Here is a 69897-nt window from a genome sequence, read left to right as displayed (position 1 = left end):
ATTCTGAGTCACATTTCTTCCCACATGAGACTCAGAACTGAATCTGTAAAACTGGGATGCATCAGGTTCAAAAGATTTATGTGGTGTTATTAAGTGTGTCAGGGATCATCATTTGATGAATAAGAAACGTGGCTTCATTCAGACTGATACTATATGTCAGTCTTTGACTAAAGTCTTTTGTTTCCTCTCCCCCCAAAAATTTCACTTTCAAAGGGTGATTCTTCAAGAAATTATCAAGTCCCTCTTTACCTCTCAAATTATTCTCATGTACTGCACACTGAAGAATCCCGTAGTAGGTATTGCTAATTCATCCTGCAATCACAGGATATAATGCACTTCAGATGCTCTTTTATTTTGCCTTTTTTTGCTTTGTCGTCATATTTGGTGTATCCTAGAGTCAAATGCAGTCCTGCAGCACAAAGCAGTGACTCTAGCAGGGAATGGAAATCTTGCACAATAATATCCTTTTAGTTCCTTTTTTTCTTATCTGATAACCAGAAACTACTTAACAAGATGCTCATTTACTATCTAGTTTGTTTCACATGTTTAAAGTATAAAATTCTATCACTTGCTATTAGAACAACATCCTATCTTCCAGAAGCTAATCTTTTATGGCAGATGCCCTGTCTTAAATGTATAAATCTATTAGAAAACCGATCTGATAAAAATTTATGCCTGCAAAATGATGATTCACTTATATCAATGTACTTGTCACTCAGACCTTAAAAAAAATACATAATACCACAGAATTGGGTGGGTGCTTAAAATATGCAAGACCTCGATAATAGAAAAACATTAGCCACAAAGTGTAAAGGAGAAACACCAATTAAAAAATAAAATTGCCAGTTTCCACGTTTATACCCATATATTATGAACAGCAGCATGTAAGCTTTTGGTCTTAGGGTGCTGCAGCAGCTACCTTGTGGGTGACAGCATGATTTCAGTTTAACTGGAGATATCTTACTCATCTCCCCATTTTCATATCTGTGCTTTATAAAAGCAACCATGGATTAGGCCTTATGAATCAATATTTCAATACTGGTGTCCAAAGCTGAACTGATGAGGATGTTCTAATTAAACATCATGCTACCTCCAAAAAAACTGACCAGAAAGGAATATTTTCTCACTTTCTAAGCTGTCTCTGAGGACAGGTTAACTATATAAATGTTTGCTTAGTGTGCTTAAAATTATAATTGTTTGATTTTGTTGCTGATTGCAGATGTGGTGGACTTCATCTTTGTATTAAAGTCCATGTGTGTTTTATGTTTGTATCCACTGAATGAATTCCCTGAAAGACACAACAGCATTGCAGTGTAAGCCAAATTCAGTTAGCATTATTTTTTTTTTTTCCCAAACCATGCATGGACACAATGGTTCTTTCTGTCTCTGTTCCCACAATACTTCATACCAGTACCTTGCACCAACCATTCCTGCAGACAATACTTGTCTAACACCAGAGGCTAACAGCTCTGACTTACAATATCAACTACATCATCTTGGAATGGAGAAGATCCCTGCAGCAACAGAGTCTCTCTTTGCCCTTCACTCATGGAAATAAAGAATTAACCAAATTTCCCTTCTACGTTAGTAATTTTTGTGGAGGCTTTTTGGGGTGGGGGGTTTGCAAACTTTTATAGAAGCAAAGTTTATGAAAAAAACAATTTTCATATATTTAATCATCCTAAATTCAGTGGCAAGATGCAAGAGAGGGACTCAAATTAGTGCTTCCTCCGATGAAAAAACATGTAAAAAAGTGAATGTTAAATGCTCTGTGTGTACACAGAGTTTCACATTAGTCATAGTGTGGGCCCAGTGATGGCTCAGAGATATAGAGACAGTTCTGGTTGCAGCTGTGAATATTAGTTAGGGGACAACAGATACAGTGCAAAAGAATTTGTGTTTCATCCCTTCACTGCTTGTGGAATGGCTCTTCTATTTGACATAAATTATTCTTGTAGTCTGAAGTATTTAATAGAAATTGTCAAAGACTATCTACATTGCTTCAATTGACGGTAGGATATTCAGGACTTACTGAAATTCTCCTATTCAGTGTTTAATAATTGACACTCTGCAGGATTTAGAGTGAGTGAATTAAGTCACTGTCATCTACTTTGCAAGGTATAAAAGCATATTAAGTGAAATTTAATCAAGAATACATTTTAATCCTGTAACAATAAATTTAATAATAAAATGTCTACTTCCACTCAAAACCCTTATTCTGGTGAAGTATTAGATAGATGCATCAGTAATTTGCCAGATTTGAAAAATGTGAGGTTATAATTTACAGCTATGATGCAGTGCCAGCCCTCTGTATTGGTCACATAATTCTGTTAAAGGAAAGTTTAGAATGATCGGAAATGTTACCATCAGGACGAGTAAGGGCATCCTTTGCAATAGTAACAGAAAAATATTCCTACTTCACTTTAGTTCATCTGCGGTCATGAGGAAATCCACATTTCATTCCTAATAAAAGCTACAGCAGAATGCTACTAGTACTGTCTAACTATAAGAAACTGATCATCTTTTTATAAAAATTCATTTGGGGCCTGGTCCAAACCTTCAGGAAGTCAATAGAGATAAGTGGATTTGCTTTCATGAATCAAATTGACACTAACCAGACCAACAAAATATACAAATAAGAGGATTTTGGTAGAACAAAAGAACAAAATTTTACATTGAATTCCAGTGGAGTAAATTGTATTAGACACCCTATTACTGCCAGAGAAACCATGAGCTGAGCAACAAAAGATAATAATAATAGGTATAGCAAGTTTCTTATCTATGTTCTCAGGCAGTGAGAAAATGTCAATGGATGTTATCTGTGGAAATGCAAAACCGTATTTAAAAAAAAGTGAAATACAGCAAAGATGAGGCAAATAACCAAGGGCCCCTTTGAGCCTGAGGAGGTGGGAGAGGAACACTGGAACCAGCCAGTCCTGAGCCTTTATTTGACCAAAGGGGAAGGCATCAAGTGAGTTCTGCTAAGGACCAAGAAACTCAACTGTGTCCATGGACTCCTGATTGTAGGGGCCTTAGTCAGGGGAAATATCTTGTGTTTTGCTGTTTGGTAGGGTTTGCATTTCAGGTAATGAACTGTGCCTGAGGGAAGGGCCTTAAAGAGGCCTGGGCATGGTACTGGACTTTTTTCCTTGGCAGGTGAGGAAGCCTGCCAATTTACAAAAATACAGAGACGTAGCAACTCCTGTGTGCTTGTATGAGCACTATCACCTTGCAATAAAGACATGACCATTTCCAGTATTTTAAAGCAGACTTGATGTATTATATTTGAGTGTCTATCAAAAAAAATCACTTCTCAAAACAAAGAGGAAAAAAGAGGTATTTTGCAATCAATTGATTTGAAATTTTTAAGAAAACTTCTTGTTTGTTGAAAAGTCACTATTCTTCAACCAGAAAAAACATGCTTGTCTCAGGCTGTAGGCTATTTGGAAAAAGGATTATCTGTATTTTTTCCTGTATTTTTACCCTACTGAGAACAGCATGATTCTTCTCCAGAAATGACACACAAGAGCAATAGCAGTAAAACATTGGTATCTCAAAGATGAAAATAAACACATATGTATTTATGACCAGTCAAAACACTTTCACTTTATAACCTGTATGCAACTACCATATCTTTCTAAAAAAAAATTCTGTTCAGGTATAGACCCAGAGGAACTGTTTTTTCTGTCTTTTATGTCTTGCTCTCATTCTGAAAAGAATCCTAATCTATGTGTGAAATAGTAGAAAACTGTATTACTTACCAAAGTAAATTAAAGAACCCATGGTTAGTCACTGCTTCCAAGGCACAAAATGAGTTATTGAAATCTTGTGCTGTTTTTCTGTTCTAAATAACCAGGGAGAAATCAATCAATTGAGAATGGAGGAAAAATATAGCCATAAAAAAAGATATATACATGAAGAAAGGAAAATAATAATTGAGGAAAGTTAAAATTATTGCATATACTTCCTTCAGCAAGGGCAAAATCTGTAAAACTAGGTCTACATTCAGTTTTACCCAAACAGATTGCTAATTTTTATGCTATCCTGTCTCTCTGGAAGCTAAATTTGTCTCTTACAGTACTTTACACCAGCAACAAAAAGCAAAACACAGACAGACTTTCAATATAGTTTAAATGTGATCTCTGCATCAGCAGTATTGAGGAGAAAGTTTTAGCTGGTGAAAGGGTGAATGTGTTGCTTTGATGTAAAAAGATGTATTTAATGAGAATGCTCAAACAAACAATCTGTTCCAGTTATAAGCAATGTGACTATTTATAGTCTGAGCCTAATACAGACATAACACACTTGACTGTGAACAGTAAATACTTTGTGAGGGTTAGAAAGTGAAAAAAGAGCTGCTTGCAGGCACTGCTACATGGTGTACAGCATTTGCTGAGAACAACAATGCAACATCTGCAGATTCCCACAGGATGTGTAATTCTTGTTATTTCAGGGTCTCATCCAGTTTATTTGACATTATTGTAAGATTCACATAAAGATGAATTGATTTTGGTCCTTAGCTTGTCATGTAAAATACTGGCTAAATACAGAGTTTATATTTGGATAAGTGAAATAAAACCTTCCTATTCCCGCACCCTGAATAAGCACTTTCACCTTGTTTAAGATCATTCCAAAAATAACAGGAAGCAGGCAGGTAATAGGTAATATCTGGCCTAGCATTATAATTGCAGCCCCAGGCAAGAAGGGAATAATAGATTCTTCTATACACATTTTCCCCACAACCAGATCTTCAAGGAAAATGGGCAATTGTAATAATAAAGAATCCAAATCTTTAAAAACCTTTTGAAAGCAAATTGATTTAATCATTACTTTTAAAAAATCAATTATTTCTACCAGTTCTATGCAGCACTGACATAGTTGCTTACTCTGTTTTTCCTCTTTACTTGAGGGATAAATGTCTGATGAAAAACAAAATATGGAGAGACTTGTATAACCGCAGGTCAGCAGGTGAGTGAAGAAGGGTAAGCTTGTGCTTAAAACTGTAGATCTCAGTTGCCAGAGTGTGCAAATGCTAGATTATAACTACTCTTTATTAGGCTTTCTGATGATAGGAGTTAGGGAAAGCATGAGCTGGGAAGGCATGAGCCGCAAGGGAAGCTGTTTTGCCATGCTTATTCTGGGGATCATGTTGTACATTCATCCATCCATCCATCCATCCATCCATCCATCCATCCATCCATCCATCCTCTGTGAGTATAACCAGCTACAGGTACATTCCCATGTGTTGCAAAGCTCTTATATTAATGGTGATTGTGACTTGAGCTGTTGTTTGTCATTGACCTTGGCTTCACCCTTAACTGCAGTGAACTCCAGTTCCATGGTACCTGTTTGCACTTCAACAGCCTCTCATGAACTAAACTTAGCCCGGAAAAGCAAGAAGTGAAGCCCACACTTAGCCTTTCAAGTGGCAAAGTGGTTGGAGGTAGAATAACAATGTTGAAGTGACTCAGTGACAGGAAAGGCAGATGAGATCACGGGAAGAAGCAAGTGTGGCCTTCAGGGATCTGTTTGCCTGGGACACACACACACAAATGTGGGTGATCTGCAGGCAGCTGTGTAACACCATCACCTTAATGGTGCAGTCATGACTTAGGACAGTCCCTTCTGATAAAGGATTAGAGCTAAGCCACCATCAGTAAATAGTTTTTTTAAAGCTATATTTAATTTTTTTTCATTGTTTGATTCGTGGACATGAGAGTTCACATGATGATATTTTTCAGAGTGCCCCCATTCATTAGTGTAAATTTTTTCTACTGAGCACAAAGTGGTTGGTTATGCAATATTAGTGTGGCAGTTCCTGGGGGGATTTGTACACCATCAACAATAAGGGCTCTATGCTCATCAAATACATGGCGTGCAGATGATCAGTGTATATGTCTGAGCTCCCAGCTCACACTATCTTGCTAAACTTGTCCGGGCTGAGGAAACTTGTTTTTTCTCTTTCCTGTGGGCCTCCCACTAAGAAACAAAAAATGAGTTGATTTCAGTATTTCCATCTCTGCTCTCAAAACCCCACCTGATTCTGAAAAATCAAAATGTCTCCCCTTAAAAAATCCCAAAATGAAACATCGATCTCTGCAAAACCAAGAAAACATTTACAAAAAGGTGAATGAAACCTCCTGCCTGTGTACAAAAGACAAGTAATTACCAAAAATAACGTGTGTGATTTGTTTAACAAGAAATACTGCATTTCATTATGCTTCTTTCAACAGCCAGAGAAGACTGTAAGGCTTTTCCTGGTATCAACAGTGAGAGCTGGAAGACAATACTTCATGTTCATTTATAACCCACACACAAGTTCCTGCTGATTTACAACTTAGCTCCAGCATTCAGTAATAATGGAACTAACTATCTCTAACCTTAAGACAGGTTTCATCTTCACACAAATTATTTACCTGGTTTCTGTGCAAGTTTCTTGTTCCTTTCTGACAAACATTTTTTTCTGTCTTGTCCAGGAATTCAGAAAATTTTAAAGACTTTAAATCAAGAAGAGTCTAATGTTATCACATAGCCTGGCTTCCTACATATACTATCTGAAGCAGTTATTATTTGAATTGACTCATGGCTTTTAGATGTACTGTTTTATCCTGATCTTTTGAGTAAATGCTTGAAAGACAGAAAAAGAGGTTGAGGCCTGCAGCCAATAGCCCCTGACAAGTCTGTTCTGGCTCCCTTTCTACAACAGGATTTTTGGACTACATTTATGGGTAAACCAGACTAGAAACTGTGCATTGACCTGGAAAACATGTGACATGGCTCGAATCGAGATCCAAAAAACCCCACCACCCCATCCCAGCCAGATTTATTTTATCCAGAACTAATGGGAAAGGTTTGTGTAACGTGCTGTCCACTTAGTGATACCCACACATTTTCTGGGGTAGGAGTGCTAATTGTCAAGGATCAAAGTGTGCTAAAACTGTAGAAGTACCAGAAACTGCAGAAGGGTGCACGAGTGTGGGCTCTGACCCTGTTTTACTTGCATGTGTAAGAAAAACTCTGTGACCTTTATCTGAGCTTGCAGCCACTCTCTTAGGTTTCTTCATCTACAGTTTACTTCTCTGCCATTTATGCAACACGCCTCTCCACATACTCCACTCCTCCCATCTATTTGTCTTGACTACTGAGTATCTAATAAGCATAGCTCATATACCATAGCCTCAGGATCTCCAAGATGTGTATTTTCACGTTTTTGACCTGCATCCCACTTCTTGCATATTTTGTTTATGGGGTGTGGTAGCTATCCTTAAAAGCAGGCTAGCCGCTAGCTGCGCTGACTGTCCTTGCTGAGGAAAAGGACAGGTATTGTCCATCCCAGGGAAAGTAACATCTGAGGAAACATTCACAACTGGTGCAATTGAGAGTGGGATCACTGTAATTGTAATAATATGACAAAGTAGCATTTTGAGACTTGAAAATCCTGAGCGTTTACAGAAGAATGAATTATTCTGATCTGAATAATTCTGGTCACAACTCTACACAGTTGTCTTCTGGAACTGTCTTAGAATCAAACTTGTTTCTGAACTATGAGGTGGGGGAGAGGCATATCAAAGCCTACTATGTAGGTGCCTATTCAGTATGGATTCAAGTATAGAATTAATTTTTATGGCATTGAATTTCTTCACAGGTTCAGGTAGGCAGAAGAGGCCATTCATTGTTCCCATTCATGTGAGGGAATAATAGAAAGTATTTTTTAAATAGTCATCATGCATCTTTTGGTTGGGTTTGTTTTTTTAGTATTTCTCATGGCTTGGGGGCCTTTCTGGCAGTATCTTTCTTTCAAATGGTATCATATCCTCTAGGAGAAAGCAGTGATGTGAAAGATCCAGCCCTTCTAGCTGAAGTATTTGAACATTGAAAGACACCTGCTGATGCTATCCCAGTTTTGTCTGGCTGTTTGGGGAGGAAAGAGGGAGTTTTTGACTGTGGCTGCCCAATCATAAGTCATCCCTAAGGGTGGTGAGTTCTCTTCTCAGGTAGGTAGCAGGTGTCACTTCCTGCTTCACTCAATATGTCTGAAGGCAGGGAATGAAGGCTTAGGAAAGAAGATGTTCACTCTACTTGAATAAGGGGCAACTCCAAGAAAAAACACCTTCTGTGGGTACAGCTGCTACTGGGATCACAAGGTAGGATGGGAATGTGGTACAGAATTTGGGGCCGTTGTATTTAGGAAAAAGCTAAGGAGTAGAAGTCATGGTATGTGATGATATGGTTAGGGCCTCAAATTATCTGAGTGGAGGTAACTGACTTCAGTGTTTTAACTTCTTTATAAAAGCAGCTAATTTTCTTTTCAAATTTCTACACTGGACCTCTGACACACAAAATCAGACATGATTCATGTTACTTTTGAGACTACTTCAAATATAGATGCAGGTGGCATCATGACAGTGTTGGATGTCACCCTCTGCAAAACGTGCCTTTTCAAAACCACAGTCTGCCTTTGTGGTTGTTGTTTTAGAAGCAGCCCTTCAGCTGGTGTTATCACATGATGACACAAACTGTGGGAAATGAGACAGTCAACAGGTGCTAAGAGACCTTGAATACTAGAAACAAGAAAAAAGTGGAAAAAAAAAAAAGACTAAAGTTAGGCCAAGGAGATACAAAAGTACCAGAAATTTTGAAATTTTTTCAAGGTAAAAACAACCCAAGCAAAGAGAATTATAGGTGATTCTGGCTAGATCAGAGGAACTACTGTGTGAGAGTAATGTATTTATAGCCCATATCATCATGTGACTGTAAGATTTCCCTGCTCTGTTACCTCAGGCTTTCTCTAGGACCAAGTAGACAAAACCTTTGATTTACTGCTCTTTATTTGGAAGGTTTTGTTTGCAACAGTAAAGCCATACAACACTTTGTTGTTTTAGTTGCTGCTTTTTCAGTTGAACCTAGTATCAGGACGTGGATTCCAGGGTAACCATAGTTCTGGGGCAAACTCTGTCCTAGAGCTGTTGAAAAGTTACAATAGATACTGTAAATGAAATGTCATAAAATTTACTCTTCTTTTTTAACTTGAATTCCTAAGGTGATGAGCATTTGATTGTGCATTTGATTGTATCCAGAGGTCTTTGCATGTCTCCTGCCCCATACCTTCTGACTTCACTAACCAGTTTCTGGACATTTAAAAATGTGGCAAGTATCTCAAAGATAATTATGATCTTATGTGCTTCTTGGAATTGAACTCCTTAGTGGAATACCATCATACATTAATACTGCAGAAGTGCAAAAGGAAGAAGAACTCAGCAATTCCAGTAAATATTTGTATTTGCCTTGTTGTCCAATGAACCTACACGTGCTGGCTGACCATAGAGCACATTAATCCTGACAGGTCAGCTATGAAAAAATTACTGTTGAGACAGGTCGAAATGGCTAAGGCACAAAAGATTCAAATCTGTAGGAAGCCATCAATTCCTTTGCTTATAGAACCACCTATTAACTACAAACACAAAACCTCCCTGCAAATCAGAAATATTCAGCATGCAGTAAGCTATTCAATAAGCATATGCAAATACACCAAATGCATCTTTAAATGCAATTAAGTATGTGTACATAGTAGCTAAGGAATATGTTGATATGTGTATGCATCAGTTCTAAACATTCAAATGTTTACTTGCATAAGCAAATACAATGTACAATTACAGCACTTGTAATATAGGCACACAGAAAATTTGATTATCATTTCAGTTTGATTAGCATTATTAATTTTCTCTAGACTACTGACAAAAATCTCAAGTCCAATTAAAAAAGAATAATTGTCACAGAAGTATTTTAATATATTAGTACAAGACCAAAATTGAGCACAACTAATTGTACAAATATATGTTTCAAAGCAAAGAGTGATAACAAAAGGTATCTTCTGAAACAAAGGCTGAGACAAACTTTTAGTCCAAGACATTGTTTTTTCATTGCTATCACCAGTGGGGCACATGGCCCATCGTGGCTTCTCTGCCAACTCTTTTTTTTATGAGTCATCACAGCATCAAAAGCCTGTCAAACACCAGAACAGAGATAACACATCCATAGACCACACTGTTACAAGCCTCCACAGTTTTGTTCCTATCATACCAGAAGAGGAGTCTCAAAATGATTGCTTCCTCAAGTCCAGCCACTTCTTCAAGTGCTACTCTACGTAAGCTTTGGGGAGTTGAACAAAGGACAGAACTGTAAACAAGACTAGCATTAGCAAGGGCCATGGGAATCAGCCTGGACACTGCTGTAGATTAGCCAGTGCTCCTGACTCCTCTGCCCAGCTGGAACACTGGGGTGCCTCAGGAACCGTTTCCAAGACACGCTTACTCCACCTGTGGCAAATCCTTGATTTCTCCAAAAATGCCAGGAGGGAGAAATGTGGGGGCAACTGCTGGCAAAACTGCATTACAGCTTTAATTTTTTTTTTTTATTTTAAATTGAACCTTTATAAACGATCAGGCCTTGTATGTAAAATGCTGTATTGTACTGGTAAAGAATATTCCTCCCCAAATCACCAAACAAGCAATAAATTCCTCTAAAAAGAAGTCATTACCTGTGGTCAGAGCTTTCATATGTCCAAGAGGTATTTTTCTCAAAGAATACCTTCTTGTTTCTTTGTTTATATTCAGTTATTCAGGATATTTCTTTGTCTTTAGTCTTCTCCATGAGTCCATACTATGAACACCACTAAAATTAATCAAGAATGAATTTATTTTAAAAAAATTATACAGCAACTTTAAAAATTGGTTTTAAAAAAGGTTTTAGTTTCTAAGGAAGTATTCAGAGAAACTCTGGTCCTTTCATGATATATGATCACATCTTCCAAATGTGTCTGTAAGGAATAACATTAATATATCACATTTGTTTGGTACAATTCTTCACTAGTAGTAAAAATAATGAAAAATTCCAAAGACAGACATGTTATATACAATACAGAAAAGAATACTAAAACTCAAGCCAAATGGAAAGTTATGTTTAAAATCAGCAGCAAGACTCTTCCCCAGAGACTGAGTACAGTCAAAATAAAATATTCTACTGAATAGCTAACAGGTGTTATTGAAAATGGGGTGAAGTGGTTTTAGGTGTATATCCTGAAGGAAGCAGGTAGCATGGTACCATGCTAAATAGTGCATTACAGGAAAATGAAATCCTACCCACCTAGTTGCTGTTGGACCTCTAATAACTGCCATTGCACAGGTGATTGGTAAAGGAGCTGAGGAAGGAAGTCTGGAGCACAACTGCATCCTTCTTCCTGAAAGTGTCTTAGCATCGCTCCAGACAACTCAAATCATCCTGATGATGTTATTGAGGGCATTGTCAAATAACAATATGGCTGCTACACTCTAAAGGAGTATCCAGGTCCAAAGCTCAGCAAAGTCAAACATGAGTGGGCTTCAGTGGACACTGGATTTAGGGACAGATTGCAGGAGGCAGAGAATCTGCTCTCAGCGCTTGAGCAGAAGCCCACACAACCCATCCCCTAGGAATCAGCAAGAGAGTTCTTCTTGTGTACCTACACACTGTAGTCCAAAAGCGCGTTGAGCTGTCTTTGCCTATGCAAAGCTTACCATAGCTGAACCAGAAGAGGTACAGAACGTCATGTTGCACAATTAGATAGTCTGACCGACTGAAGTGAATGTGTTCATAGTATGGATTCGTGGGGAAGACTAAAGACAAAGACAATCTCCTGAATAACTGAATATAAACAAAGAAACATGAGAAGGTATTATTTGAGAAAAATACCTGTTTGACATATGAAAGCTCTGACCACAGTATGAGTCACTGCAAATGACTTCTGATGATTCACTGCCATTTTAAAACCTCTGATAATAATCAACAATCTCCAGTTGTTTCAAAAACTTTTTTTTTTCACTTGTGAATAAATAGTTTGAGTAACTTTTCATATCAAAAATCTGTGATGTAGTTTTCTTCTTCTTTTTAAGCCTCTAAACAGCCATACCAGTGGGCTCTACTGGGTAAGATCGCTTACATTACTTGCTCCTCTTATCTTGGAAGGCCATTTCTAGTGCAGAGAATTGATCTTGACTGCTCTATCTCATTCTCTACTTGATCCAAGTAAATTACTTGGAATTCTGGTGGTGATGGTCATCTCCCAGGAACTGGATGAAGGGAACAGAACCCATGCTAGTAGACCACCAGAATGCCACCAGATTATGACTTTTGGTTACTTCCATGGCCTTTGAGTTGTGATTCCTGCCTTACTTACACAGGAAGGTTGAGTCGCTTGCTTACACCAGTATCACTGCTCAAATAAAAATAGCTTAAACTTTCTGTCATGTATGAGAAGGTTCTTCCCAGTCAAGCATGAATCCCTTTCCAAATGAGGTAATACAAACGGAAAACAAAAAAAAAAGTTTTTCCATATCAGAAAGAGACAGTTGTGGGTCATTTGAGTTTAGCTAAATCAAAGTAATTTGATGCATTTAGCAGTGTCCATGTGGATGCAGTTTAGCAGTAAAAGACTCTGGCATACAATTACTAGTCCTCTTGACAGTTCCCAGAGTCTTCTGTCCTAAATGTTTTTTTTCCCCAGTTGATCTGAACTTAGGCAAAGTAAAAAATGTATCCTAGCAGTAACAAAGTATTCAGACAAATTTTGCAGGCAACACTTTTGGAAGTTTACATAATACAATTTTGTAATAGTTTGAATAGTTTTGGAAAGTCATCAAGTTTAATCTGCTTTGCAGAGAAATTATTTGAATAACATAAATTATACCCTTCCTAGTTTATACCACAGGAAGAATTTTTTTACTCTGTTTATTCTGTATCCTATTATACATAGGTAACATGAAAATTTTGGGTGGGCAGCACCAACAGTCAGACAATTCTTCCAGTAATTCTGCACTGTATTTTCATTCTACTTCAAGGCATACATCACTGATTGAAACCACCTGAAAAAAAACCCATCAGGTTTGGGATTATTTGCTGCTTGTATTATTGCTGACCCTGTGAACACTCCTAGTCCCTTTCAGTGCAATATTGAAGAGGCTAACTTCTAACTAAACCAATCTGAGCAGGTCTTGAGTTAATCTCTTTGGCTTCATAACAGAATGCTTATTTATTTAGTTAGCAAGCCTCATCTGGAAATAGCAGCTAAGAGTAAATTTTTCCCAAGTTTGTTAGAAAAATATGGCAGATACAAAATCAGGTCTTAAGAGTGTAAGAGTGGACTGTAAAAATATTTGTTCTGGGTGAAACCTAAGACTGATCTTGGTCAGTGTTCCACACCTGCATTGGCCATTAGCAAATAAGGGGTCTCTCAATTTGAAACATCCTGATGAATCCATCATGTGTTGATTTGACTGATGTCTTTTAATTAATCTATATTTTACTTTCTTGCTGTCCTGTGGCATTGGTTTTGGCACAGTACTCTTGAACATCACGTGGAAAAGGTATTCTTCTATTAGGCTGACCATTATATGGAGTGGCTCAGGTCCTTATATTGCAAGAAATAGAAGTAAAAAACAAGAAAGCTTTTACTAAATGTAAAATAATTTTATTGTATTATGTTAAATATATGGGCAGTGTTGTTTACTTATAAATCAGTCTAAATGTCCAAGTCCATACTAAATTTTCCATTTAGGAAAATGCATGTAGACCTGGCAGTTTATGCCATTTCGGTTACTGTAAGGAGATCAACGCTTTTCTGATTCCTATGGGGACATCTGTTCATTAGCACACAGGGTGGCCAATATCGCTTTAGGTAAAGATCAGCTAGTTCCTCTGTTCTACACACTTTGGAAGAATAGCTTTGCTTATAAAATGTAACAAATGTTTCCTGGACTGTAGCCAATATATTTTTGATCCTTTCTTGATCTTCTTTTCACTAATCCTTTTCTTTTTGTATTCTTGCTTTTTGTTGACATGCCAAAATTCTGTCAGTCTTGTTTCCTCTTTCAAAAAACGTATTTTTGTTAAGTTGAATTAAGCATTCTACCCTGTTGCCAAGAGCAAATTAAGTTCCCCCACACTGAAATCAAATTTCGTAAAGTGTCCGGGCAATTAGCTCTAATATGTGGTTGCTGTAACTCTTAATTTTCCCCTTTTAAGGGTTTTCTTTTTTCTCTGTCTTTGTTTCTGAACAGAAGACATGAGATTCCTTCTTTTCCCTCTGGTTGTCGTCTTTTAGTTCCCCAGCATCCAGCAACCACATACTGATACTTAGCCAAACCTCACTTTTAATCTGTAACCCAGAGGTATTTAAGTAACAAATTGTTCATTCTTCAACCAGAAAACTGAGCTGGTGAACCAGCCTGCTGGAGCTGGAACAGGAACAAAACTTGAAGGACAGACTTCCGAAGAGCTCTCCCAAGCAACACATTTAAGCATATCATATGCACATCCAGAGATTTCCCATGACAATTTAAAACTGGCACAGCTCACCCACATAACAACAGAAGTCTTTTACAACAGAACTTATCTTCTGTGCATTAGTTGTCAGGGTTTTGATTCCAAGATGTTCAAGGACAAAATAAGAGCACATTCTACATTCCCATCTACATTCCAAGAAGATGGAAAAGGAAAGGACCAGTTTCAGAAGGATCATGACAAAATTGTTACTGTTTTTGTATGATGGAATGGCCCAGCTCTAGCCTAACCTTCTTGCAAAGCTTTAGCATGCTCACATCTGCATCAGCCTACCATAGGCTTTCTTCTCCAGGCTGCCTTCAGCAAAGAGTTTTTTCTTATCCTATTCTTCAAACCCTTTGTCTTGATGCACAGGCAGGATACATAAAAATAAGACTTCTCTCTGCTTGTCGTACCAAGCACTCTGTGGTGAGGAAGGATGTAATCAGAGCCAAGGAAGCAGCAGTTTCAGTTCCAATAAAAAGTTATATCAAAAACCCCAAATAATAAAAAAGTCCTGGATGGTTTCCCAATGTCAACTAGATTAGGATCAGCTAATTTGTTCATGAGAAATTTGACAGTTTGAACATTATTCAGTCAGCCACCATTCCTCTTTTTCCTTTACATCCCCATTTATTTTGGCAGACTTAAATAGTGCACATGATAAAGCTGTATTATAGTAACAACCATCGTGCTATTTTAAACATAACACTAGAAGTCAGAGGAAAGCTACTTTGATTCCCAAGGATATATACATATGTGTACAACTATATATCTATATATCTGCAAATTGACCAGCCACACTGCAAACACTCTAATGAAGCAACAACTGATTTCAACACATGAAACTTGCAATTATCTGAAATACTCTTTTGTTTAAAAAATTGCTTCTGTTCTCAGAACCACACAGAAGTGTTGTCCTGCATCCATACTTCCATTGCTGATTGCCAATTCCTGTAAATATAATAGTCCTTTAACCCAAAGATCTGGGTATGTTCTGCTGTTGCTGTTCTCCCTTTCTTATTCCTACTCACCCCACTAACTCTCCTTAGTCTACCTCTTCCCTGATTTAGCTTTCTGTCAGCCCTGTGATGCAGAAGGGAGGTGCAGCTGAGAGTTGAGTGTCTAGTCCTCACTGATGTTCACTGGGGACTAGTCATTAACTGCCCTTCCGTGTTTTGAAAATTCTGTTATGAATAATAACATGTTAAAAATTCAGTCTCTATTTCAAGTTAATGTGGCCAGAACAGCACCCAGAAATTCATAGCTAGTCTTTGCCCTTGGTTGTATGATACTCATCTCCTTCAGCCAATTGTATTTCTTCCAGGCCACATAAAAAAATTTCCTTGTGGCCAAGGGCAAGAAGGTCAGCATGTATTTCCAGAGAACAGGCAGAGGGATCTTGGGGAGGATGTGGTGACAGGTGGGAGGTGAAGCATCTTTTCCTTCATCTGTAGCACCACTGCCCCATGGAATGGGTGGGAAAGGGCTTGGAGCTAGGTCATGCACCTCCTCACCTTTCGCTGTAGGCATTCCTGAACACTTGGCATTCCAGCCCAGCACAGGCTCATCATGTGTGATCTCACCATAGCCACCACATGTGACCTGCTCCCAGTTTCATGCAGAACAGGAACATAGACAGCCACCTTTTTCTGTGTCATCAATACCAGAACTGCAGTCCCTGTACTCACAGTGCCTCTCAGAAAAGGCTGGGAAGTCTGAAGGCAAGTCTGATCGTTTGTGAGCTCCCACAAAATTCAACAATTTCATTATTCTCTATTTCATGAGCTACCCCCTACTCCTCTCTCTTCATCATTTCATTTTCCATCTGGCAGACCTGATTCATGTTCTATTCTGTCCCTCATGCTTCAGCTTCTTAATCCTTCTTGATTCTTACCCCTGATAAGACTGACTTCTTTGTTATTAATGTTATCAAAAGGATGAATTAAAATTAATGCAAGACTTGTAATTCAGCGGAATTTTTGAAGTGAAAAGTCAAGCCAGTCAAAACAGCAAATGAAACATGCTCAAAGGCATATCACAGCAGCTTTTAAAAGAAAACACAGACTCTTTATAAAAGCCTAGGCTTCTAAACAGAAGAGAGAAAGATACATGACCATACAAGGGACAATGTGTACTCACAGAAGCTATTTGAGAAGTACATATGATACTTTTCAAAGACTTTAGGTCAGTTACATGATAAGCACAACACATCTCATGATACAGCTACAGAATCTGTACGTCAAACCTAAAATATAATCTTCTATAGGAAAAAATTATAATTTTTATATTGATTATTATATTAAAAATAGAATATTTATATAATATTGACACTATTTTCCTAATAACATCAGTCATCTTTTTCCATATTTTCCTGATATTACAAATATTTTATCCAATATATTTCAGTTACTTCATAGTGTCATATAATATGCAGCTACTGGTTTTAAGTTTTGAGTGAAAGGAAGAAGTAATTTTCTTTTTGTACAACAACTGCTGCCTGCTTCCCAGCTGCTTTAATTCTCATTCTTTAGGAACCTTATTTTGCAAGCTAAGTACTTAAACTTGTATTTCCTGGCCTTTACGTTAGGATTTCTACTTCTACAACAAGCACTCTTGAAAGGCATATTATTTTATAAGTGTTATTTCCAAGTATGATCAAGTGGGGAAAAATCAAAAAAATCTCAGATGGAAAATATATTTAAATTATCATGAGGCACAAAATTCAAGGAAAAAAAGTAACTACTAATGTATTAGAAAGAGGAAGAAAACAATGTATAGATCCATTACATAATATAGGAAACAAGCAAGCATGGCTTCACATACACATAAACATGAAAGACACATTGCAATCAGACATGTATAAAAAAATATATTTTAAGAAGGACAGAAGAGTGCCAGACAGAATACAGAAAAAGCAGGTTAAAGAACAAATTTAAATTAATGTTTTAGCCAGCAGAGGTAGATGAAATTTACCCTAGACAAAACAAGAAAAAGTTTGATGTAGCCAAACTAGCTGATTTTGGAACTAACCAAGATACTTTCCCAAACATTAGTGATTGCATGTGGGAACCTGGGGAGGACAAGGGAAGCTCTATTAAATGAGAAAAGGGAGAAAGAAAGATGTGAAGATGCCGAGCATCATAAACTAATCAGTCTGTAAAAATACTGTAATGAATTATTGAACAATCCACGACAACAGCCTTAAAGATAATAAAGTGATTTAAAAAACCAACAAGGGTGTGTCAAGAACAGCTCACTTCACACCAAACTAATTCATTTCTTTAACAGGTAATAAACATAAGCACAGAAGGAAGAAGCAGAAGGCTGTATTTCTACCACGGTAAATGTTTGTAATTGTCTACGTGGTGTTCCTGGAGAGAAGCAGAATCTTGATGTGGTCACTATCAGGTAGATAAGGTTGGCTGAATTAGTTTCAAATCTGCTTATGACTGACTTCCCACCAAACAAAAAAAGTACCTCAAGTGGATGTGATTCTGCCTTGGGTCTACTGGATCCAGATGTATTTCATATTTCCATAGTGACTAGGACAGTACAGTAGAAATTGCCCAGTACAGCAGAGAGATGACATATTACATGGCTAGGGAGAAAAAGGAAATACTGGTTTATTCTGAGTTGGGGACATTTCTGATGGTGCCTTCACTACCTGTGCTAATACTATGGGTCCCTAAAAGCATTCTAGTCACATCTATCTTGCATTTTAGAGGTATACTGCTTCTCAACCCTCTTGCCAAGCCTGGGATCCATTCTGGTTCTCCTGTTAAATCAGAGGTGGAAGGATATTGCTTGTGCTGGGTAGTTTTGAAGAGGCATATGGTATTGTGAAGTTTATAAATGGACCTATGGATTTGACTCAAAGACTTCAGATAATAAAAGTGGTAGTGGTATTCAGATGGGTGATAAAAGCCTTTTGGACAGATTCTGAAAGACTTTACTCACTTCCCTAGAAGAATTAAGTATTTAAAGATCAGGTTGAACGATAATCTCACAACTGCAATTGTTTCTACTTTAGTGGCAGTAGTCTTCTGGAAGTAGCTACACCCTTTCATCATTAATTTACAGTAGCACTGATCCTCAGTGAGGGAAAAATGGATGCAGCACTACTTGGGAAAAATAAGGTTGTCTGATTTATAAGAGACCATGGATCTGGCTCTACCTGTTCAAATATTAATATATCCATCCATGTTGTGTGAATATTTTACCTGGGAGTATTATGAGAGTTTATAAGAATTGAAAAAAAAATATATACACACATTTCTGGTTTATATGGCATCTTTTATTGTAAAAAAAAAAATCAATTATTCAATAGAATTTATTTTACTTTTGTTTTTTACTGAACAGCGGTATTATATCACATACTCAGGATTTTATATCAAAGGCCAATAACCACTAAAGTCAAGTTTAGGGGCAGGACTTCTTTTAGTTACTGAATCATACCTATACTTTTTCTTAATTTCGAAGTCAAATCACCCTTACTTCTTCTCTTTATTTTTTGATCACAGACTGCCCAGAAAAAAAAGGCCAGGCTTATTCACAGGCACCAAGACACAAAAATGTTTGATTAAACATAGCAAACTAGAATTTTAAGCACAAGATTTCAGAACCAAAGATTCAAAAGCCTGCTCAGACAAAACACCACCTCTCCATCTTAGCTGAGTAGAGGAGTTTCCCAAAAAAGCAAAAATACTGGCTTTAAGTAAAAGGGCAGGTGAGCTGAACCTTAAAAATTAGTCTCATTCACTTTGACCAAAAGCTTGGGCAACTGAACAAAATAAGTGAACCTAGGTTAACTTCCAGGTTAGCTGTCTGAGTGCTGTGAAGACTCTGCCTCTGTGAATATTGCTTCAGAAAATGTAATTTCTTTTTCATAGCAACCTTTTTCATAGGTACAAGAACAGGATAAAAGGTAGGAAAAAGAAAGCAGTGTTTACAGTTGTTCTGTTCACTTAGCTCTCACACACAGTTGTGATTCATTTTTACCAATAAGGGAAAGTAACATCATACCTTCATGAATCATATTCTTTTTTATTGTGGATTTCTCAGTTTTCAATGTTTTGGTTATTGATTATCCTTTGAATTCCTTGTGACAGAGATAAGTTTAGCAGTAAAAAGGTCACCAGCAGATGTGTTTTCTCCTCATACCTTCCTTTGCATTTTTGAACTAAGTTGCAAATTGTGTCTTCTTGTTGGCAATAACTCTGCAGTGAGAGGTTCAGCTCAGTCTTAAGTGCCTAAAGTTATGGAATCTAAATATACATTGCTTTTGTCTTTGGTCAAGAGATACATCTCGTCAAGCAGGCCATATTGCATAGACAGGTATGCAAGTAGACTGAGGAGTTACCTTTAGTCTTTACAGTATGAAGATCTTGATCAGCTTTTTGAGGGAAAAAAAAACAACAAACAAAACAAAACAAAAAAAAATTAAAAAAACCCAAACCCTCCAAAAAAAAAAAAAACCCAACAAACAAACTTAATAAAATTTATACATATAAACATAAATTTCACAATTTTGCCCTGATATAACTCATCTGGGCCTCCCAAATCACACCAGAAATTATTCAGCCATACAGAGGTAAGGCTGAAGGGACTCAAAAGTATTCACTGACTTTGCATGCCTCTGTTTACGGTTGTCTGGCTTTAAAGACTTACCAGCAGGTGTCTAATTTAGGCTATATTAAAAAAAAAAAAAAGAAGAACTCAAAATGTGGGGGACTTTTTAGAAAAGATTTCCCCAAGTGACTTGTGCAAGGATTTTGAGTGAGCCAGTGCTCAATTCAGAAAGGACAACCAAGGGCCCAATCCAAAACTGACCGAAGGACACAGTCTGCTTGTATTACTCTCATGCTCTCACACTCCTGAGAGTGGCAATCATAACATACACCAGATTAAGTAGTATGATGCATATGTTACAGGATTCTGAGGCACAGAGGTGATAGTTTTCATACTGAAACTATATATTGCTTTTCTATGCACCTGGTATATGCTCCATATACAGACTTTGTCTCCTCTAAAATGAAGAGGGGGGAAAAAAAAGTGAGAGTTGGTTTTGATCCATTTCATTCATGATCTGTGCTACAATCCTGAAACCAAGGAAAAAACCCAGTCTTTAATCTTTCTCATCTAGTCAAGGAGTGCCCGAGGAACATACTCTAGTTATTTTGACTAGTATGTTGAAACTGCACTTAGTTTTTTAATTTTCTCAAACTTTCTGAAAAATCATTGTCCCTTGGATGCCAGCAATTGAATATTCTATATTTCTACTTCAGTTTTCATCTCCTTCAAAGACTGACTGCAAAAGATTTAAAAACTCAGAATATTATAGTCTTTTTTTTGTGTGTGTGTTTCCAGCTCTCATAAAATCTTTCCCTCCTCACTGGCAAATGGGGCTTAAAAATTCAGTTGTCTTGTCTTCCTTAAGATTTTGTCAACGATTAATTAACATGGCTTGAAATACATCCTTTTACTTAATGAAAGAAAGTCTGTATTTTAATTTTTTTTTCAAGTTACCACCAGGAAAGTCAGGATATGAAAATAAAAGATTTTAATAATATAGACAGAAAGACAGTTTTGGAGAAGTTAGACTAATCACCTGACAGTGGTGGAGTACAAACAGAGGGGAGAAAGGAGGTCAAATGTACATCAGTTTCTCACACCTGTGAGAAAGTAGGTGTGGGGAAGAGTTCACTTAAGAAAAAAATAGGGAAATGTAAAAGTCTATAAGACACTGAAAACAGGTTGTTGAACTCCCATCCTTCCCAACCCATTTTGTTAAAATAATAGAGGACAATATTTGTCTGCCTTTTAGTAAAGGAAATTGGGGCAGATTAAGAGGTTCTCTGACTCCTCTACAAAGATAGAGGAAGAAAATTCCCAGGATCTTGGTTATTATATGTATTTAACTAAGCACAGGATTTGACCTAATATTTTTTGTTCCAAGAGAGAATTTGTTTATGTATTTTTAAATGAAATTTTTACTTAAGCAAGATAGTATTCAACTTAAAGTGGGTTTGAAATCCTCCCTTTTGAGTGGGGATCTGTGCTGCAGAGCCCTGGGAGGTAAGGTACAAAAAGGATGCTATAGAACATCTCTGCTCTTAATTCCCACTCTTGCATCTACGTGAGCAAGTAGGGCAGCCCAACAGGCATGGATGTGCTGCATGGCATGTTGATATTAATGGCCCAATGCCCACCTGCTGGATGTTACATGAGGTTTCAGTTTGTGAGCAGCTGGAGTCTGGCAAGAGGTGCTGAAAGCTCCTGCCAGGCATCCTGAGCTTGCTTCCACCTGAGAGAACACCCAGCCTCTGCATTCCCTGGGCACAGGGCAAGTGGGGCGGGATGAGCAGAGCATTCCCCTGGAAGCTGCGACTGCGAGGTGCAGTGAAAGCCCTGCGTGTCTCCTCGCCGGGGGCACACTCAGGTGGCATGGGAGCAGGGACACCCACCAGCCAGGCCCTGTCACATCGGGAGGAGCAGGCAAAGAAGCACCAAAGCTCTTTGGCCAGGGAAGCTCAGGCATGAGCCAGGCCCCGAACTGTTCAGTCGTGTTCTCACTGAGGCATTTCTCACACAGGCAGAGAGATGAAGAAGCTTAGGCCACAACCATCAGTGGTTTCAGGACTGTGCCTTTTAAAGCATTATTCTGCTGCCTAAGCAACATTTTAGGGACCTGTATAGTAGTTCGAGTCATTTGCCTGAAGCCACGACAGCCATTTGTGGCAGAACAGGGAAATACACCTTCATCCCCAGAGGCTCTGGCTAACACCATAACCGCACCAACGTCCTTCCTCTTTTCTCCTTCCTCCTGGCTGGTCAGAATCAGCTTGAAATCACTTAACAGGAGCAGATTTTGATCACAGAGAGATGGGGCTGTGAGAAGCATCGCAATTAGACAGCTCTGCCTGAAATGGAAACACTTTGATCACAAGAAGTCCATGTGGCACACAACCAGCTGGACTGAGCCCACAGTGGTCTGTCAGAGATGAAATGGCTGCAGCCATATAAAATAAGATATAGTTGTGGGGATGGAAGAGGTAAAAGGTGGTGGTGAGATGAAGAGAAATGCTGGGACAGATATTTATCCAAGAGAAAATAAAAGTCTAAGCTGTCATCCTATTTTACGCAATGGCAAAATTTCCACTGACTTCAAGACAAAGGACTGGCAAGCCATGCAAGTGACTGCAGAAAGCAGCCACCAGTGTGCAACTCAAGTGTCTCTCCCTGAGCAGCTCAGAGATACCAACACTTTGCTTCATCACAAATCAGCAGGACAAGTTAAATATTTGATTTTTTTTTTCAAACTGAAATATTCTGTTATATTCTGAAATATACTTTGTTTTCAGTATGTGACAAGACTTATTTTAGGCCTTGGGGTTTTGGCTAATGCTATGAATAGTAAAAGCTGCAATAGTAAGTATAGAATGCCCTGCCAGTTTACAGAGTCACAGAATGCTCAAGGTTAGAAGAGACTTTCAAGATCATCTCATTAAACCATCAACCCAGCACCACCATAATCACCCCAACACCACATCCCCAAGTGCCACATCCAGACACCTCTTGAACACTTGCAGAGATAGTGACTTCATCACCTCCCTGGGCAATCTACTCCAGTGCCTGACCACTCTTTTAGTGAAAACTTATTTTTATAATATTTAATCTGAACATCAGTTTAGTATATCAATATACAGAATGTGAAAATTGAAATGATAACCATTTTTGTAATTTCTTGCCAAAGTATTACAAAAGTCAGTAATTCACATTATTTTTTCCTTGTTTAATTGAACAAGCACTTCAAGATTTCCACCCTACTTTCCCTTCATTACCTTTTCACAGGCTGTACTTGTATGAACAGGAATTTTAATCTCAAAACATAAAGCTTGAATTTAAAAACTCAGGCAAGTCACCATGCTCAAAATCTTGCTCCTTCTAATGACGAAAACTTGCCAATTAATTTTAATGAAATTGTGCTGGTACCTACTACCTGTCACAAATTTTGAATCAGGCCTTTGTTGAAAATTGTTTAATTATATCTCTCATCACACTAAAAATCTAAAGATATGGAAATTGATCAAAAGTAATGAATAAACTTCTTTTCTCAAGGCTTGTTCTAACTTGTTGCTTAATTTGGTCTAGTCAAATTTTTAATTTATAACACTTTATTGAGTGCAAAAAAACAGTGAAAACCAATAATGATTAAAAATAAAATTAATGGAATATTTATCTCTATTTATAATAATCTCTTCAACAATTCACATTTTCTAAATTACAGTGCTATTCTCTCTGTTTTCATTGCACATACAGAAGTAGCAATGTATATGTGAATTGTTATCAGATATTCTGAGGTATACATTTTCTTGTGGTATGTTTGCAAAATAAATACAAGATTAAGATCCCATTCTGTCCTTTATACTAATAAATCGCGAAACAAGACAGTATCTTACTAAAAAAGATGTGGAATAAGATGTGGCCCTGTTTTTTTCCAGCTCTCTAGGTTTATCAGGGTCCCAGAGTCTGTACTCCTAGGGGAAGGGAAAAATGTCTCAGCTCTAGTCCCAGGTGGTTTGGTGAGTGCACAGGGAAGAGGAGTAGTGTTGGTTTTATGACTCTACAATCAGGGTGGGAATGAGCATGGACAAGAATATCTGATTTCATATGCACTGCATGAAAACTGAGAAGAGAATGGTGCTGATGATCATCTTAGTGCCAAGAAGAAACTGCCTTTCCAAATTTGGGGCAAAGTGTCAAAATATTGCAATATGTTTTATAAAAATAAAAAAATTCCAAAAGGATTCTGGAAAAGCATCAAAGCAACTGTATCAAAAGACTATACATTGAAATGGTTCTGCTACATGATGTCAACTCAGAAGCACAAAATGTTATTTTTCTCTCTAATATTTAACAGAACACAGACGTCATAGTAGCACTAATGTAGAAGTTTAAAAAAACTTAAAATGCAAATTAAATAAAAATTAAATACTACGAGAAAAATAACATATGGAAGCAGATAATGCTCATAAGATTCAAACTACTTAAAAATTAAATAAAATCTTCTGAAATATTTGTATTTTAACAGTGTCTTCTGATTTTTCAATATTTTAAAAGAATCTGACGATCTTAAGCATGTATGATTATACATCTGGGTCATGCTTGTCCTTTCATTTTGTTTTTAGTCATTTTGGTTTTTGAACAATAAAGTATGCAACAGTGGTATTAGTACCTAGTTCTGTTTGCATAAGGGTGAGAGGATATGATAGAATATGGTTTCAAAGGTCTTTTTCCCCATGAATCCTCTTTATTTTGAAATAATATAAAATAAATGCTCATCGCACCTATGGCCAACACTTCTCTACTGAAATGCAACACCCTGTAAGAGGAAAGCAAATTTTGTGGGAAAGTATGGGAGCAAGAAGACCAAACCAAAACTTCAGCAAACAGCTGAAGTTGGCCCCTGCTCTGCTAAATGTTTCCTTGCACAGGGCTGCCAGCATCCCTCCAGAACCCCACTGCCAGAGATGCTGTGCAAGCTGATACAATTTCATCCATATGCCATAACCTGCAGGGTCTTAATTCCTGTTGCCTCACTGTGGTTTGAAAAGCAGAAGAAAAGGACACCAAGTAGGAAGTTGCTTACAGACATTCTGCTACATTGTATGAGATTAAATGAGGGGATTTCCCATCAAGGTGAAGAAGAAAGCACACCTGTAAAGACTGAACATCAGCAATAATTTGGCATGATTTCCTTCCTGCTCCAAAACCTGCTGGAACGTTTTTCACTTTTTTCAAACTCCCTTTTGTGTTACAGATGAAAAACAATGTACAATTTTAAAGCTGCAAAGCTGTACTTTCCCACCTGTTCACGTCTTAACATGACTGGACTATTTTTGGTAGAAAAACTGAAGAAAAAACTGCTTTTATACTCTTCTACATCTTTGCCTTCCAGTCTTGCTCTATGATTTATTTTCACTCTCCCTTTCTCTCTCATGTGTCATTGTGTTGAGACTCTTAAAAACTTCCACACCCTCTGTACTTCACCACTGGGACAGCCTGGACTTTTCTGGTGCTTGGATGCCTCACTTGGATGTCACTCTGCTGATAGAAGCCCAGAGTGCAGAAGAGAGATAAACCCCATTTCTCCTATGTGAAATAACGGTTGGAGAAGAGTTGACCAAAATATGTTCTGAAAGGGCCTGATCTAATATTCCCTGCAATCAATGGAAGGCCTTTAACTGACTTCAGCAGGTCTCAGATAAGGACCCACATTAATATTGCCATTATCATTTGTAACGGAGGCTCTGAGCACTGATGTTTTGTAAGACTAGGAGGCAACTATGGCACTGCACGTTTGTCTCTGCTGTTTCAAAAGAACATTATTTTCATGCAAATTTCTGTTTGCTTCGTTTTCTTTGTTGTTTTTATGTATCAGATGTGCCCTTGTTAGAGGTTCTCCCCGTGTTTTGAAATCTCTCAAGCCTCAACAGAAAGATAAGAATATTAAAAATCAACAAGAAAGTTTTTCTCACAAATAGTTTAGGCATTTGTGGTGATTAAGCTTTAAAGGAAAAAAATAGTTTGGAATGATCCAGATGAAAGAAGAAGTCCCACCACATTTAATCAGGTCTCACTTGTATAGGTTACAGTGGTACCATTACCCTTTGTGTTGCATTGTGTTTCAGAATGAAACAGACCTTAGTATCTGACAGAAAAACCCAAGCGAACTTTCTCAGGCTAGAGATGTGGAAGACCTTAAAAAAAGGCATAAATACTGCTTTCCTTTTAGAAAACTGCCTAAATACTGTGTAATAAAAATCTGTAAATATCAGAAAAATTAATGTCTCCGTTGACTTCCACTGCATGGAAAAAAAATGTGGAGCAAAAAAAAAATTTTAAAAGAGGGATATCTCTCAGAGCCCTTTTGCCTCAGTAACTTTCCATTTGATTTACATCACAATCATTTCAGTCACTGTCATAACTTCAGTGGATTAACTTTTGCAATGTCCTCTAAAGAATAGAGATGTTATTAACCCTTGTAAGAGTCCACCTGCTGAAGATAGATTATATGCTTTGAATCATGCAGCACATGAATTGCAGCATGCAGTCCTTTAAGCTCTGGCAAGTGAGCTCAGCAGCCCCAAGATTACACCTGAGCACCTGAGGAAGTTGTACCTGTGTGAATTTCTGCTGGCCATTATTCTTGCAGTCATTATATCTGGGACTGACCTGCACATGTTATGTTCTGGGGTTTGTCCTTTTCTCATTTAGATGAACAGAAAAATCCTTTTGACTCTTCTATGAACAGGATCAGGAATATGACATGCAAGGAGCCTGCTCAAGAGCCAAATTCAGGGCTGCATCTGAGTAAGTCTGAATTCTGTCTAAACTGATGTATATACTTATATTTATACACATCTTTTTCTATTGATATCTAACAACCCATTCCTTAGACTACTTTACACTTTTACTTCCTCTCATTGATTTTTTACCCTCACCTTCTGTCTTTGCCAATCTAAGAAAACTTGCCAAAAACTGTTTGTATGCTCGAACCTCAATACTGGAATGAAGCAGCTAATCAATAAACACTGAGGTAGGCCATGTATTATCTCTAATAATTATCTAGTAACTTCTCAAAGAGCTTCAGATTGTAGGCTTTACTAACTCAGTACATCAAGAAGTGTATGTAGCTAGGAAGTTTAAATGAAAGTAAATAGTATTGTTTGTGTACACAAGTGAGGTTTGTCTGTATGAAAAACTATATAGTTTAAAAACATTTTCAGTTAAACTGATGAAGTAAAAATAATTGAAATGTATCATTCATATAGATTTTATCCCAAATGGATAGTTAGAGCTAAATTAATATGAGTCAGGCTGAACAAAAAGAATATGCTTTTTGCCACATTTCACCCTGTTTTCACTTCCTTTCCAGTGTGATTTCACAATGAACAACCTTAACTTTGGTAAAGATGAAAATCTAAGTCTGGCCTTAGCACTCCAAAGCACTAAAATGATGATGAAGTTACAGAATAGCCAAAATAGAAGGAGTTCTCACAGGCAGTTACCAAGTTTTTATACTGAGAGTTAGATGTAGGGGAGAGATCCATCAGTTTGCAATAGCGTAGGAAGAGAATATTGGTTCGCCAGTCACAGCTTTCCTAATCAAGGAGAGGGGAAAGAAAAAAAAATTAAAGCCTTGAAACTACCAAGGAACTTAGCTACAGCTTAATGTCTAAATAAAGCTTTATGAGATGGTAATACAGACAAAAGGATAGTGCAAAGTGCTTGCTAAGATGTAACCCTGTGAAAGTAATTAAATTTTAGACTAACCTAGTAATTGTTATTTCTGAAAAAGATTAGTGGATGGCTTTCTACTCACATGCCACTGGCAGTCAAGGAACACCACTGAGATGATCCTATGAAATAGGAAGTTGGCCATTTAACAAAGTATTTGAGACAGATGCTACAAAAGTACTTGCAGCTACTCAAAGGACACAGAAAAGTGTAGCAAGCACATGTGAACAAATCAATAGGCAGTACTTAAAGAATGATCTTGATCACAGATGTGCCAGAAATGCAAAATATAGGAAATTACAGAAGAAGGGTCATTTTTTTCAGTTGTGTGCTGAACAAAAGGCACCCAGGAGGAGCATGCAGAGCCATTCTTCTGAGGCTCTATTACTTGTATCTCTAAGTGTGATGAACCCTGGAAAGCAGGTTTCCTACTTAATGGCAAGCACAGGAGCTTTAAAACAGGCTTGGTATTTCTACTATCAGAGCCAGTATACAATTATCTTCATTGCCAATCCAAGCTAAAATAAGCCAGTGTTGCCCTCAGAAGCTCAGCAGGAAAACTGGAAGGGAAAGGGCACTTTACAGCGGAGACAACGCACTGGGTCTGTTGGTTGAGACCCCATGCACAGGAGAGAGAGAGGTTTGCAGTCTGTTAAGCTGTAGTGTCATACCAATGCAGCTGATACAAAAGTAAAGGGAACATCTGAAGACTGTGGATCTCTTCAAAGTATCAAGAAGGATGAAAAACTGGAGAGTGATGCAGCAGTGGTGCAGTAATCACATCTCATTCCTCAATATGGAGAAGATAACTGCAAGTAGAGAGCATTTTCCTCCTCCAAAGGAAGTAGCTGGTGGGCTTTGTGCTGTTGTGTGATATGAGACCAGTGGAAGACACTTATTCTACAAATGAATCTTTTGTGAGCTTCACTGCTGACTACAGTAACCCTGCGGTCATTCTGCGCAGTCAGCTCATCTGTATCAGAAAGGAAAGGAATCCAGAATGATGGGGCCTTTCCAACACTCATTTAAAAAATTGTGTAGTGTAGCAAATTGCCTGAAAATGTTTCTTGTAACACAAAGAATGGTATTGGTCCTTTCCACATAAAAGTAAAATGGTCCCCTTCCTTCCTTCCTTCCTTCCTTCCTTCCTTCCTTCCTTCCTTCCTTCCTTCCTTCCTTCCTTCCTTCCTTCCTTCCTTCCTTCCTTCCTTCCTTCCTTCCTTCCTTCCTTCCTTCCTTCCTTCCTTCCTTCCTTCCTTCCTTCCTTCCTTCCTTCCTTCCTTCCTTCCTTCCTTCCTTCCTTCCTTCCTTCCCTTCCTTCCTTCCTTCCTTCCTTCCTTCCTTCCTTCCTTCCTTCCTTCCTTCCTTCCTTCCTTCCTTCCTTCCTTCCTTCCTTCCTTCCTTCCTTCCTTCCTTCCTTCCTTCCTTCCTTCCTTCCTTCCTTCCTTCCTTCCTTCCTTCCTTCCTTCCTTCCTTCCTTCCTTCCTTCCTTCCTTCCTTCCTTCCTTCCTTCCTTCCTTCCTTCCTTCCTTCCTTCCTTCCTTCCTTCCTTCCTTCCTTCCTTCCTTCCTTCCTTCCTTCCTTCCTTCCTTCCTTCCTTCCTTCCTTCCTTCCTTCCTTCCTTCCTTCCTTCCTTCCTTCCTTCCTTCCTTCCTTCCTTCCTTCCTTCCTTCCTTCCTTCCTTCCTTCCTTCCTTCCTTCCTTCCTTCCTTCCTTCCTTCCTTCCTTCCTTCCTTCCTTCCCTTCCTTCCTTCCTTCCTTCCTTCCTTCCTTCCTTCCTTCCTTCCTTCCTTCCTTCCTTCCTTCCCTTCCTCCCTTCCTTCCTCCCTTCCTTCCTCCCTTCCTTCCTCCCTTCCTTCCTCCCTTCCTTCCTCCCTTCCTTCCTCCCTTCCTCCCTTCCTCCCTTCCTCCTTCCTCCCTTCCTCCCTTCCTCCCTCCCTTCCCTCCCTTCCCTCCCTTCCCTCCCTTCCCTCCCTTCCCTCCCTTCCCTTCCTTCCCAACTTCCTTCCGAACTTCCAAACTTCCTTCCTTCCTTCTCTTATATGAAATCATGTGAAGCTTTTGTGACTTGTTCCTTACACAAAAATTTCTGTTAATACAGTATTGGAGTAAATTACTCCAAAGCTTTTCCTGTGGAAAGATTTGATAACTGTGGATAGCCCAACCTGTCACCCAGTTACCAAAACAAAAATGTTAACATATTTATGGTGTGGAAGAAAGCACAGACACAAGAGGGTCGGGGAATTCTACAGGCCATTGAACTTTGAGAAAGTCAAAACCAACAGAACTACATTTGCCTGACCAGGACCTTACAGAGTAGAGTAAACAGTCATGCCTGCCTTTTCAAACAGTAGTGAATTGCTAGCTACAAGCAAAAAAAGCATATTTTTATAGGCTATGGGTAATCCCTAAAACCTGGAGAGGAAGCTGAAAATAGAAGACAGGATGGCCCTGAGGCCTTCAGAGACTGCTGAAAACCTCACTATTTCTAGAGTGGCCTACAGCATATAAAAAGCATGAGAATCTCTGAATTTTGACACTTTAGTAAGGCAGTAAAAAAAACAAAGGTGATTTTCTGATAATACCAGCTTTGTCTGAGGGAGACTAGAAGGGTGGATATCAATCTTTGTGCGCTAGAGGGAGAGAAATAGCCAGCTGGGCTAGAATATTAGCCAAAACACTTATGAACTGTATGATTGTCAAATACAACTAAAATGTCACTAGGAAGGTTAAGAGTATGTTTTCTTACTGGGGAATTCCAGAGGAACTATTACTGGAAAAGAAAAAAAAAAAAAAAAAAAAAAGCCAGGGTTTATAGGGCAAGGTTTCAAAGCTTTTTTGGCAAGATATAATTTCTACTGCATTATCACCAGCCCTCAATGTCCTGAAGCAAAGGCAGAGACTGGAAGAAATGTGCAGACAAGATGATCCTTCCTTGGCACAGTTACGTACAGATCAGCTCCTGTTATGTCAGCTAAATAAAACAGACTTCACAGAGAAGCACTTGCCATCCCAGTGACTGACACTACAAGAAGCTCTATATATCAACCTACCTATTTACAGAAGGTAGAGGCTGTACAGACCATGTTGACAATGACCAGCTGTTTCTGAAACATTTAGATGAGAATTTATGTGAGGAACAAAAACAATATGTTTCAGAAAAATCATGTGAGTACTTTTCTACAAAAAATGCTGAAGTCTGTTATTATCAGGAGTACCTGAAACTGTATATTTAACAGAAACAGCAACATTGCCTGTATTTCTTGCAAAGAGGTATCTGAGGTTAAAAAAAATCACATGATTTGACACCAAAGCAACCTCTGATAAAGCAGAAATAGGTTTAATACATATTTGCTTCAGTCAAATGTGTTTAATTTGAACAGCATGAACTGGTATGGGATTTTTACCTCTTTTTAAAGTAGTCTGAAGAAGCAGCTCCTGTGATAAGCTCATGACATTCATTTGACTAAGTCTGAAAACTAGAGATGGACCATTTAGGCATTGTCATTAAATACTTAACCATTTATATTGGAAATATTAAAAATATTTGTCAGTTCTGTCCAAACTCCTCTAGACTTCTATTTCCTCTAACCCAGAGTAAATGGCTTCAACTTCATTCTCAACCTCTAGAAGGCACTGGCTCCTGGGAGGAGAGAATTTGTGTCTGTATGTTAGCTTACCACACTGAGATTTAGGGCATCTGAGGTTAATTTTAATGGCCCTTCCAGTGTAATCAGATAGCTCTTACATGTCTATCGAAATGTCATTTTTCACAGATCCATGGTGGCACTTAGCTGGTGTTTTGCCATTGTTGAGTTCTAGTGCCTCACCCTAAGAGTTGAGTCCTGCTCTCCAGTTATATTTGAGCAGAGAGCGGGCCATAAGCAGATACTGGCCTCTTCATCAAATTAAAACAACATCTGACAAGTGATAGATCAGTAAGGACAGATGCTTTATTTATTCATACAAACTCCTCAGCAATTTAGCTGGTTCCCTAATTGTCTTGTTAAAGAAAAGTGAGTTGTCTCCAATTGTCTTATATTTCTACCCACAAAGCACTAAGGATCTACCTAATTTTATCATTCTCAGAGCTACTAAAGGTGCCTTTACCTATTTTATTTTTCCTTTTTTTTTTTTTGCACAGCAATTGCACCCAGCAGAAGGCTACCTCTCTCTTAGTGACTAGTTTAAAGAGTCAGATACTCAAGAAGATGAAATGGTTCTGTAATTTTGCTTATGTAAAGTAGGTGTATTTTTAAAAAATCACTCCCCAGAAGAACTGCAATCCCTTATATTTCTAACTGAGAAAAGGGAACATCCCTGAAAACTGCAACTTACCTAAAACTGAAATTTAAAAAAATAATAACAGTTTAATGTTAAAAGAGAGATAAGGCACTGAGAAATAATATGTAATTGCAAGTGAACAAAAAATTAACTGAGCATAATAAAATTATTATACTCATGTTTTATTCTTAATGAACCAAGGAGTAAATATTTTATTGCAGCACTAAGACTAATAGGTCACTAGATAAAGAATTTTTTTGACAAAAGTAATGTTGTATGATAAGCCCCTCAGTCAGTTTTCATAGGAAGGAAAGGAAGAAATATCCAACTTTGACCTGAAAGTACAGACCAGGAAAGCTGTATTGGGCTGCATATGATTCTAATCAAGCAATAATATCCCCATCAAACTGAAGACCAAATAATTGCCCCCAGAGCAAGTTCACCTTTGATAAAAAGTTGAGCATGCTGTCAATGCTCAGTTTCTGTAGCATCTCCAAAAATAGCTCAGGAATCAGATGCAGAACCAAAATGCAGACCTGGTGGTACAACAGGCAGATGATGGGCCAGCTCGCCTTTCAAGGCTCTTTGTGTTTTACAGTGCTGACAACACTGGAACTTGTTTTCATTAGTGTACTATCCAGATATGACTCAGAAGACATATGGAGAATGTGTACTACCAAGATTCAATTTTTAAAGTCACTTTTCTGTTCAAAACCACAATGAAAAAAAAAAAAGAAAATAAAAAAACCCCAAACTAAAACAAAAACCCCCACAATAAAGATGTGCTAAACTGACAAAAACTGTTACTAATAGCTGCCTAAATCAATAGGTGGTCATCTCTTGCCCTCTAACTTCAGTGGGGATGGGAAAGAGGAAAGGTGCTTGATGTATAACTATGAAAAATGTTCATTTCAGGAAAAGTTTTAGATTAGCAAACACTGAATACTATCTAGATTACAAAATAAAAAACTTGGTTTATGGCAGATGAACACGAACCAATTATATTGGTTACTATTCAAAAGAAGGAAAAAAATAAATAAGATTTCAGTTTGCTATTGAAACTATTACATCACAATATGCCTGCAAAATAAGAAGTGCCAATAAACAGGAGAATAGGCACTTGTGAAATCCAGTTTGGAGCTATATGCATGGCATGGCCATTTGCTGGGGGATCTGTAATACATACTAGAAAGCAACAGTAGATGGCCTACTTTTCACAAAAAGTGAGAGCTAGAGAAAACCACATTGTGCCATAGGGAGGGGAAACACAGGCATAGCCTTCATTATTAATTGGCATACAGAGAAAGAGCAAGCAGAAACAAGACAAGTAAAAAAGAGAAGGGAATTCTCCCCGGAAACATATGGGAAGCACAAAACAGAAGTAATAAAACATTAAAGAATAGGGATACAAACACCATCAAGTCCAGAAAGTGCAGTCATTAGTAATGACTGTAATGAAAGCACTGGAAGGGTGAATGTGAAAGTTAATGGCTTCTTTTACACAGAAGAGTGAGAGAGTGCACAGAAAAAGAACAGGGTATCTAAATGTATGAAAGAGTCTTCCAAGTATCATTTTCTATATAACTCACCAGGCTTCACTAAAGGGAGAAGCGAAGGAAAGCACAGAAAATTCCACTTTGACACCTGTCTTTCAAAGCTGATTTCATTTTCACAATTTATCTTTGTAGTTACTGCACAGCAGAGAACCCAAAGCCAACTACTGCCAGCATGTCACTTTGGCCACAGACCTGGTGTTCTACTCATTTTCTTTATGGGTCCACTAAACCATCTCAATTTTATAATTAGCCACCAAGTTTCCATAAGTTTCCAGCTAATTTTGCTATGTAAACCTTATAAAGGCTCAAATCACTAAAGAAAACTTAGAGGGCACCCAGCACTGCTGAGGTGTCCTCTCTTCAAGAAGCTGAGCACAAGCTTTTTCAATATTTTTCACTATCCTTTTCCTATCTGGTTAAGCTCTCAAACCACAAGTTGCCTGATGTTGTCAATTGACATTTACAAGATACATTGGGAAATATTTTTGCAGGTCATAGAAGTTACTTCCAGTGCTGAAAAAACAGTGCCTGTAAACATGCAATTTGAAGAATTATTGCTAAAAAATATTTGGTGAACACATTTTCAAATTTCATACCCAAACTTTGTTGGACACAAATACTTAGTAATAACATAGTGATGGCTTCAGAGTTATCTAAGTGATAGCAATCACCTATTCAACCACTTCGTCTTGCTTCTAAGACCCAGCAAACTTTTTTAAAAGCTAACAGTGTGATGTAGGAGTAACTTCATGGAATTAAATGACAGCAGAAGGAATGGCCTTCCTTATGGGCACAAGGAAGAGAGGAAGGAGCACTGCTATATTTGTATACACAGCTTTACTGCAAATATAATTTGACTACCTCTTAAACAGCAGTGAGTAACAAGAGTTGCAAGACACAGAAATGGAGGTGATTAATTCTGTCTTGCCCTGAAAAAAATTACTTTTCTTGCCAATATTTTGGCACCTCCTACTGACTAATACAGAAAGGAGTGACATAGGGCCTGAGGATGTAAAACAGACATGGTGAAAATGAAAAGCTCTAGTAGCTAGCCTACAGTAGGCTGCCACAGCAATACAGTAAGTATGTAGGAGAGTGGAAAAAGAAGAGATTGATTCCACTTCGCAATATGCAGTCAGTTAAATGATGGGAGAAGGTCTGAAAGGGGCAAGGTTATAAGCATATAAAATACAAAATATTTTAATAAGATAATAAAAGACAACATAGGAAATAGGGCTTTGTGTGAGAAGTGTAAGTGTGCAAGACAAATCTCAAAAATGAGATTAATAATGGGTTAACATCCAGAAGAAAACATGTAAGAATTGACTGCAACCAGTGAGTTAGAACCTCTGGATAAATCTCCTTTACATATCTGCCAGTAATAGGAGAAATCAATGAATTTTAGAGACTATGGACTTGACAAGAGTCTACTCATGCTTTTATTTAAACTGGTGTAAATCGCCTTGTATTTCCTTCCAATTTATCAAGTCAATAGAACAAGAGGGAAGAAAAATGGGGAACCAGGCCTTTCCAGCTGCATGACAGTGAAAGAGGGCTAAATGTAAGCTGTTGGTGTCCATAGGAGCTTGCTGTGTTGGGCATTGCACAAATAAGTGACTAAACTCATTTCCATGTGTTTAGTCTCAACTATACTGCTACCATTTATAGATTAAGCTCTGCTTTCAGGTACAGCAAGGTGGATCTATAGCACCTTAAGCACCAGAGTTGTTTTGCATTTACAAGAGCAAAAATGGAAGAGAAGGAACAGATGGAATTCTCTGCTAAACTGGTGCAAAGGTGCACCTCCCTCAGAGGACACTTTTAAAAGCAACCACGGAACAAAAGCCTCTCTGCTTGCCAGCCAGGCATACATTATAGTAACCACACCCTTGTAGGTAAACATCTACATAGAGCAAATCACTCCTTTTGTGAATAGGGTTCACTTTATCATTTTGACATGCATATTGCTGTTCTTTGACATATTAGCATGCTTAAAGGAATAATTTAAGGAAATAAGCTTATTTGCATATGTTTTCACTTATTTGTCCTCTCCTGTTGTTAATCAAATTTGTCTAATATTTTTATCACATCATATTTTATATAAAAATAAAAATAAATAAACACCATTATGGCCTTTCAAGTAGTAGTTGCTAGCAATAAAATAAAGTCAAGAAATCACACAGTCTCATGTGTGATGAAAGTAGCTGGAAAGTTGCTCCAGGTAGTCTGGTAACATACCATGTCAATGCCCCACCATATTGCAAATTTTCTATTACTTCAAATGTCAGTGCTCCGCTGCAGGTTAAAAAGATGAAGCTGCAATGTGTGCAATGGCTGCTTCTGTTGTTAGTACTGTGTTTTAAAAAAGAAATAATATTGTTCTGTGTGATGTTGCAGGGCATTACATGGAAAGGCTAGTTTTCAGAGAGGCCCTGCGCTTGGAACACCACTGAGCCCACCATCCTGGGGCAGCCAACTGGACATGGGGTTCTGCTGGTGTCCAAAGATCTGGTGTCACTTGCCCCAAGCCTCCTTTTGCACCTACTGTACCATCCTGTTTCAGAACAAATGAAAAAGAGCTTTTGTACAACATATGTTCAGTTCCTATAGTAAGCTATTTTTGCAGTTGGAAGGCCTCAGGCATTACTATCCTTTCAAGCCATACACAAACAAAGAGGGTTTACCACAAAAAAGAGCCTCTGCTGATGAGTGTAAGGTTTACCTTTGCTCCCTCACTCAAGATCCTAATTTCATCAAGTTCTATAAAATTTCAATTGATTCAGTTTCACCTTATCATTGAATTCTTATTGCTACCTGACCTAAGGCCAACTATACTTTCAAAATAAATAAAGAAAAAGATATAATGCAATCAACTGCTAAGTCTGAACCATTGCTATCTTATTTCTATTGTACACCAGAACACAGTGGGTTTTCAGTGTAGGTGCTCTGCTATAATCAGGATAACAGTAGTCTAGAGGGCTCTAAACATGCATGTGCAGAAACCAGAGGTACAGACTTAAAGATCTAGGCTATGCCATCTACACTGCTGGAGTAGGAGCCAACTAAGCACTACTTCTCTCTCTAAGCACAGGATGCATATCCTAGGAGAGATCTTGTTTCCAGCTGCTAAAAGTTTCCAGTCAGCTTCCTACCCTTTCTCTTGCTTTCCAGCCTGGCTGCAAGAAAACATGAGTGTGATGGCGTGGAGGGAGCTGCATCTCCTGCTGGCCCACATCTGTTGCCATCTGTTTCGGCCTTACACAGGACGAGGCTATTCCCATTTTCAGCAGGGGAGGTGGCTGCCACTCACACCTAAGTGTTTGCTGTTCTTGGAGTCCCAGCACACATGCAAATCTGGGTGTTAACATATCCAGCTACCTTTGAGGCAGGTATCCCTCAGGAAGATACCTGCCTGGCCCTCACACCTGAACAGGTTACTAGAACAAAAATATTAATGCACACTGTTGGACATAATCCGATACATGATAAAAGAGGCACTAAACCCCCATCTCCTGCCTCCTTCCCCATAACCTTTAATCAATCTTCTTATCTCCTTTTATGAGGAACTTGTGAGGAAGTCTACATCAAAGGAAAACATACATTTTTATTTTGCTTCAGATGTGTTAACAATATTTATTAAAAACATTTCTGGCCAAAATAGCAAAAATCACCTGATGTTCAATTATAAAAATACCACAACTGCATTTGAAACTTTACCGTAACTACAGTCTAAAAGTGAAACTAAAAAAGTGAAAGTTCCTTGTTATTTTATGATACACAGGCTGAAAGAAATGCAGAAAGTAAACAAAAAAAACCCCATAAACATATATTTATAAAAATGCTTCATGCATTCTAAGATATATTTGCACCAGAGGGAAAGGTGGCAATTCATAAGACTTGACAGGAAAAAAACAAGTGTGATCATACAAGTTGTTAGACAGTGTTTCCTTGCAGATTCTGTGACAAACGCAGAAAAAAAATAGGAACACATAGGTGGAGACTGCTGCTGAGATTTTCCAAAGTCTAAAAAAAAAAAATGCAACTATCTCCTGTACATTCAGAAAATCCTGGTGTTCAGGCTTACCGCTCTTCTCACAGCTGAACTTCCTTCATGATTCCTTTTCTATTTGGTTATGCCTAGTTAACTGACACTGGCAATCCTCAGCCCAAGCCATGCCAGCTGAACAGCAGATAGCAACAGGAAAACAGTAAGGAAGAAGACAACTTAGATTTGATTGACATCAACAGATTTGATGTTTAACCAGAATTCTTGAAACTTTCTTCACATGCTTTTAAACTTCATCTTGAGGTTTATGTTTGTAGTGGAGGTGCAGGAAATCAAGTAATTCAACTTGTATTTACCATTTATATAATTACTTTTATTAAATTACCTATATAATTCGTGTAAGGGAAAACTCTAGAACATGCAGTTACACTGTTTACAATTACTCTGTCAGTTTATGCAATTACTATAAATAGGCTCAAAGACATCACTAATTAATAAAGTTGGAAGGGTAATGTAAGAAGAAATCTGCTAAGGCATATGATATATAAGTTGAGATGTAGAAGGGTGATTTTTCTTTTGGGCTTTGGCAAGAATATATTATAAAGAATCCTCACACATCAAAGTCCCCCAAGCTACAGATGCTTGGGAAATAAAGCAAAATAGTAGAGTTGTGGCTTGTTTCTAGCTAAATTTTAAACATTAAGAATGAAGCAACATCAGTGGAGGGCATGCACACACCTTACTGATTTTAGTGGGGTTTATATATGCAGAGTGAGTTGTGGAAGATTGACCTTTAAACCTGGAGCAGAGGTGTCATCTCTCTCTCTGTTTTGAACACAGTAAGATGTGTTTTATTTGCAATTTTATGTAAACTTATAAACCAAACGTAGTGGATTCTTTTTTTCAATCTGGGATGAAAAAATGTGTTTCTTCAGAGTCACTGGAAAAGAAATGTAGCCTTGCAAAAAAACTGTCAGAAGAAAATTGTGCATATTAACAACTCTCTTGAGAGCAATAATAGACATTCTTTGCATTTATTCAGCAAATTTACATTAAAATCGGCAAGATGTTGGATTTATCTGTTAACACTGAAATATTTGCAAAAATCAATAAGGAAAAGTGTTTCCTGCAGGAGAAGGAAGAGATAACCTGCACAGTTTTTTTTTTTTTTTTGTACCTCTCTGGGATACTGTAGGCAAAATGACCACACCACTTCAGTGAAACATGCATTTTTTTTTTCCCGTGACAGAGAAGTAGCACATATCCTTAACAGTAGAACCAGTGAATTCTGTCATTTCCTTACAGCTCCACTAATGACAGGCCCAGCTCTGGGCCTTCTGTGTATGTAAGCAACACTCACTGTTGGAGCAGTATTCAGAAAACTCTCTTACTTCTAAATAGCTTTCAGTAAAGGGTTCAGGAACATTTTACACACACAGAATTTACACTCCTGTGGCTTATTATCAGTTTTGATTTTGCAACAGTAATATCCCAAACACCTGGCAACACTGTGGACACTAAGACATCTTTCTGTATTTTCTCTGGCCTCCTGGTCTCCTTCATAGCCCAAATACATATTTATTGGGGAAAAAAACCCCAAACTACAAAACAACTTAAAAATCCAATGGATATGAGTAGCCTTGTTCTCAGCTGATGCTAAAATGCATTTTATACAAAGGTGTAGAACAGAGCTGAATTAGTCTTCAGTTTTCCAGATTAGTGTTAACCCCCCAGCTTCCTCGCAGAGGAATGCTTTGCAGACATGGCACTGTACAAAGCTCCTTCACTCTGCACTAACACTGGTCCCCGGTGCAGCAGACCCATTTTACAGGTAGGCAGACACCGGTAGGCACGGCACCTCCTACCGGAGGCTTGGGCAGGGGCAAAACAGGAACGACGCGCACCCTCCGGCTAATTTAGCACGAGGTGTGATCCCAAGAAGGGATGCGTCCGCTCGGGGAGACAGCCCCGGCTGCGTGTCCACGCCCGCAGTGCCGGAGCCGGTGACTCGCGTTACGCGGGAGCCCTCGGGAGCAAAGCGCCGCGGCGCGGCGGTGCGGGGCTGCCCGCGGGCTGTGCCCAGCGCACGGCCCCGGCCCGCCCCGCCTCGCAGCCCACTACTGCTCTCCGGCAGCGGCGCCGCGGGCTCGGGAGCGGCCCCGCGGCCCCGCCCCGGCCCGGCCCGCCCCGTCGGCAGCTCATTGATGAGCCGCGGGCCTTTGAGGAAAGGGCGAGTGCGCCGAAACCGCTGCAAAGCCACGATTTTTCAAGCAGCAGCGCAGCCTGGGAACTTTGCATGTTTCGCCATTTTTCACATCCTGACTCATTTCTGTATCAAAAAATGTGTTCTCTGGAGCTCATCGGACACCCGCCGCCCCTCCCGCCGCCGCGGCGGCAGGCAGCATCCACGCCGGGCAGCAGCAAGGGGAACTATAGCAGAAATCCCCTGCGGGCAGGCAACCGCAGGCGAGCCCCGGGCCCCTCCGAGTTCCCTTTCTATTGCCAGCGGGGGTTGTTTGCCCCCGAGGGCTGCAGCCGCTGCAGCCCGCACGCCACGCAGGGAGCGGAGCAGGTGCACCCGCCGAGGCCCACCCTCCCCCCGTCGGCGGGAGGCACCTGCGTGAGCCGGGGGTTGGTCGCGGGGTCTCGCCCGAGAGTTCTCGCCCCACGGCGAGACTCACCTTCCCCACCCGCCGTGCACGGCGGAGAGGAGCTGCCCCCCACCCCGACAGCTCCATCAGTGACAGCCGCAGGGCACGGGGGGGCTGCGGACGCGCCGTCGAGAGCCCGCGGCGCGGGAGCGGCGGCGGCGCTGGCGCGGGTGGCTCCCGCCGCTGCCGCGCGGGATGGGCGGGGCGGGAGGGCCCCGCGGGGCGCGCGGCCCCGGTCCGCCCGCCCCGCGCCCCGCCGCAGCGGCACGGGCCCGCCAGGCGCCTGCGCACTGCAGGGGCGCCAGATTTGGCGGGAGGGGGAGTGTCCAAGGGCCCTTTGTTTGATGGCATCTCTGTTTACAGAGTTTACTCTTTAATCTCAACCTGTTTCCTCCTCCTCCTCCCGCGGCTCCTCGGCACTCCCGTGCGCGGCGGCGGAGCGCCCAGGCGCAGCCCGGCAGCAGGGCGCGGCGGCGGGCGCGGGCTCGGTCTCCCCCGTCCTCCTCCCCCAGCGGCCGGTGCGAGGATGTCCCGGAGACCCCGGCACAGGTAACCCGCTGTCTGCGGGCGGGGAACGGCCGGCTGCGCTCCGCGCCTGTCAGACGGGGCGCGGGACGGGAGAGAGGGAAAGCGGCAGCAGGCAACCGGCTCGCCCGGCGGACGGGCGGGCAGCCCCCCGTCCTCCGTGCACCTGGTCTACTCCGCCCCCGGTGCCGAGGCGCTCCCCTCCTCCGGAGGGGCCGGGAGAGCTGCAGCCCAGCAGGACGCGCCGCGGAGCCGCCGGTGCCGGGGCGCTCGGGCCCCGCGCTGCACGCCTGCGGGGGGCCAGTGCTCGCCGCCCGCGGGAGCCAGCGCAGAGCCCGACGGAGCTGCGCGCCCCGCAGCCGCAAGGCGGGACAATGTCTGGCGGGCTCGGCAGCGGCAGGTAGCGCGTCCTGTCCCATTCATTCATTCATTCCCGGCCGGGTGAGGCGACAGGTGGGCAGCGGGTGCGGGGACTCGGTTCGCTCCCTCGACTTTTTGTTTCCTTTATTCGTGCGGCCCTTTCGCTCTTGGAAGCGCGACTCCGGCCTGAGGGGCTTAGCTTTTTCCCGGTACACGCCACTCGGCACATGCCGGAGCGCGGCAGCGCGGGCGGGGGGCTGCGAGTCCGACGGAGCGCTCGGCCGGAGCTGTCACCCGTGGCCGCCCGCCTGCCGCTCACCCGGGCAAGGGTGAACCCTGCAACGCCGCGCCAGGGGCGGCGGTGCCCCGGAGGCGGTGGACTGAACCGGACGGGGCGATAGCGCCGCGTGGCCGCGTCCGTGGCCCCGCTGCCGCGCGGGCGCACAGAGCGGAGTTGTTGTCTAATTAGCCAGGGACGGCGGGTCGGACACGTGGAGGCTTTTTTCTCTTTGCAGCCCGGCACCCTCCCCTCCTCCCCTCCCCTTTGGCTGTCTGTGACAGGGGAGAAGGTCGCAGCCCTGCCTGTCGCTTCCCGGGCGCCGGCCCCGTCCGGTGGGACTGGGGGCTTGGTGGGTCCTTTCTAAGGAAGAGGGGTTTGCGGTGCGGGAGGAGGCGGCGAACCGCTGGGCGAGCGCCGGGCTGTACTTTCAGTGTCAGAGCGGGGCTGTCGCTAGAGCTGGCGGTGAATCACCCGGCCCGTTTCTCCCGAAAGAGAGGGACAGCTACCGCTGTCTCGCGGGCGCCTCCCGCAGGGACACGTCCGCCGCTCGGGGCTGGGAGCCCGGGGCGGCACGGTGCGGTGTCCGCCTGATCCAGCGGGCGCGGCGCCGGCGGGAGCGGGCGCGGGCTCTGCCCCGCGGGGCTAGTGCCCGAATTCCTTCAATCACGGTAACAGCACCGAGTCATTTCCTCTACACCTCCTCTTTGGTTTTTTTTTTTTTTTTTCTTTTTACCTCTCCCTTTTTTTTTTTTTTTTTTTTTTTTCCGTGTATCGTTGAACAAGCCGGTTGCCTCGGCGAACAGCGCGGCGCTGATGGGCGGCCGGGGAACGCCGGCTGTCCCGGCCGGGCGGAGCGCCGTGCCGTGCTCAGCCGCTTGGGGGAAGGCTTCGGGGCTGCAGCCGGAGGTGCAAAATAAAGTTTTAGAGCACCGCTGAGGGCCAGGTTGACTGAAGAAACTACCGAGCGTCCCGGAATCCCCGGGCACTTTTCTCCTGGTGGAGAACGCAGGTAGTACAGTGGAGTTTGCTCGGTTCTGCGGTACCAGCGAGGCTCCAGTCATTTAAATAACCTGGTTACAGAACTGGCCCCACACTGAAGTCCTTAAACGTGTTGGCCGCTGATGCTCTGCTGCTGCTGCAGAGCGGCGTTTCCCTGCGGCGCCCGGCCCTCACCGCCGCGCAGGAAGCGCCGCCGATGGATGCGTACCTGCTGGTTGCCTTCTACGGAAAACTCATTTTCAAAATGATACTTGGAAACTGTGCCACAAAACTTCCTTTGGCATATGGGCAGCGGCGCAGCTGTCTCTGTGTGTCACTGAGAAAAGTGAATCTGCTTTGAGCGGCGGCCGGGGACGGAGCCGCGCTTGTGGCAGCTGGAGCGTGGGAGCTTTTGCTCAAGCACAGGAGACTCCAGCTGCCAGCGAGGGGTGCGTGCAGAGTGGGAGCTTCCATCGGGGCTTACTCCCAGAGGTTACGGGGTCTGGGGAATAGGGAGTGAATCGTGGGGCTGCAGGACTGCAGCGCGGTGGGTGCGAGTTGAGGGTGGCAGCGATGGGCTGGGTGGGTGAGTCAGGGGCACCCGGCAGAGACTGCAGGATGACCACACGCATCGCAGCAGGCTGTGGAAAACTTTTCACGTGTAGCATGTAAGCATGTTCTTTCATGACACAGGCCAGAAAACAGGGTGGAAGATGTAGGGTGTGATTAGCCCAGTACTTTAAAAGAATGTATGTTCAGCAGCTTGCCTTTTGGAGGTGTTCACATCTTGACAGTCACCATGCTTCACTGCAACTTAATTGAAAGTCATCTCCTGAAAACAGGTTAACAGCATAAACAGTGCCTGTTAATTTTATTACAAAATAACTTTATTTTAAAGTCTTAGTCATACTTTTAACATACCACAGCATGCCATACCATCAGATATATCACAGGTTATAATCTTAATGACAGTGACTCCTTTCTAACACTCATGGCTAGCATCTCTTAGCTGAAGCATCAGAACTGCTGCTCATACCTTAAAAGTTAGAAGTAAAATACTGTCCACCAGAAAGGCATGCCTTGTTGCAAAACACTCTCTCTTAGATTTAGTTAGCTAGGTAGAGCAAGTGCTGTTTGTGAAAAGAGTCATGGAGTCCTTTTTACCCATAGATAGCCTCTGGGGAAATCCCTTAGTCATGAATTAGGTGAGCAGATTATTTCAAAAGCAGTATGAGGGATTTAGAAATGCATTAGAGGTAATAAAGTTATAGAAATGGAGAATATAGAAGGGTTCAGTCATTCATTTGTTGGTTGCAGGATATTAAACAAACTTGTCCTCAGTCCTTATCTGTCCAAACCCATAAATGGAAGGCATATTTTATATTAGAGCTTATTGCATGTTAATGCTGCCACTTACTGTCTTTACTTATTGTAAAAGCTTGTGCCTTCTCATATAGAGCTCATAAACATTTTCTCAAACAAGGTTATTGTTTAGCTTTTTGTTTTGCTACACCGTCAGTTTTATTTTGGAGCAGTATAACAATCTGCTGTATTAAGAATACAGAAACACTAATGTTTTTCAGAATGTATGGCACGAGTTAAAGATCTTAAACGTGTACTCATGTACTGGACACAGCCTCTAGTTGTCTTTATTGTCCCAAACATTGTATTTTAATTTGAAACCTTCATTGGTTGAAAGTTTGCCAAATGTGTAATTCACCACTGATCTAACATTAGGAGCAGGTCTAAACATGCACAGTAATACGAAGGTTGCCAGCCTTTGCCGGTATCTGTGGATACCAAAAACAGCAGAACCAGTTCAGAATACTAGAACAACAGAATGCAGAACAAAATCTTGTTGTGCAAGTTTTAAAACTTTTATCTGTGTAACCTTTGTAAGGATTGTAGTGGGGGGGGGGGTTGTGTTTTGTAATTAAGTGGCTCAAGTCCTCATGCTCCACTCTGTCTGGCTGTGTTTCCTTTTGCAGTATATATAGTAGTGATGATGATGAAGAAGATGTTGAGGTGTATGATCACGACTATGATGGTCTGCTTCCTAAGACTGGAAAACGTCACTTAGGAAAAACCAGGTGGACTCGCGAAGAGGTAAATCCAAGTTCATTCCTCTTCTGCATGTAGAAAGATAAGAGAGAGTGTGGATCACATTCTTCTCCAAGTTGCTTCATGTTCTTCACCATATTGCTAATCTGCAAATTTACTTCAGTGACAGTCCCATATCTGAGAACAACTTTTTTGACCCACTAGCTATATTCAGTGTTTTATTTAACTTTGAGCATAGTTCTTACCTTTTAAATAAAATTTAAACACAACCTTTTAATTTCCACCATGCTCTGTGTTAAAGAATGTGATGTGTGAAACTCTGTGTAATCCCTGTTGGAGAAGCAGATTCCAAATCACCTGTAGCAGTGCTTTGCTGTTGCTATTTGCCTCTTTCTGTTTGGAAACTGTTGCTATGCGAGAACCCATGTGTGTTCAGTGTCCCACAGCAGCAAACCACTGTGGCAAAAACTGCTGCAGTCCTTCTGTACCACTGGAATTTTGCACTTTAATTGCACTGTAATGATTCCAAGTGGAAGCAAAGTAAAAGCTGGAGGAGAGAAATCCAGCAGTACCAAAACTGAGCATTCAAGATGTATTTTGCTTTTCAAGGTCAGAATGTGTTTTAGTTGCGATACTCTTGTGCTGACTTTCTGGGAAAATTGTGGTATCAAACTCCTTTGTCAGATGGATCTCCTTTAGCCTTTTAACTGGTTTGAGTTTGTTGTGGAATACATTAATACAGTTCTTGAGTTATGTTTTGACTTTCTCTTCTCTAACAATGTGTATTGATGTAAAAACAGTGGCAGATCACCCCTTGCAAGCTTTTTATTTATTTATTTTAAATTATAGCCTGCCCTTACAAAGGTGGACGTGGTTGTGATGTGGCCAGGGAGGAGAGGATGGCCATGAAGTCCAATGGCCATTGTCCTGTTGCATGAACTGGGAGCATACTGGGAGGTGCTAACTGGGGAAGGAGAGGCTTACTCTTCTCCTCTTATCTCTTGGGGCATTTCTGGTTTGTTTTACTCTATCTTGATCTTTCCCAGTACGTAAGATTGGTTTCTTTTGTCTTTAGGGTCTATATTTCTGGCCTTATCATTAAAAAGATTGGGCCAAATATTTTGCTATTTACAAGTATGCAAAACTCCCTCACAGAGAACAGGAGCAAAAAGGAGCTGTTAGTTTTATTGTGCATTTATTGTAGGTAGATAGGCCATGAGCAAATCACTGGAACTTCTATCACTTGCAAGACACATAAAGCTTAAGGCTGTGATTTTCAGAGGTTCCCAGGTAGCTGAGTGCCTGAGTGTTACTGAATTTCAACGTTATTCTGATGCCTGGCATCTAAACACCCATTTCCTCTTGTAAATCCAGTCCAAGAATAACAGTTACAGTGCTTTGATGAGTAAAATTGGAATGTGTATTGTGGGTCAAAGAACTGCACAGAAGTCAGTCTTTCTCCTGCAACACAGTGAAGAACCTACCAAAATCCAAAGGAGTAGAAAAATCTTATGCTTTAGGAATTAAAAGCACGCAAAGTCTGCAGACCACCCTCCCTTACACTCAGAAAGCAGAAGTAGAGGCATAAGTAGCTATAAGAACGAATTTTAAGAAATATTTCATTTGGATAATAAGAGATTGTAATATTAATTATATCTGGCGGGGGGGTGTTTATGATTCAGGATGAGAAGTTGAAGAAGCTTGTGGAGCAGAATGGCACAGAAGACTGGAAAGTCATTGCCAATTTCCTTCCTGTAAGTGGATATTGGTTTCTGTTTCCAGGCTTAGTAGCAACTCTTTATCAAGGGGTTTCCTTGATAAAGGGGAAGGGGAGTGGTTGCTTTATAGTTACATTTTCAGGGGAGATATAAAACTTCCACAAATGGAGACCTTAGAAATTCAGTTAGATTACTGTGGAAACCCTTACATTTATTTTTCCTTTTACTTCTCAGAAAGGGTTGGAAAAAATCAAACAAGCAAAAATGGGGGATGGTGGGGACTTGCACAGTAGATGGCCAATGTGACAATGAAACAAAATGTCTCAGCACAGCAAAAAAAAAAAATGCTGAATTGTAAGTATGATTTTAAAGAAAAGAAATACTGCATGTGAAAGCATGCCAGCTATTGTGCAGGTGGGGAAGATAAAATTTGTGTAGTTTTGGTGAGGGAGTCCTCAATGCAGAAGTGATGGAAACCTTATCTGTTCTGTGAGCAAATTGATAGTTGAGCACCTTCTTTTCAGACTTACTGTATCACTCTGTGTTGTTTAGTAGTCTTAGTTGGTAGTGAAATACATCAAAACTAGTGTAAATAAGAGCATTCTCACTCTACTTTCATCTTTTCTAAAGAGGTGTCCACTTTGTGTATTTCACATTTCACTAGAATCGGACAGATGTTCAATGCCAGCACCGATGGCAGAAGGTACTAAACCCAGAACTTATTAAAGGTCCGTGGACTAAAGAGGAGGATCAAAGGGTAGGTAATCAGTTTTCTTTCTCTCTGATTAATGCCTTATGAGCAAATTTCAAGTGTTGGGGCAAAACTCCTGGAAACTTTGGTGGTCTCAACATTATTATGGCCAGAGGCAGATTGTATTTGTGTAGTGCTTTCTAAGTTTGCTATGCAAATAAATTACTGTTGCTTTATAGCACTGTAATGTGGAATTGCAGTCTAGAAATGCCTTAACTATTACCAGATTTTTCCTTTTGGGTAAAAATATGAATGGGAAGTGGGAACCTTAATTGCTATTAGTTTTACTTTGGCAGTTTTGAGAAATGTTGTTGAAAATATTGCTTCACCACAGAAAAAAATTTCATTGATTCATCATGCATCATTAAATACAGGCAGTTTTTATGTCCTTCTTTGAAGGTAATAGAGCTCGTGCAGAAATACGGTCCAAAGCGCTGGTCTGTCATTGCTAAGCATTTGAAGGGAAGGATTGGAAAACAGTGCAGGGAGAGGTGGCACAACCATTTGAATCCAGAAGTGAAGAAAACCTCCTGGACAGAAGAGGAAGATAGAATTATTTACCAGGCACACAAGAGACTGGGAAACAGATGGGCAGAGATTGCAAAGTTGCTGCCTGGACGGTAATGACATATGCTTTTTGCGCTTAAAAAGGGGAAAAGCTGCAGGTCTGAGCAGTCTGTTTTGGTCGCCTCAGGCTGCACTGTATAAATCGAAAAAATTTTGGAATCAAAATCTGGGAAGCCAGTGACCCAGTGTGTGTTTTTCTCAGTGAGGAACTTCACTGTTTGGTCAGTACACGCAGCAGTGTGCTATTTTTACAGGCTATTAATGTTTGCCACAGGTAAAAAAGCCAATAACTGGAGCAAGACCATAGGAGTTTCCTAAATGTCTGCGCAGTCTTATTTGTGCCTGTGATGACTATCAAAATTTAAATCGATTTAACAGGGAAGGATCAGGCTCTGCAAATTGAACATATTTTACATTCAGCTAAGGGTATGCTTTCAACATGAAATCCAGTGTATTTATTCAAAATTATTTAAGAGAAGGCTTCTTCAACTTTTTTTAATTGCTGTTGAATCATCCAGATGAATTTGACCTGTTAAAAAACCATGTGTAAAATAGGAGAAACTTTCTTCAAACTCTGGTCCTGGAAATACTTGTCTCACTGAAAGCTTTTGTACAGCTTGTATATAAATGCAAAGATTCAGTGTCTTACTTGCTTGATTAAAAGTGACTCAAAATGTGGGCAAGCAAATAATGTAAGCAAGGGAGAGGTTTCCCTTCCTACTTTTCTTCCTGCTACTTGATAGACCTAAATATAAGGCGTAAGATCATGATAGCCCTTAAAACAGTCATTCCCTGGGCTGCTTTTACCTTCTAGAAGATAACAAGAAAGGAATTAGCCCTTGGAAATATTTTTCTGGCTTCCACAAATCACAGATACTACTTTGAATGGTAACACACAGTGGTGATGTTTTTCAAATAGCAGAGCTGTTTTAAAGTGTACTCTTAAAAATCTCACAAATTTGGTAAGTTTGTTTTTCCTAACTCATATATGTGAGGATTTGAATCTCAGTTTTTCTGCTAAGAAAAATCCCAACAGTTTTGTTTACCGATTTTGTGTGTAGAGCATGTTGTTGTTGCTGTCTAGGTGACCAGCTGGGAAATTGCTTGGAAGTTAGTCTGTTCACAGCTGTTCTCCATAGTCTTTCTTTCCAGTAATGAGACACAATAAGACTCCACTGAAATATTAAGATATAGGAAGATGATGTTGGCATTCCTTTAGGATAGCCTCAAAGAGATATTAGCCTTTGCTGTCTCCTCACTTCATGGGAATGACGTGAAGATGAAATTAGTAATTTTTTACAATTTGAGGATGTAAGTCATGAAAGATTGGTTTAAAAAGTATGTAAACCAACTGTAGCCCATTTTTCTTTTTCCCTAACCTTTATACTGAGCATCTTTCCTCAGAACTTGGGAGTAGCATCTGTAGTGATGGGGGTAGGAGGAAGGTCAGAGAAGAGCTCAGGGTTTAAACAGAAATGCCAACAGCAGTTCCCTGCCCATTGACCTGTCTGAATTGGAAATGCTCATATTTGAAACTCCTCGAACATCTGTATTTCTGTTGCAGAACTGATAATGCTATCAAGAACCACTGGAACTCAACCATGCGCCGGAAGGTTGAGCAGGAGGGCTACCTGCAGGAGTCCTCCAAAGCCTGCCATTCCTCAGCAGCTGCTGGCTTTCAGAAGAACAGCCCCTTGATGGCCTTTGCTCACAACCCATCACCACCCGCCCAGCTGCCGGTGGCCAGCCAGCCCCCGCTGAGCAGTGACTACCCCTACTACCACATCCCTGAGCCGCAGAACGTGAGTGCCTGGAAATGTCAGTGTAGGGGGGATGCTTGTTTTGCCTCGTTGAGCAGATGGGTCCAGTTTAGCCATGCCTGGTTTCAGCATGAAGGATTTTCTTCGTCTTGGTGGACTTGGATGTGTTTGATGTCAGATGAGGATTTCTTTGACTTTTACTTTGTTCAGTGTTGAAAATAAGTACATTTCAAACTGGTGCCATTCAGGTGGTGGAACCAGGTACAGTGGTTTAATGTCTTGGGAGCAGTTAACATATTTCTTAGAGTTATGAATATTAAATTTTTTGCATATCAGTTGAATCTGGTTAATTCTGTGTTCTCTGTCAAAATCTCCCACGTTCTCTTTTGTAGTATTCTGTTTGTGGGTTGCCTGTCAGAACCAAGTGAACAAGTATTGTTTTTAATCAGATTTCTTTTGTATTAATGATTAATAATGAAACAGGCTCCTGCTTCAGACAGTTGCATTGTAGAGTTTTAGATGATAGTAAATTGCATCTTTTGCTTTTTCACTTCAATTTAGAAAATCCTTACAAATGTGTCTATAAATTATTCATCTTTTCTTGTTCAGAAAGGGTAAATATTTCATATATGAATTTTCTTTTCCTCTCTAATGCTTGCTATCATATTCCTAAAAACCTGATTACTTTTCCTGTAAACATTTTTATTTTTTTGCTATTTCATCTCCACAGACTACAAATATTAAGTACCCAACACCAAAGTATGCTTAACATAATTTAACAATGCAAGCAGATAATATGATGGAAATAATCGGTTTTTGCTTTTCGACCTAGGTTCCTGGTCAGATCCCGTATCCAGTAGCACTGCATGTAAATATTGTCAATGTACCTCAGCCAGCTGCTGCAGCTATCCAGGTAGATAACTTGAACTTTATTTCAAGAGTCAATTTCTTAAATATTTGATAAACTAAAATCAGACATTGTACATTAAGGAAACATTTTAACGTATTAAGTGTGCTGAAAAGAGAAAATGGGGAAGGTTGGGGAATTCTAACATGGCTAATAATTGCTCCTTCTGAAGTGGATTTTAAATGCAGTTGTTGACATCTGGTGTGATGGCCTTCACTTTCTCCATTTCAAATGTCTATACTGAAATTCAGCAGAGACTTTGGTAGTGGAAAACACAATTGACATTTGTTTCATCTTGGAATCTAATTTGGCTGTTATAAGCACAGGTCGGCAAACCATGAGCATTTTAGTTGCTACATCCTATCAGACCTTTATCTTTTCTTTTCCCTTAACTCTTAATTTCAGAGACACTATAATGATGAAGACCCTGAGAAAGAAAAGCGAATAAAGGAATTAGAGTTGCTACTAATGTCGACTGAGAATGAACTGAAAGGGCAGCAGGCATTACCAGTAAGATTGTCACTGTGTGCTTGGATGGAGGGATAGCAGCCTTACCCCAGTGCTTGTCTTTTTAACTTTTTACTCCCCCTCTGCCTTCAGTACTAATCAAGGCTCTATATTTCCATTTTTAAGGGATGAAACATGGCACATAAGTGATCTGTATCTGCTTCGTAAATTCTTTTATTGAAAAAAAAATCCAAAAATTTTGCAGGTATATTACTTTGTAAAGTGGGAGCAGGATTGGGCTCCTAACGTGATGTAATATTGGAAACATGATGATTGTACAAAAGTTGAAAATCCTACAGACCTTTAATCAATAACAGGATCTGTGTTTCTGAAAGTGTGCAATGGTTCATGTGATGAAAATGTAGTGCCTGTGCATTAGATTTTTCTTCTCTGTTGTATTCTTTCCTTCAGCTGTGTTTTATACACTTTGTAAGCTTCAGACTTGGTGCATGTTTGAGAATTTGTTTTACTCTTCTGAATAATGTTAGATTCTTCATAACTGCATGTGTGGAGCAAGTGCTGGCTATTACTGAATTCTCAGGCTTCATTGTATATGCCATTGGATGTTAATGTGTGAAAACCCTTGTGTAACTACTTAACACTGTCACCAAAGCCAAGAATCCCCCAAATCATTTTTGAAGATAGGTGATAGCCAGCAGATTCTTTTTTTTTTTTTTTTTTTTTTGGGTAATATTTAAAAGAATAGTAAAAGAATTGCATGCATGATACGTTAGTTTGGCCACTTTTTAACTTTAGTTAATGTTTTGCAATTTCTTCTGTTGCATGATCACACTGGAAAGAAACTTCTGTTAATTTGTTCTTCTGCTTTCCTAACCACGTTGATTTGACAGCCCCTTCATTGCATTGGTGTAAGCTGTAGCATTAGACAGGGATAGCAGAAGAAAAAGAGATAACCAGACAAAAGCAACTCTAACTCTAAAAACGTTTAGCCTTCTACAGTGCTGAGCGCTCAGTAGGGAAATCCTGCCGTCTCTTGCTTCTTACAGAAAAGGACTTGCAGACTTTTTGAGCACTTGGAATCACAAAGTATGAATTGATTATGTGCTATTAATGACATATGCCTATAATCCTGGAAGTAAATTATGAGGTAACTTTGGGATAACAAATACAATGTCAGTATTACTTAAAACAAGATCTTGCACTGATGAAAGGAAACATCTTGACAATTGTTTCATAGGCATAAGCTCTTAGATGATGATGCAACTACTTTTATCTTTCCTCCAGTGGCATCTGACACCTTGTGCAATTTCATTGCTAAGTTCCTTCTGCCTTTCCTCCCTCCCTTTTCTTCTTTTTTTTTTTTTTTTTCCGTCTTCTTCCTTTAGACACAGAACCACACATCAAACTACCCCGGCTGGCACAGCACCACAATTGCTGACAGTACCAGGACCAGTGGTGACAGTGCACCTGTTTCCTGTTTGGGGGAGCATCACCACTGTACTCCATCTCCACCAGTGGATCACGGTTGCTTACCTGAGGAAAGTGCATCCCCTGCACGGTGCATGATTGTTCACCAGAGCAACATCCTGGATAATGTTAAGAATCTCTTAGAATTTGCTGAAACACTCCAGTTAATAGACTCCGTAAGTAGACTCGCCGCCTCAGGTGGATTTGTGCATGGTCAAGGCGTAAGGGGTGAGGAGCTGGGATTGTCCTAAATGTGGTCATTGATTTTTTTCCCGAGTAACTTCAAGTTGCTCCAGGATCTGAAGCTTATCTTCTGACATGACAAAATTCAGCTGCTTGCAAATGAAGCCCTCAAGCATGGATGCATATGCTTTTTGTGGGTGTCTCCCTTTCCTGCTACATCTTGGAATGGGAGTGTGAGTTTTGGCAAGGTGCACAGTAGGAGCTTGAAACAATCTCTCAATTTTAAGTCTCTTTATAATACAATCAGAGATACCATGAAAAATTTTAAACAATGCAGTGATATTTATTGATATTTCAAGTGGCACGTGCCATAGGTTTAGGTGTGGCCGCTCATGTATCTGCATCATTTTCTAGATTTTTTAGCTGTAGCCTCAATAGCAGCTTTTCAAAGTTTAAGGGACTTGCCCTGGCATATGTGAAGGTCTGTAAACACACATTTAAATGTCAAGTATCTGACTGACATTGACGTGGACTGTCATTGCAGTCTCTGGGATGCTACATGTATAGAAGTAGCACATTGAATTACGTTTGTTGGTGGCAACCTCCTTCAGAAGCAGAGATGTCTGCTTCATTTGGTATAATTTCCCTTTCAGCACATCCAGAGCAGCAATGCATGTTAGAAGGAGGCCAGTCTTGGTCTACAGCACACATTTTTTTTTTTTGTAACAAAAGGCACCATCATCATACCAGGCAGAAAACACTGGGCAAGCAAATAGTAAGGACATAATTTGACTCATTCGTTAGGGATTCAGTTGCCAGCAACACTATTAGGATGTCAGACAGTTTGATAAGATCAAGGTATGTATTGAAAACACAAATTGTGTTCACAGTGTTGCTGCTCCCGTGGACAGGGTCAGGCTGAATTGAACTGGAAAAGACTTTGTTGTTGTTGTTGGTTACAGACATATCCTAGCGCTGTATTTTCATGAGGTGGCACTATACACTGTCTTATAGCTCCGTGCCTCCCACGTTGTTTCAGGATCCTTCATCATGGGGTGATCTCAGCAGTTTTGAATTCTTTGAAGACACAGACACTCCGGCTAGCAGAGCTCCCTCAGGCAAAGTCGCGCAGCTTCAGCAAAGAGAGCCCAGTGCTTGTAGATCTCAAGGACAGCCCACCACAAATTTGAGCAAAGTCATGTTGAGTCAGGGCTCTCTTGGCTCACCAAAGACCTTATCTGCCTCACAGGGCAGTGCGGCTCCGTGGGTCCTTCTTCGCAAAAGGAGAGGGCACTGCAGCCCCTCAGCCAGTGGCCACGGTAGCACCTTGGTCCTAGCTGACGTCAGCAGCTCAACTCCTCCTAAGCGCTCCCCTGTCAAAAGCCTGCCCTTCTCTCCCTCGCAGGTAGATCAAGACTTCTGCACAGATGTTACTAATTCTCAAAAGTCACCCCAGTCTTAACAATTTAGAAACTAATCCTTTGGAACAAATGACTAATTACCGTTGTGCTTGTTGATTTCACTCCATGTTTGAATCTTCTCACTGCTCCTAGTCTTCACTGCTGAGTTTAGTTAATCAGCAAGCTAACTGTTGATTCTTGGCTTTTAAATTCATCTGTGGGGCTTGTTTTTTTGTGTTTTGGGTTTTTGCCTTTTTGGATCTTTTTTGTAGGGGAGTGTGACTCCTTGCTTTACTCTTGCTGCTAACTCCAACTACTAGAGTTCAACATTTCTGATCATCTGTGATACTTTCCATCTCTGTCCACGTACAGTATGATTCATTGACCTAGAAAACCCCAAACTGCATTTAAATAGCATTCAGGTTGTGAGACAAACTGACAACAACCAGAAAATTCAAATCACACTTGCCATCCTCTGCCCAGGCCATGAGAGTTGGAGTGGAATAGGAATGAGGAGGAAAATGGCCTGGTGTGCACTTTGAAATTCCTGATGATGGTTACTTTGTTTCACAGCTGTAGCACTATTTAAAAGTGTTTTGGATTTTTTGTTTGTTTGTGTTTGCTTTAGTCTTTGATGTCAAAGAAACACTATTTCATGAAGGATAGTAAAAGATTTCATGTAATGATTTCTCACTGTATTTCCCATTACTTATTAGCTATTTTAATCATATGTAATTCTTCCAGGGAAAGCCAGATTTTCTTACATGCCACATTTTTATAAAGTGACAGAATCTAGAAGGGAATACATTGAATTGTTGTCAGAATAAAGGATACCACTATGCTCACAGGTTTGTAGACTAGAAATAGAAACAATATTTAGATTACTAGGTAGAACACATGCAAGAGCAATTTTCTCCAAACAAATAGTGCTGCCTCTTTTCCAGTCAGCTGTTTCCATTCCAAAGTATTCCACGCTCCCATCACAGGTGGCAGCTTTCATTTTATACTCTGAAAATGAAGTACTTTCTTTTGAGAGAGATGAAAGGAAATTTATTTTCCTATCATCAACACTTTCACTGCCCTAAAAGCCCCTAGATGCCCCATATAAATATTTGTGGAATTTAACCCTGTTTCCTGTGGGTTTGTTTTTGAAACATCCCTTGCTCATTTTCACCCAGTTTCTTGGGCAAACTGGTCTTAATTAAAATTTATTTGGAGAAAATCCAAATTAGGCTCTGAAAGTGGTGGAAAGTTTTTCTCTTTGGAACAGAATGTCATTTCCTTTAGAATTTCCCTCTCTAGCTTCCTGAGCCAAGCCATTGAGTATTTTTTCACAATGTAGTCAGGTACCCCACATACCCCTACTCAAATCATAGGATCAGGAGAGTGACTCATGTCAATCAGAAGAAAATAATTTATTTTTCTTTTGTTGAATAATGCCAGCTTAAGAGGTCTGCCATGTAATCTGGACGCTCCTGTTAATTTTTTCTTTCCACATGTGCAGTTCTTAAACACCTCATCTAATCATGAAAACTTGAACCTGGACAACCCTGCACTTACCTCCACGCCGGTGTGCAGCCATAAGATGGCAGTTTCCACCCCGTTCCACAGGGACCAGACTTTCAAAGCTCAGAAGGAAAACCATGTGTAAGTCTGTTGTCTTGTCGAACTCATGAGGGTCCATGTCTTCACATTTGCATGCAACCGAAGTGCTGGGTCAGCATGTGCTTTAGGCTGTAAGGGGGTGGGTTTAGATTAGATACAAGAAAAGAATTCTTTACTGAGTGGCCTGTGAGGCACTGGAGCAGGCTGGCCAGAGATGTTGTGAATGGCCTATCCCTGGATGAAGCCCTGGGCAACTTGATCTCATGGAAGGTGTGCCTGCCTGTGGCAGGGTGTTTGGAACTAGATGATCTTTAAGGACTGTTCCAACCTAAACCATTCTATGATTCTGTGCTTCCTGCAGAGTTGTTTGTTCACACACTCAGATTTTTCTTAGTTGGGAGTAAAACTTCCACTTTATGACTATTGAGGTGGGTTATCAAACCATGCATATAGGTTCACCAGTTTTTAAAATGAAGCCATTACACCGTATCACAGTCAAATTGATGTTCTGCTGTAAAAGCAAAATAGGATGGCAGGGAAATATTTTCCAAAGTCTTACAACAATACCGTCTGTATGCATGCATTTCTGTAAAGAGCTAGTATTTCCAAGCATCTTCCTTTAAAGTTCCTCTCCTTTTTCAAGTTTCAGGACTCCAGCAATCAAGAGGTCGATATTAGAAAGCTCTCCAAGAACACCCACTCCATTCAAAAACGCACTTGCAGCTCAGGAAATCAAATATGGTCCTTTGAAGATGCTGGTAAGAAGGAAACAATGATAAAAGTTGCTTTGATATTAGTGCAGAGGGATGTTCTGGGACTTGGATATAACGTTTCTTTTTTCAGCCTCAAACTCCAACTCATCTTGTAGAAGATCTGCAGGATGTTATCAAGCAGGAGTCGGAGGAATCTGCAATAGTGGCTGGGCTACATGAAAGTGGACCCCCTTTGCTGAAGAAAATCAAACAAGAGGTAAATCTCAAACTTACCTGAGGCAATTTAATTCAGAACTCTTTGCTGAGAAACTTATAGCAATGCCTTTTCTGTTAAATAGCTGTGTCTGTTTTTCTTTCATGTGAGCCCCAAGATCTTAGTGTCGGTTCCATATAGTACACTAGGCATGTCTAATTCATCTCCCATTGATTTCCATAGAAGTCTTTCTGCTGTTTTCAGCAGGGGTTTGCTTGGGCCGTTCTAATGCAGTTTTCGTTTGAAACTTAAAAAGAAAAGAAAAATTAGACATGAATTTAGATTGAATCTTTCAAATATTGGTGAAAAGTATAGAAGAACCCCATGGGGACCAAGCTCCATGGAGTGACTTAGAAACCTGAACATTTGAGGACATTGCATTATATTACTTTGTCACTAAAGTTCTAAAAATACATTTATTCTCAATCCTTTCTAGGAGATTAAACTCCTGAATACTGACAGAGCACTGAGTGCAAGTATTCAAAGTTTTATTAGATGGAGGTTTTTGGAGAACCTTGAACTTTTTTCTTCTGCAAAGAGCAAGGCTGCTGTAAAAGATCTTACTGTAAACATGCATTATGCACCTCTGTGAAGAATACTTGTTCATTTTGTTAAGCAACTGACAGAAATCTCCTGGTCAGTTATGTGATGGTTGAATCGTGCCTTTTCTGCTTTCAGGTGGAGTCCCCAACAGATAAAGCTGGAAATTTCTTTTGCTCAAATCACTGGGAAGGAGAAAACCTGAACACTCAGCTCTTTACACCTGGGTCTACTATGGAAGATGTGCCAGTAAGCATAAGTTTTCATGCCATCAAAGGAATTCTTTGTTTTCCATCTGTTTGATTCTTAAATGCAAGAGAAAGAGAAGATTTTTTCTGATTTTCTTCACAAGTAGGCTTTATTCCTTATTTCTGTGTAATTTTCCTGTACTAAGCATAAAAAGCAAACTGCTACTCTTAATTATCACTCTGATACCTATAGAAGGTTTCAGAAGTTGCAGTCATTTTGCAGCCCACAGACTTTGAAGAGCCTGCACTTGGAGGATGCCTGCACCTGTGTGTAGAAATTACTAGATCATGGAGTTAAAAACCGGTGAAAGAGACAGAGACACTCTCTCGTGGTTTTTGCAAAGGAGACCTTGCATGAGCACAGATCCCTTTGCATTGCCAAGACTTATGGACTATTCAGTGTTACTGTAATTCTTGAATTTGGGATTTTCACTGGATGGAAAACCTTTGCACAGGGCAATGCTCCTGCAAAGCCAAGTCCCAGGGACACTAGGCTGAGGTCTGCTCCTCATCTGTGTCTGTGCCCAGCGTAGCAACTTCTGCACTCAGCCTGAGTTTACTTACAATGCGTTCCAATTCAGGTTGTTCTCATGAGTTGCTGAAAACCTTTTTCTTTCTTTCTTTTCCTGCTCAGAATCTTCTTACCAGTTCCATTTTAAAGATGCCTGTGTCTGAAGATGATGATAGTTTTCACAAAACAGTTGCAGTACCTAGAAACAGGCCACTAGCTAGTCCTCTACAGGTAATTATTCTTTGATAAAAGTATCCTCTGTATATAAAAATACCTATATGCATCCATACAGATATATATATATTGCTTTCTCACAGGCTGATTTTAAGTTTTGAGTGTGGAAGAATGAAATGTTCAGATGAATGTGGCTGAGGATCTCACTTTGCCTGTGGAGCATGGGGGCACAGTGGCTGCAGCAGAGCCAGGAAGCTAAACAGGGCAGAGCCCTGTGTGTGGAGTGTTGTAACTCAGCTGGGTGCAGTGTGGAATTGGTAGGACTAAGAATTAATGTGGACCAGAGGGTTTTTTTCTGTAGACTCCTTGTAGGTGTGGTGGTGGCCACAACTTGTGACTGGCCATGCGGTGAGAGGAGAGACTCTAGCACTGCCTGGTTTGCACAGGTGTGGCCAGTGTTGCCCATTCAGCCCAGCACCAGGATGGCCTTTCCCCAGTGAAGGCTAAACGTGTAATTGTTGTAGTGTACGTCAGATCTGACGCTGGGGTTTATGTGTCTGTGCTTTTGCCAAGTATTAACAAACACACACATTTGCTGTGCTTTAAAACAGAGCCGTTGCACAGGGAGTGAGCCAAAGCCCACCAAAGTCATTAGCAGCCAGTTTGGCAGTTCTTGTGTACTTTAAGTGAAACTCAAGGCAAGTCATTCAGAAAACAAAACATAATTTCTGTATTTCCAAGGTACATGACTAAGTGATTTTGTAGCCCTTCTCCACTTGGGAGAAATAAAGGAAAGTGTCTCATTCCCCAGGGTGAGTCACTGTCAGGAAGGAAATTGTAACTCCATAGTTCCTGACTTTCAGACAGATAGTCCACGTGGCTAATCTTTTCTTTCCTCCCTCTTTCCATAATTTACATTAGGGATTATTTACAGTAGGAAGGAATGAATACAGGCTGGTTTTGATTAGGCATTTCTAGCCAGGCATTAAAAAAGGAGATAGTAAAATTTTACACACATCCCCATTTGGCACAGTTTGCCATGGAGTAGGCTTGTATTTTGTGCTGCAGAATCATTTGATGAAAAACATCTTTGGAGAGCAGGGACTAGGACTCCCCTTGACATGGGGGCATCTGTAGGGGCCAAAGACTCACACTCAATGTTGTTTATCTGCTCTTCCCTCATGAACTGTGTTTCTTGGCTGCACTGTGGTAGACAGCCAAAAAAAGGGTTTGCAGATTTGCTGCCCCTGATCTAGTGCTGAATTCAGACCCACCTCAGGGCAAAGGAGACTGGGTCTCCAGCTTTGCAGGGGGTTGCTGGAGCTCCCTGGTGGGTGCTTGGGAGGAGGCTGCTGGTCCTCATGAGCTCAGCCCTGCTGCATCCCAACACCTGCCTGTGAACTGTGACCCCAGCCAAACTCCGGGCTCCTTCACAGATTTAGGGCAAGATTTTCAGGTAGTTAAGCAGCATGGGCTGTGTGTTGTCTTGTTAGTGGTAGTTGCCTGCACTCTGGCTGTAATAAAAAAGAAGGATCTGAGAGGTCTGTAAAATAGGATCTTTTGATCTTTGGTGTACCGGTGTTATGTTTCCTGCTATCCAAAAATATTTTCTTTACAAGCTGCTATAAATGAAAGGGCTTGTTTAACCTTCTGTCCTCACTCATGCTGATTTTGTTCAGGAAGTTTACATGAGTCAATTTGTGGATCATTCTGCATTCAATTCTTCAGTCCATGCTTAGGAAACCATGTTAAAAGTCAGGTGTGCTCATTGTTTGGATAAAGAGGACCTTCTCTTAAGTAGGAACTGAGTTAAAAAGGACTTCCCAGCTCCTCTCAGTTTTTAAAGTGTGTCGAACTGAAAGAAAAAGTAGCTGTAAAAAGCCCCAAAATGAATAGTTAGTAGGCAGCTTCTTGGTTTACTACTATGAAGGTAAAATTGTTCTCTCTGCTGGTGGAACACTGAGCTTTTCAGCTGAAATGTAATCTTAAATGAAGAATGAGGTTTGGGGTTTCTGTGATGGTGGCACAGACAGTTTTTTCGGAATGAAATACAGCCTTTTTATAACAATGCAGTATTGTCTGCCAATGGCTGCACTCTCTGGTTTGGACTTGGTGTCTTGGTTAAAAGTAATGGTAAAGCTGCTTGGCTTCATGTCAGAGGGGAGGAGTGTGGCCCCGTGCAGCTCAGAAAGGATGTGTAGTCTGGCTCTATTTCACACCAGAAGCTGCTGCTGCTCTGGCCCTAATGCTTTCCCTCCTCCAGTGTAAATGGACTCATGTGACTTGGGTATAGCATGTCTAAAGGGTGCAAAGCCATGGAAAACATTAGCCTTTGTGCTTGTCATTGTTTTTACTGTTTGTTTTTTGTACATGACCAGATTTTAGCACATTATTGTCCTATGCTTTCTGCCCTTCCTGGCTTAGAGTTTGGTGTCTCACCCTCATACATGAACACATGCATGGTCACAAACAAATAACTGGACTAAATCCACTGATCCCATGAAAGCAGACGTTAGCATGAGGGAGCTCATGTGGGTGAAATTCAATGGTGTCTGCATATGTTGACATTGCTGCAGTTAATATTTTGGGTGTGATCCAACTGTTCTTACTTAGGCAAATTCTCATTGACTTCAGTCCAAGAAAGAATTATAGCAATCTCTGTGCCTTGGGATCTGTGCATGGAAAGGGAAGAGAGAAACAAAGACAGCACTAAACTTAGGAGGTTTTTTTAATATGGAGGTTTTTTTATATTGGTTTCTAAAATTCCATTTTCTTTTAAATTTGAACTTAGAAAAGAGGGAGGCAGTATATTTACCAGCCCACAGTTTTTCATTGCTTTAATAATTTGCACTACATTTACACAAAGATATTTGGCAAGGGATAAACTGATCAAAATTCTTGATTACTTATTGTCTTGCTGTTAAGTTCCAAAGAAGGCAAGAGTAGCAAATGTTCAAACATATCTCTAATGATATTTTTTACTGCGTTTTGGATACTGACTGATCATATGCCATTTAGTAAATAGCAGCTGATGGCCATATCAGATAGCACAATGTGATTCATCATCACTTAGCAGGAACAGCATGTTGCATCATTTGGCATGTGAGGTCAGGTAACTCCATGTAACACCACTGGAGTTTGGTGCTGTCCATGTTGTACAGAGCAAAGCGAGAAGAAGCCTCCATGGACCCAAAAAGAGTTTGGGTTTTATCCTCATTCAATCCCCTGTTAAGTCTCCCTAAGACATTGGATGTCAAGGCAGTTTTGTGTAAGATCTTTCTGGCAAGGCGTGGAGGTTCAGCCAGCTCTTTTGTCCTATGTGACAAATCTCACGGTTGTGCATGGAGCATTGTCAGACTGGCAGGAACAGGAATGTCTCACCAAACCCACATGTTGCCTTGGGGTAGACTTACTCTCCATTGCATGGATCTCAAATATTTCTGCTTTGTATTCATGGGGTTAGTTAAAACCTGTATTTTTGCACCCTATATTTTTGTCACTTAGTTGCATGTCAGGGAGATTTTGGTCTCACTAGCAACTTTTCCAAGGGTTAAGGTTTTGGGATAACATACTCCAGTACCAAGACAAAAAGATGATCTGTACTGAGTATGTGCTTGAATTTTGCCTTGTAAGAGGTTACATAAAACCCCCTCTGTTTCTGGCCCTTCCTATGTAAAAGTTAAATTTTATTTCACATTATGTTCTGGAGCAGTACATAATTCAAACTATCCTAACATAGACATTTTAACAGATAGAAAAGTAGGCTAAATCACAGACCTTCCACCTAACCCTGCAGGCTATCAAAAGACACCATGAAATGGAGCCTTTTAAGAAAATAGCACTGCTTTGATATCTTCTTCCCCCAGTAACAAAGGAAACAACACAAGGTAGAAGCCCTGCAAGCTAAAGAGAATGTTCTTCAACCCCTAGCTCCTGTCACTTTCCATTTTTTTAACCACAGACTGACACATTTCAGCTCGAATTTCCTGACTTTCAGCGGTTTATGTAGCCTTTCTCTTCAAAGAGTAAGTTTAAAGGATTTTAAAACACTTACTTGGTTAACCTTTTTTCAAGTGTTTGAGCTGTCATGAAGCTTAATTTTCTCAGTTTAAAAAGTGAAATGTTGTTTTATTTGCGTCTGGTTGTAAGAAAAAATGGCCAGGAAGGCAGCATGGTCTTCTGCAACAGCAGGTTTTCTCTGTTTTTCCTCCATGGCTTTTTGAGGGAAAAAGGTCCTAAAATCTCATATTTTCCTTTGTTTAATCAAGGGAGTGGGGGAAGCATGCTGTGTTTGAGATTTGCACAGCAGGGGAAGGTAGCCCCAGAGGTTTCTCTCACTTGTGCTGCCCCTTCTGTCCCCAGTGAGTGATATGTACAGGAAGGAGATATGCTTGCCACAGCTGAGGGAGCCAGACAAGGTTCAAAGTTACAGGCCAGTCATTGCATGTTTTCCTCCCAGGTCAGCAAAATTTGGGTTGCAAACAAATTGGAAGTTACAGCTGCCCTGAGCTGGTGATGGTCTCTCAGGAAGAAAAGTCACAGCTTAACTATTAGTCACATTCGCAGCAATGTATTCTGATCTGTGGGGGGAAAAAAAAAAAAGATTACTGGAGAAGGGAAGAATATCCTCGTATGAGTTGCAGATGATTAGCCCACTTCCATAATCTAGTCCATTCATCTTACTTGGGAAGCTCATGTATCTTGAGCAGGAGTTTTATCTGAGCAAGAACTTCAGGGTTAAGCTCTTAAAAATGCCATCAAATAGCTCTTTCTAGCTCTGGTGTCATGCTTATAACAAAGCTGAAAAGTTGGACCATCTTATTCTTTCACATTTAGGAAACTGTATTTCTGAGCAGCTTGGAAAGCCCCAGAGTTTAGAAGAAGTCTGTCCTGTGCCCCAGAGGAAAGCCAGCAGCAGGGGTAGAAATAGTGGTCTGTCTTGTCAAATGAGATAAAAAATTAATTTATGGTCACTTTAGTTTTTAATTAGTCTTTACTGTCATGCCAGTTCTTCATCCTTACAGAATAGAAAGTCATGTTATTCATATGCTGTCTATTGTTTTCTGCTAGGAAATTGTTTTGTTTAGTGCATTATTTTACTGTTTCAGGAGTGCTGCATTTCTGTTGCAAGCCTTCTTTTCAGTGGCACATTCTGCAGACAATCTATACCGTGTAATCTAAGGGAAAGCTGACAAGAAATCCAGCTTTTTGCAGCAGGGAAACACAAAAAGAGACCTTCTAATAGTCTGGGCATTTAAAATATTTTAAATCCACTAGCTTTTTAAAAATTATTTTAAAATACCAGCAAAGCTTGGCTAAATTAGTGGTAATGTTTGTAACACCACTAGCTTTGCTAGAGTTGCTGAAGCTACCTGCCAGCAAAGCAGAGATGTAAAATCTGTTTTCTAACACAGTTCTTTGCCCAAGGATTTCTACTGGACTTTCATCAGTTTGGGAGCTCAGCACTGTAGGACTGCAGCAATGTTTGATTTTGGCATTGGCTTCTAACACAAAAGGTGTTGTAACACAGGAGCTTTCTTAAGCTATAGAGACAGCACATGAAAAGGCAGTCTGGGCTACAAGAGCAGAAGGACTAGTTCTGTTAGAAAAGCACCTTTTCATATTGTTTTCTTCCCTTACTCTGGTCTGTTTTCTCTAGATGGTCCAAGTTTTTATTTAAAGTGCTTTAACTGGATATCCCAGTTACAGCTTTGACAGTTTGTTTACAGTTCATATTTGCCTGAGGGCAGTTGAAGGCATATTACAGGATAAATAAGGTAGTTTTGCTGCCAGGAGAAGGATGTATTGGTAGGATTAGTGAGGTTAAAAAAAAAAGGAGAGAGAGTAAAAGAAAAGGGACAGGGAGAATGACAAAGCTGGAATTGTACCATGGATCTGTAATTTAATCCTATGAGAACTCGTAGCACTATACTTTCTTCTCCCCCTCCACTCCGTGATTTAACTTAAAGAGAGAAACTGCTGTGTTTGGAAGAAAAAAATACAGTGGAAGTAGTGGTTGAAATGGTTTGAACTCTTTTAATTGACAGCAAAATTAAGACTGGTCTCCTACCCTGTGAAGCAATGAAAAAATTGTGTATGTGGAAAGAATTTATTCTGGAAATCACTTTCACTCCCCACTGGCTAGGAATTTAGGTGCCAAAACGAACACCCCACTCTTAGATGACTGAGTTTAGGCTGGATGAATCCACTGGATTAATGAAAACATGTCCATCAATTTTGGTGAGGTATGGGTCAGGCCTTCTGGCGTCTGGTTACAAAGATCTTGTTTCCTTCAGATTTGCAGAGTTAGACTTGTAAATGTGGTCAGGAGGATGCAATGAGCATTCTGCAACAGGAGTGTTCTGGCTAGGGTTTCTGTGCTGTTTTCCTGCCAGCCTGTAGCCTTCTGCCTTGAGTCTCTTTCCTTCTGATACATTTGTTGGGTACTGCTGTCTGTGGGGCACTGCCACTGTCCTGTAACAGAGCCCTGTCAGTACTTGCTGCCATGCTGGTGTGGAAGGAGGCATTGTGGCATCCCTTTTTACCCTTTTTACAAGGAGATCCCATAGCTGTGTGTGACCAGGCCCAGAAAGGCACTCTGCCTGGGTTGTAGGACCCAGCACACCCTGCCAAGGAGGGAAGGAAAACTGCTCCCATCAGAATGACTTTCACACGTGCCTCTGGCACTGCGCTGCAGGGTTGGCAAGGCACAGGCATTGTGCTTTGTTTTGTGTTGGCTGCTGAGAGTCAGGACTTCAGACAGAAAATGTTTATTAAAAATACCCACTTAAATGTTATCTGAGTTCACCAAGGGTAGAGTGGAAAACTGTGTTAGTAAATATGCTGCATCAGAAAATACGATACTTTGGGTCCAATTTTTCTTTCTTCACTGGAGCAGAGCTCTCACCGTCATCACCCAGATGCAAAGTTAGCTCTTGTTATAAGTTTGTCACAATAGGGAGGGGGAAAAAAGTGTAAATAGTGTAATTTACTGGGAAAAATAATACATGGATGAAAACTTTAATGTCCCTACAGCAAAGCTGAAGTTGTTTCAAGCAGGCTCAATTGAGGGGTGGAGCTGGTCCTCCTGTGCTTGCTGTGCCTGCTGCCCAGTGCTCCCTGGGGCAGCCAAGCCCAGTGGGAGGGCAGAGGGTTACTGCCTGCCTGAGCAGCTTCTGCCACACTGACATCAGGCTAAAGATGAAGACCAGGCTTTCTGTGGAATGAGTGACATGTAGCAGCCTGCTGAGATGTTGGTGATATCAGGATACAGATTTTTTTTTTTCTACTAAGCACATGGCTGTTAATACAAAGAGCTCAGTGTAGATACTAACAATTAAGCCTAATTTATGAAATGGGGACACTCCTTACCTGAAGTTACTTATAGTTTTCAGAAATTGACTTACTATGACAAATGGACTTTTCCTTACATATTTTCAGTTATTTAAGGGACTGCTGATCTCTAATTTCTAGACTGGTCCATTGAAGCTTTGGGGGATCACAGGGAAATACTGGTTTGACACATATTTCTGTCCTTGGAAATCATGGATATATGAGAACTATCAGCTGCTTTTGAGGTGTACAGAAAAAATCCAACTTCTAAGAAGAACCAATGGCTTTATACCAGGCATTAATTTGGTTCCTCATGCAAATACCTCTAAAACAGCAGGGGAAAATATGCACAGGTGCCTGAGTCTCACTGAGGATCAGTAGGGAGTTGTAGGTTCCCAGCTTGTGTAGGTGCCTTTGAAAAATTTAGGCTGGAAGTTGTTTAACCAAAACATGAAAGGAGCTGTGGTGTGTTGCATGCGGGTCTATGGCACACAGAAAGTGTGTCACACCTGCTTTCTGACATATGCCCTCAGCCACAGCACAAGGTCCACAGCTCTAGAAAATAGGTGTATGGCATGTCTGTTCACTTCACAGATGCAGCTTTCCCACAAAAACTGCAGAAACTTAATGATTTGAGGCCTGACCTGGTTCTCCTTCAGAAAGGGAACTCCTACTGAAGTTCAGCAGTTTTGCTTGCAAAATGGCATCCAGAAGAGGCAGCATTTGGAACTTCCCTGCAGAGAAGAGAAAGCCATGTCTAGGGAAGCCCAGCAGAAATTTGCAGAGGACTAGCACACTTGTTTAGTTATTCACTGGGTTTGTCCCTTTCAGACTGTAAGGCCTCCAAGGCAGGAACCTCGGTCCCTTGTATTTGTACTAGTACCCTGATTAGGGCTTGTTATGTGAAATTATCTGTATTTCATAGTTGCCCAGCCTTATACTATCCATATGTCTCAGATAACACTGTTTACAGTCAGAAGAGCATTCTGTAAACATTTAGGCCAGAGAATAATTTAAGGATCCTCTTGCAAAGTTAACAACCAGAAGTTGGCAGAAAGAGCCATGGGCATGCCAGGACAGTTCTGCAGATGGTTCGCAGTCCACTAATTATGATTCATCCAGTGTCCTAGAGGTTGGGAAGGCTTTGGACATCTCTTTGAGCTACGTAGTTATTGTACTGCAAAGATGATCCTATTCAAATGCAATGGAGAGCTGCGAAAGGTTTCTCTTGACTTGTCTTTGCTGGTGGATCCTGAGCATACACCTTCTCAGTATTCAGCAGTGCTGGGATTCCCTTGTGGAAAGATAAGCACAATTGTGTGCATTTTTGGAATGCAGACTATTTGTACAGCTAACTGTGTGATAATAGAGTTTTTATTCAGGTCTTAGAGAAAGTTTCAGTGTGGAAAGGCAGACACACTGGCTAAGTGAGAGAGTTCAATAGAAAAAAATAAAAGTGTGTATCCTGGTAAATTCCAGGAGCTTTGAAATTTCATTGCTGTTTATAGCTCAAGGCAATGAGAAATGTCTCACATGTATAGTGAGTAAATAAATACAGCACACACAGCCCTCTGCAGATAGGTTTATCTCATTTTAGCATTATACTAAATGGTGTCTGCAACCTCCATAAATACCACAAGAAGTGAAATGGCTTACATGATAATTAAAAAGCTGTTTCTGCTGAGAGTCGAGCCCCCCTCCCTCCTCCTTTGCCAGAGGAGCTGCATTATTGGGCGGGTGCTGATCGCTGCACACAGGTGAAAGCAGCTTTGAGCGCGGGAATCCTCGGCAGCGCTGGGCTTGTCAGGTCCCTTTAGGGATCTCCAGGACAGAGCAGCTGCATTTTTAGAATGTAGGTTCAGCAGGAATTTGTGCATGGTCATAACATTGATTACTTTAACTGTGCGCTGTAGCCTGTCTGTGCTCTGTTGATGGTGAAGTTGGCCTGCCAAATACATTCTCGTTTAGACCTTCCTAAAGGATTAAAGGCAAGGCTGTAGCTATGGCTACAGCTGTAGAAAAGACACTGTCTGAGAGAGAAGCGGGAAAGTTTGGATCTCCTGTGGTGTCCCCTCTGCAGATCATCTTGTCTATCTGCCCCTGTGGTCAGTAACTGAGAAGTCAGGGTGACATGTTTTTGCCTGTTGTGTTGAGATTTCAGTTCCTCAGGGGACAGGACAACATCCCCCTGCCTGTTCATGGGACAGTTAATTGTCAGCAGGCCTCGCTTTGGCTGGGACTATGGATAAATCACACAGCATGCAAACTAATTCTGTTTCTCTTTGCTAATTTAGCATCTGAACAACACCTGGGAGTCGGCGTCCTGCGGGAAGATTGAGGATCAGATGGCTCTGACAGATCAGGCACGCAAATACATGGCCACCTTCCCCACCCGGACTCTGGTGATGTGAAAGGGTCGACGCACAGAGAAGCATTATGGTTTTGAGAACACTTCACCTCCACTGGGAAATTCCTGTTCCTCTGCATGAGAACTTTTCATGAATGGGAGAAGAGCCTATCTTTGTTGTGGTACAACAGTTGGGAGCAGCACAAAGTGCATTTAGTCACTCAGCATATGTATTCTTGTTGGATTTCACCCAACTTAAGAGTTTGTGTTTTTTTAATGATACTTGCCTAAATTATTAGGTATTGAGTTTGAATCGGTAATTAATGATCTTAAGTGCAGTCTTATAATAAAGATAATTTTTCTTGTACTTTTTGAGATCAAACAGACTTAATACACCAGTATTGTTATTTCAGTGATGTGCTAGTCAGGGGTGGGGTCTAGTTTGGTTTTTTGTGTTTTTTTTTTTTTTTTTTTTTTTTTTTTTTATTTTGTTTTGTAATAATGAAAGAGCAGGTACTCATACAGATATATTTTAAATCACTGAACAAAATTAATTGGTGTAAAATACCGAAGTGAAAAGCATTACTACAAACGCTTGTCTGTGCAAAAGGGGAAAGCTGATCAAGATCGTGAATGCTCAAACATCCATGCCTCTTGAAATACTCCTTTCTGTTTTGGTTCTAGGCCATTATACATTGTGTGTTTCTGTTGGGGGGGGGGCGTTATTAGCTTGCTTTAAAAAATATTACTGTATGAAACATAGATTTATGAGAAAAATTATATTTTTATTCAGTAATTTAATTTTGTAAATGCCAAATGAATACTGTGTTTTGCTGCTACAGACCTTAGCGTGTAGACATGCTGCTAGTGTAAAAGGAGCAGTAGAGCTTTATATGGAAAAAAACAAATGTTGATGTTAGCTAATTGACTATGCACTAGCATTTCAGACCTTTTTGTTTTAATTTTTTTTTTACATCATTTATAATTTTTCCCCTTTTTTTATAAGCAATATTTTTGAACACTGTTCTTGGGAGATTTTTATTTGTGTGGATGTGTTGTTTTGTTTCTCATTGGTTTGTAACAGCATGCATTGCACCTTCATATGTTTGGGAGAACACTGTCTTGTTCATGTTGTCTCTTTTGTTCCATGTCTAGCTAGTTGTTCCCTAACTTGGGTCTTGTGTACTGAATCAGGTTCTTAGAAATACATGGTTCTTTGTACTGCCATATCAGATCTTTACTGATACGGCAAAACACTGATTTTATTTTATTTTTTTATTTTTTGTGTTTTTATAACAGCCTCTGACTTTGCTGCCTTAACAGCATTTGGTGCAACTTTATCTGCACTTAATTTTTTATACAACAATGTACTGCCTTGTAGATAAATAAAGTGTGTTCTTTTTTACTTAAACCTCCATGGCCTCCTAATCTTGTTTGTCTTCAGTTTTTTGGCGGTGGTGTTAAAGGCAACAATCAGGCCAAGAAGGTTTTTCCCAGCCAAGTTAGATAAGCAAGAAATAGAGTTTTGCAGACCATGGCCTCAAAATCCTCGGTTCTCATTGATTGTTAAGGAAGTGGAAGGAATACTGCACAAAACTGAGTACTGAGCATGTTGTGGTCTCAGGGCACATCTCTATTGACGCCAGAGTCCAGGTCAGCTTCAGTCAGTGGGAGACTCACTGCACCTTTTGTGCAAAACTCCCTTATCCCACAGTGCTGGCTAATTTATTTTTTCATCTAAGGACAATCAGGTCAGAAACCAATTGAATAAGAGAAAAATATTCTGGAGTTCTTGTAAGTGTAGAACAGGCTTTTTTCATGCTTGTCTTAAGAAAACAGAGGCAAGAGTATACTTTGAAATCCTGGTGCATTGTGCTTCACAGCAAATAATTGGACAGACCTGCAAGAGCCTCACACAGCTGACATGCTAAGGGTCTTTCAGCCCTAGGAAGGCTAGAGATAAAAGCAATTCCTGACAAAACAAACAAACAAAAGGCATCCTGTCAGAAAAAAAAAAAAAAAATTGAGTAGCTTGAAAATAAATTGCAGAAATGTAAGTTGATGCAAGTGCTTCAAAGTCATACTGATATTCATGAGAGCAGACTTCAGCTCCATGATGAAAGAGTAGCCATGTGTGTGCTAGGCCCCAAAGGTGCCTTCCAGCCCTTTTTGCTCCTTACCCAGCACCTGCCTTACCCAGCTGAAACCACACAAGCTGGCCCTCAAACCATGCAGTGCACAGAAAAGGAGGAGCAAAAAGGCCTTTTCCACCCTCTGCACAGGTCCCTGCTCGTGTGCTTTTGGCTTCCACTGTGAGAAGAGACCTGTGCTTGCAGCAGCCCCCTCCCAGTTGTTTAGTGTGCTTCACATCCATCCCTCCTGTGCGGTTTGGGCTCTCAACCCAGCGCTGGGGGCCAGCGAGAGCCGGCCCCGAGGCCGTTTCTCAGCAGTTACCGCAGGCAGGACCCCGGGGCCAGGCATGGATTACGGAGAAGGGGAAGTCTGCGGGAGCCCCTGCCTGTGCCAGAGCTGCCGGGCTCACGCCTCAAACCGCTTGTGCAAGATAAGAGAGCCCTGCGGGACTCGGCGTGCAACGTG

General features: G+C 40.6%; 1 protein-coding gene across 2 annotated transcripts; it reads left to right on the top strand.

Moving 5' to 3' along the window:
* Window positions 1–40677: 40677 nt before the first annotated feature.
* MYB (MYB proto-oncogene, transcription factor) lies at window positions 40678–67728 on the top strand. Of its 2 annotated transcripts, none has more exons than XM_053938279.1 (16): window positions 40678–40700; window positions 44283–44400; window positions 46038–46109; window positions 46738–46830; window positions 47224–47444; window positions 48956–49193; window positions 49984–50064; window positions 50464–50559; window positions 51912–52169; window positions 53216–53581; window positions 55081–55223; window positions 55825–55939; window positions 56025–56150; window positions 56826–56936; window positions 57570–57677; window positions 67247–67728. In XM_053938279.1, exons 1-16 carry the CDS (start codon window positions 40678–40680, stop codon window positions 67361–67363), a joined length of 2286 nt encoding a protein of 761 aa, XP_053794254.1. In that variant the 3' UTR covers window positions 67364–67728. The 2 variants fall into 2 exon arrangements, with proteins under 2 accessions (XP_053794254.1, XP_053794253.1); XM_053938278.1 differs by having other exon boundaries at window positions 50464–50568.
* The last annotated feature ends 2169 nt before the right edge of the window (window positions 67729–69897 follow it).

This window comes from Vidua chalybeata, chromosome 3 (assembly GCF_026979565.1).
Source record: "Vidua chalybeata isolate OUT-0048 chromosome 3, bVidCha1 merged haplotype, whole genome shotgun sequence".
Taxonomy (NCBI): Eukaryota; Metazoa; Chordata; class Aves; order Passeriformes; family Viduidae; genus Vidua; species Vidua chalybeata.
Note: the sequence above shows the minus strand (reverse complement) of the source record. Positions and strands in the feature narration are given on the sequence as shown.

What these genes read in the sequence shown, in the direction of transcription:
- MYB (XM_053938278.1), top strand. Translation starts at nt 40,678, where the DNA reads ATGTCCCGGAGACCCCGGCACAG. An exon ending in CAGCTGCTGCAGCTATCCAG is followed by an intron (nt 50,065 to 50,463) that starts GTAGATAACTTG and finishes TCTTAATTTCAG; the next exon opens with AGACACTATAATGATGAAGA. An exon ending in AAGGGCAGCAGGCATTACCA is followed by an intron (nt 50,569 to 51,911) that starts GTAAGATTGTCA and finishes TTCTTCCTTTAG; the next exon opens with ACACAGAACCACACATCAAA.